The 69,242-nt window shown below is 51.7% G+C and overlaps 2 protein-coding genes across 2 annotated transcripts in view; one reads left to right on the forward strand and one right to left on the reverse strand.

Moving 5' to 3' along the window:
- ATP6V1B2 (ATPase H+ transporting V1 subunit B2) overlaps positions 1-8,406 on the forward strand; it is a 9,574-nt gene extending 1,168 nt beyond the window's left edge. The window contains exons 2-14 of the mRNA XM_074852343.1: positions 1,558-1,613; positions 2,322-2,420; positions 3,057-3,150; positions 3,251-3,328; positions 3,850-3,989; positions 4,118-4,219; positions 4,616-4,713; positions 4,950-5,073; positions 5,466-5,616; positions 6,000-6,082; positions 6,174-6,278; positions 6,488-6,617; positions 6,735-8,406. Of these exons, the coding sequence (XP_074708444.1) occupies positions 1,558-1,613; positions 2,322-2,420; positions 3,057-3,150; positions 3,251-3,328; positions 3,850-3,989; positions 4,118-4,219; positions 4,616-4,713; positions 4,950-5,073; positions 5,466-5,616; positions 6,000-6,082; positions 6,174-6,278; positions 6,488-6,617; positions 6,735-6,877 (1,403 nt within the window). The 3' untranslated portion in view covers positions 6,878-8,406. The remainder of the gene's footprint in view (positions 1-1,557; positions 1,614-2,321; positions 2,421-3,056; positions 3,151-3,250; positions 3,329-3,849; positions 3,990-4,117; positions 4,220-4,615; positions 4,714-4,949; positions 5,074-5,465; positions 5,617-5,999; positions 6,083-6,173; positions 6,279-6,487; positions 6,618-6,734) is intronic.
- Positions 8,407-13,533: 5,127 nt separating this feature from the next.
- On the reverse strand, positions 13,534-32,693 carry LZTS1 (leucine zipper tumor suppressor 1). The gene is made up of 4 exons (XM_074852339.1): positions 32,635-32,693; positions 18,504-18,991; positions 17,292-18,113; positions 13,534-16,409 (listed from the first exon to the last, which is right to left on the reverse strand). Exons 2-4 carry the CDS (start codon positions 18,852-18,854, stop codon positions 15,744-15,746), a joined length of 1,839 nt encoding a protein of 612 aa, XP_074708440.1. The 5' UTR covers positions 18,855-18,991; positions 32,635-32,693; the 3' UTR covers positions 13,534-15,743.
- Between the last annotated feature and the right edge of the window lie 36,549 nt (positions 32,694-69,242).

Consider the following 69,242-nt stretch of genomic DNA (forward strand, 5'->3'; position numbering starts at 1 on the left):
GTTTTCCATTTCTTGTCGACAGTGGGTTGCAAACACTTGCAGTCTAAGCAGAGTCCTCTTCGTAGCATGATGTCTGTGCAGTTCTCCTTGCTCGGGTGAATGGAGCAGGACTTTGACAAGAGTTAAAACCCAGAAATAGGAGTTCCAGCCTTAGACCATTTTACACACCCAGTGACCCTCAAACCTTATCTAATGCAGTTGTGATTGTTGCTGTTTAAGAGATTACATTGCAACAGTTCAAACTGTTTGCTTCGGTGTAAATACCACGTTGTTGACAGTCTAGACAACGCGCGGTGATTGTGCCAGACCCGGGCAGGCTGAAGTGGCTCAGCCAGGTGATTCCCTGCGGCCTGGCGCTGGTGGAATTTGTGATCTTTCCAGTACCACGAGTGCCCGTTTCCTCTGCCTTGCAGCGTGACCAGGAAGGGGTGTTGGTGTCTCTCCTGTTCTGTAAAGCCTCCACTTGCTCATTTTTTCCCCTCCCAGGGATAAGTGATTAACAGTCACTCTCTTGGTCACTGCTCCTTGTGACCCTGATAAAGCTTTGACTCAAGGTTACTTTTAACTGTGGATCAAGTGATGCTGGGCTCTAGCTGGGACACCAGCGTGTCCTTGGAGCAAGGCAGGAGGCCTCTTTACTACCTTTTCACAGGTTTTCTCGGGGCTGGTAGCAGAGTGAAGAATTCTGGGCACACGGTACCTCAGAAGTTGTATGTAGTGCTAATGCTTGAGCTGCTGATGTTTAAGACAGGAGCCTTCTGATGAGCCAGCTGGCTGTGGCCTTCGATCAGGTGTCAACCCTTAGGTTAAACCAGGATAACCCAAGAGTAGGAGGAGTGTGGCTAAGGTGAAATTCAACCTTTTGCAGTGTAGTGCATTGACCTTTTCTCAGGAGACAGGAAAGGTGTTATAAGGTTTCCTTTTAGCACTGTGCCAAAACCCACAACGTACTGTAGAAGCTCTGCTGATCAGCTTTTGAGCATGAGATCTTCTTGCTTTGCCAAGTCCAGGCTTTCACATGGGCTGTTCCAGTGTTATGGAGCAGGACGATTCTGTGGTTAAAAAACCAAACCTTGAAGTTGAGTGTTGATACTAAGGTCTTCTCACCGTTGGACATAACTATCAGTGACACCCGTGATTGCTCCTTTATCACAAATTTCAGATGTTGTTATCCCTGGTTTTTAAAGATCTTGCAATTGTGTATCTTCCTTAACTTCAAATGTCAACCTTACATAGTGTTGGTGTTTCTGGTGGCATTCAAATTACCCCTGGATGTAAGCTTGCATCAGTGAATTTCTGTGACAGACAAGAAAAAGGCAGTATTATATATCTTAACATTACCTCAGGTGCATTGCAAGTAAAGGCAAAAAGTGCTGGCCACACACTTCAGTACCTAATCCTTCCTGTAGAGTTCATAACAACCATAGAAGTGGTACAGAGCTGGGCCCAAAATCTGCAAACTTGGGCCTGGTGATAGGGATGAAACTTTGAAAACTTTATGTAGGATATTTCAGATGGTCTGAGGAGGTACCTGACTTGTGGCTTGCTTTCTTTCAGCTTATAAAACCGTGTCGGGTGTGAATGGTCCCCTGGTTATCTTGGATCAAGTTAAGGTAAAGTTTCAGGTTCTTGATGAATGAAACTTTTTGAGGGAAGGTTTACAAGAAAAGCTGTCGCAGGTTAAATCCAGACTGTTGTGAAATTCATGGGTCCACTGAGCAATTTTAATACAAGATATGTTTCTGACTGCTGAGAGAAATGACAATATGCAAATTGCTGTAAGGAGAGTTGTTGGGACTGTTGGGGGAAAGAAAGGAAACAGTGTTTCAGTTTTACCAAAATCCTCAAAATGTTGTCTAAACTTGAATGCAGAAACATACCTATTCGCTCTGTTCTTGACCTTTTTGTTACCAAAGCACGAGTGTTCTGTAAAAGGGACCTGTAAACCATTTTGGCTTGTTTTCACATTACTGGCCAGTTACTGTTGAAGGTGAGCAGCTGGTGCTGTCCAAGCAACAACCAGCTTTCTCCTCCTGTTGTCAGATGCCACATCGTGGCTTTCCGTTAGTATTTCAGGACTACTGGGGTGTTTGGAACGGGTTCTGTTAGGTCTTTCTGCGGCCTCTAACTCTGAGGAAATGTTGTATAGTCCCTGTAAAAATGACGTTAGCCTGATAAATTTTAATTGCCTTGGAATGAGTTTTGTTCTGATAAAATTGTTTTTAAAAATAGAGTAGCTGTTAAGCTTAAGCTTGCTTGAAATTGATAACTTGTTTCACGACTCTTTAATGCTTTCCACCATCTTTCTTGCTCATCTTCAGTTTCCTAGGTACGCAGAGATTGTCCACTTGACTCTTCCTGATGGCACAAGAAGAAGTGGGCAGGTTCTGGAAGTCAGTGGCTCCAAAGCTGTGGTTCAGGTACGACTAGGGACAGGAGTGTCTCTTATTGCACAGAAAACAATTTTATTAATCAGCATGTGTCTGAGCCACATCAGATCTATCTTGTGATGTGTTCTTCTGGTACTGTAAATTAAAAAAAAAAATTACCTACTTATTCCAAGTGCAAGTGGCATGAATAATTTTAGAAGATTGAAAACTGGAGTACGGTGACATTTTTTTATTTGCATCCCTCCCTAGATTTCTTTGCTGCTAGATTAAAGGAGTTGTACTGTAATTGTGCACTATTAGATTCAAGATCAACTCCTGTGCTATGTGGGTGCAGGTATTTCTTCTAAGCAGCCGTCTCTTGTTAATATTAATTATTCTTATCTGAAGAACTTTACCCTGTTGGCGAAGGGAGATACTTGAGATCAAAGGGATGGCACCAGGTTTGTTGGTTGCTGCTGATACACTTCATCAATTTTGTTTAAAGTAGGTTTTTATGTGATGCTTTGTAGCAGCTCTTGAAATTCTTTGCTTGCAGAGGACTGCCTTTTTTTCTGCCCTGTGGCTGATCAAGTTCTCAAGTGAAGCAGCATTCTAGTGTGTTATTTTGTAAAGCACAATATTTAGTCCTTTCTCCTGTTTTTTTTTCTTCTTCTGGTATATTTACAGGTATTTGAAGGAACTTCAGGTATTGATGCTAAGAAAACGTCTTGTGAGTTTACAGGGGATATTCTTCGAACCCCTGTCTCTGAGGATATGCTTGGTAAGTACTTGCATAATGCTTTGAAGAATGAACAGACTTATCACATGCTAACTTATTTTCACAGTAACTTACATTTTGATTTTACTGCTGTTTCTTGTAGGCAGAGTATTTAATGGATCAGGAAAACCTATAGACAGAGGCCCCATTGTTTTGGCTGAAGATTTTCTTGACATAATGGGTATGTTCTTAATCCATTCCTGGTGTGGAATTAAATACAAATCTGGTGTTTCTGATTTCTGAGTGTTACAATAGATTTGATTTTGAATGTGGGATCTAATTGTTAGGCAGAGTTTAATCTTGTTTTTAAGTATGTGTGTGGCATCAAACTCAAATCAAATTTACACAAGTGGTACAAAATTTATACAGGAGGTAGCAGAAAATAACTGTTTTCTGTGACGTTTGGAAGCTGTTCTTTCAAGTATTTGTAGACTATCATAATTATACAGCCTCCAAAGATAAAAAGCCAATAAGCTGACAGGCTTTTCTTGAAAGCACTCTTACCATTTACATGACCACAGAACGCCAGAGTCCTGGGATCTACAAAAGGCTCAGGACCAGGAGCACATAAAGATTTGTTGGCCTAATGGTGGGGTTTGCACCTTTTGAGATGAGCCTCAGATCAGTGCTCCAGGTCAGTGGTCTGATTGAGCCTCAAACATGTACATGGAATAACATGTGTTCTCTTAAAAACTACGACAGGTCAGCCAATCAATCCCCAGTGTCGTATCTACCCAGAAGAAATGATCCAGACTGGCATTTCTGCTATAGATGGTATGAACAGTATTGCCAGGGGCCAGAAAATCCCCATATTCTCAGCTGCTGGCTTGCCCCACAATGAGGTGAGTACCCAAAGCTACTCTCTAAACAGTTAGTGGCTTGCATTTCGCTGAGGTTAAAAAGTAAACCAAGTTAAATTCTGTGTAATAGCATCAAATATACAGACAGACTGAAACACTTTTTCCCCTAGATTGCAGCTCAGATCTGTCGCCAAGCTGGCTTGGTGAAGAAATCCAAAGATGTGATGGACTACAGTGAAGAGAACTTTGCCATTGTGTTTGCTGCTATGGGTGTAAGTCATTACTAATGGAGAAAAATGATGCTTGACTAATAAATAAGCCAATGCTAGGAGTAGCTGAGCATCACTTTTTTGAAAGTATTTTAAGTAGGTCTTACGTATATAACTAAAAGTGCTGAATTGGTTGGCTGAATGGCTGAAAATCCCAAATGGCCAGAAGTACTGTAACTGTGTGTCTGATCAGGATAAAATACCCTAATCTCTAGCCTGGAATTATAGAAATAACTCATTCTTCTAGAAATAACTCATTATGTTGGGAATGTAGGGGAGTCTTCATGATAGAGAGCTTTGCTTATGGATTATTAATGTGGTGGTTAGACCTTAATACAATGCAAAAATGTAGTAACTTAAAATCTGGTCTGGAACTGATGCCATAATGTTGTGATTTAGGTGAACATGGAAACTGCTCGGTTCTTCAAATCAGACTTTGAGGAAAATGGGTCCATGGACAACGTGTGTCTGTTCCTGAATTTGGCCAATGATCCAACGTAAGTAGTTGTTGGGGAAAAGGCTGAGGAGAACAAGTAAACGGGAAGCTGAAGCCTCACTGGTGTCCTGCCAGCTGTCACTTACGTTGACATTTTGCAGCGAAGTTGAGGATGACGTGCTCGTACTCCAGTTAGTAGCAGGTTTCCAGAGGGTTTTAAAGTCTTTGTAACTTCAGACTGTTACCTTGCAGCCTTAAAGCGCTTGTCATAAATACTGCCACGCTGTTCTGTTTCAGCATTGAACGCATTATCACACCTCGTCTAGCTCTCACGACAGCGGAGTTCTTGGCATATCAGTGTGAGAAGCACGTGTTGGTCATTCTGACAGATATGAGCTCCTACGCGGAGGCTCTGCGAGAGGTACGCATTTATTAACTCGCGTGCTGGGTGTTGGCAGAAAGGGTTTGTAGTATGAAGTGAGAATGTAAACTTTTGCTTAAGCTGTTACAGTAGTAGTCATTACAGTGTTCTTAAATAGCCAGTGAGGCTTTTAGTTATTCATTGCCTCTGTGATAGCTGAACTTACCTGACTGGTGGCACTCAGCCGTTGGATATTATAGTACCAGATTTGGAACATCTCATCATACGTGGTTGTGGTGACGTACTTCTGTTAACAGGGGGTTGTCTCACTGTGTTTTAGTATCACCTGCAGGAAGAGGTACTTTAAGTCACTTGTGTAGTTTAATTAGGGGAGGCAGCAGGTCTGTGTGAGTGATCTGACTTCTTAGAAACGTTTTTCTGGATTGCCTCAGGTTTCAGCAGCTAGAGAGGAAGTGCCTGGCCGCCGTGGTTTCCCGGGTTACATGTACACCGACTTGGCTACTATATATGAGCGTGCTGGGCGTGTGGAAGGCAGAAATGGCTCCATTACTCAGATTCCTATTCTTACCATGCCCAATGATGGTGAGTTATTTTCAAGTGTTTTTGATAAATAGCCCTTTAAAGGACTCCTTTAGAGCAACCTGCATTATTTGGGACACGCAGCGAGATAGGAGGTCCTGTGGCCTTTAGGTTTCCATTTGAATATTGCAGTTCTCGGCTGCCTTCTCTGTCTGTATTGCCACCAGAAATGCTTTGCCCGTTTCAGACTTCAGGACTGTTTTCCAGCCCCCTGTCAGTGCTCACAGCTCTAATCCTCACATAAGAGCATGTAGCGATATGTGGGGGCACTGACTGATGGCATTTTACTTCTGAAGTCACTTAATGGCGAAAACCTGCCGCATCAGAGCTAGAATGGATATAAAAGGTCTGAAAACTGTCAAAACTTTTTTTTTTTTCCCCCACAGATATTACTCATCCTATCCCTGACTTGACTGGATATATCACTGAGGGACAGATCTACGTGGATAGGCAGCTGCATAACAGACAGGTGTGTACCACACCAGTTAGAACATATTTAAGATTACTCAGTACTTTGTAAAGGATTAATGTTGAAATTCTTGGATGTGTGTTTCCTCCAGATTTACCCGCCTATTAACGTCTTGCCCTCCTTGTCTCGACTGATGAAGTCAGCTATTGGAGAGGGCATGACCAGGAAGGATCATGCAGATGTGTCCAACCAGCTGGTATGTAGAAACCTCTTCGGAGAAGCAGAATCGTGTTTCAAATAGACATTTTACTAAACAGCCTGTAAAGGGAATGCCAAACAGCAATTGAGAACACTCCTGAGGCTGCTTTAAAGCACTGAGTGTTTAGTGAGCCCCTTTGTTTGAGTTCGAACAGAACTTGTTACGTGGATGATCAAGGTAACAGCACTTCTGTTTCTCCCTTCTAGTACGCCTGCTACGCTATCGGAAAGGATGTGCAGGCTATGAAGGCTGTAGTTGGTGAGGAAGCTCTTACCTCAGATGATCTTCTTTATCTGGAGTTTCTGCAGAAGTTTGAGAAGAACTTCATTGCTCAGGGTGAGTGTTTCTGAACATCCCAGTACACCGTAACACCTAGAAGGTCTTGTCCTCAGATCTGCCTGGCGAGGAGACACTTTCCTGCCCCATATTTCAGGCTGTGGTTGCTTTCTGCAGGTCCCTATGAAAACCGCACTGTTTACGAGACCTTGGACATTGGATGGCAGCTTTTGCGAATCTTCCCCAAGGAGATGTTGAAGAGAATTCCTCAGACCACACTGGCTGAATTCTATCCTCGAGATTCGACTGCGAAACACTAGCCACAGTTTCACCTCTAACTCCTTGCTCTGTGAAATGCTGTTTGTTTTCTTTTTCTATGTGTTGGTGTTTACTTGTCGCCCTTATGATTAAAACCAAGAATAGGTGACACTTGTGCCAGTGTTCCAATGAACACTGATACCAGTTTTTAAAATATCCCTTCTTCCAAGGTCTGGATCTTCAGGAAGATATTTAGGCCAGCTCTTACAAATGTGCAATAGCTCTCCTGAGGCTTATTTTTTGAACTGGACCTTTTGTAGACATTTTGAGGGAATGTCTGAGGATTACCAGAAACTTGCAAATCTTTACTTTCAAACCAGGAGCACGTGGTTTAGAAAACCTGAAAGAGCGAATGTGAGTTCCTTTGTCCAAAGCATCTGCTCCATCTGATCGTACGTGGTTGCCATGCTGCTGGTAGAACAGATGGCACTCTGCTGCCCTGCTGTCACGCCTGAAGACCAGGCTAAGATGTGGAGAGCGTGGTGCAGGGCAACATACCTTTCTGAAAAATGCAAGTCACTGTTTTTTAACTATGGTTTAAGATTCTTAAAGGTATGCGTGGACTGAGGACACGAGTAGGCATGCTAGGTGCTTTTCCACTAGCAAAGGATCTTTTCAGAGGTCACAGGCCGCTGCGTTGCTACCTGAAGGTAGCATGATAAGGCTTTATTACCAAATTAAAGGTTTTAAATTGAAGTTTGCAGAGTAAGCTTCCTACTTACCCATTTTTTTTCTTTGAATTCTGGAAATGCCAGAGACAGAAAACAGCAGCTAAAGCATTCTGAGATCAGTAGTGTCCCAACGGGCAAAACTATATGTAATTCAAGGCTTTGTGCTGCTACTGAAGGGGATTATGAGATGTGAAAAAAAACCTCTTCTACCCGACGCAGTTGTACTGGTGGGAGGTCAGCTTTTAAAGTATGTCTTGTACTAAATGATGCAACAGGAGAAAGCAGCTTGGTGTGTGAATGGATATTTTGAATTCTGTTATAAAGCATGCTCTAGGTGGCACTGGGTCCCGAGTCGTGTTTGAAACTGTTGTGGTTTGCACTCCAGGCACGGATTTGGCTAGCCAGGAGAGCTCAGCATTCCCAAACACTGCAAACTTGGCTAGTCAGTTCAGTGTTGTTTTTTTCAAATTGGTTCAGACGAGGCTCCAAGCCCAGTGCTGGCAGGCTTTCTTGCTTTTTTCCAGGCTTAATGTAGTCTAAGCTCTGGTCTAGCTACCCAAAGCATGTTGCACCTCTCTAAACGCCTTCAGTGCTTGTCTAGGAAGGTGCTAACATGACTTGAACGATAGTGCACTACTTCCAGCTTTCCCTGACGTCTCCGATGTGCAGTTCTTTCTATAGTTTGTTCCGTGTTCTCTGTAACTTGGACGCAATAGCAACTTTATTCCAGTGCATTCCACCCTAAAGCTGTGTCAAGTCTATTTTTCTTGAGGTAGGGATGGGAGGTCGGAAGTGTTGGCATGAGAATACTTTAATGTAGAGAATATCTAAATAAATTAAATATGGAAGGTGTTGAACAATGTGGGAGCTTTTGTGATTCTGTGGTTTGGAAACAGCTTCAGGTCTTTCAGCAGTGGCTGAGATGTCCTTTGCCTGGTTACATGAATGAAACGACTTCCTAACGTGCTGAAAACACTTTTCATTTCCATTTTGAGGTGTGCGGTGAGGGCCGCTGGAGCCACCCCCACATTATGACAAGAGGGTTTGTCCTTCGGTGTCAGGATGAAGGCTTTGTGCTGCGGGAGCGGGGGGGTGGTGCAGTCACGGGGAAAGGCTTTGCAGGAATGTTGGAGGTAACGCGATACCGCTGTGTCCGCATGCGCCAGGCTAGGAAACCTTAACAGGCTTCTTGAAAATGAGCTTTGGGCATATGTTGACTTTAAATTTCTGGATGAACAGTGCTAGTAAGGGTGAGGGGGGCCTGGGTAGATTTATTCAGGTGTTCTGTGCAGCCAGCCTGGGGCATGACTCTGCTTAAATTCCTGGTGTCGGTCCCTCTCCGTGAATTACTTGTACCAGTTTCCCTGCTTCAGGGGTGCAGCGCGGCTGGTGAGGGTGAGGCTGAGAACACTGTGAAACGGGGAGACCCAGGATCCTTCCCGATGTCCTCCAGAGAGTGGCGGCAAACCCGAACACACCTTCCTTTGAACAACTTGCACATCAAAACCAGTCACTTAATGAGGGAAGAAAGCACCTTTCTGCTGATTTTGCTGTTCATTTCTGAAGAGCCGTACCTTGATGTGCTGAGCTGCACCGACACCGTCTCCGTAAACAGAGTTTGTTCTGACTGATAAAAGCCTGAGGCTGTCTCGGATCTTCTCCTGTTAAGTGTTGTGCTGTGCTATAATTGAGCTGTTTCTTGTACAGAAGTACAAGTCCTTGAGGTAGTAAAGACAGGAGCTCATTTTTTAAAGAACTCATTTAAATGTCCAAGCTGGTTCCTGCTGTATGTTTTTCACCAGTGGAGAGACTTAAGTTACAAATCCCATATCCTCAGTATTAATAATTGCTTTGATTGTCCCACAGAGATTGAAAGACTGTTCACTTAATGTGGTGGAAGAAGAGGAAGGAGGATCTAGTATGCTAAAAACATGTCTGATGGCTTAAAAAAAGTTGGGACAGGTGCTTTTGACTTTTTCTACCCATTTACCCCCTCAGTTACAGTTTGTTTTGAGGGAGAGAGCCTATGGTTAGGGCATGGGAATAACTTCATGAACAGGTTTTTGAAAAAACAGGCGCTCAGTAATTTTGAAAACATGAGTAAGAGGAGAAATTCCGAAGTCCAGTGAATTCCTGAAATCCTTCAGCAGGTGACAGGTTTTGGGGACAAAGGTTGAACAAGCATTCCTGAGCGTGGGTGAGTGCCTCTGATACCTGCATATGGATAACATGGCTCCTGAAATGTGCATGTTACAGAGCAAAGCAAAAGGAATTCTGTGATTAGGAGAATATTTATGGCAATTAAGCTCTAATTTGCAGCTGATGGGAGCAAAAGGGAAAGAATGAGATGTATTTTGTGGCTTGGGGCAGGCTGCACAAGCAAGCCATGACAGCGTGGCTCAACCCAGGCCAGAGAGAGGTTTGGGATGAATAAAAATAGTGAGGGTGGCTTTGTGCCGGGGATAAAATAACTGTTGTCTGCAGCACCCGGGAGTTGCGTGCTCAGCCTGGCGAGCGCGGCACTGGATGGAGCGTGGCAGCCACGCAGCGGCACTGCGCGCCCGGCCGGCAGCGAGCGGCCAGGGGATCCCTTCCCCTGTCAGCTGTGTTGCTGCAGTCCAGGAGGACAGGGCTGTTTCAGGTCCTGTATCACCTGGAAATAAGGTTATTTTTTCAATTAAATGTTTAGGCAGCAGCACAAGAACTGCTACAGAAGTTATCAGACCCGCTGGAAGCAGCAGTGATGCTTTTCAGCTTGCTTGGATGGTGCTTGTGGGGACTGGGGGTAGGGCTGGCTCTGCTTCTCTTGGCTTTGTAAGGTTTTGTGCACAAAACCACCCTGCTGAGGCTCTTCAGCTCTTATCTGGGGGACTTAATTCAGGCTTACTTGCTGTTTAAACCTCTAGGACTGCTGGTTTAATGAGGCACGTATGTCTGGCAGAGGTATGGTGGCAACATCCAGCTCTGACCTGTCCCCTCGGCTCCCTCGACTCATGCACGTGAGTGGCTGCGCTGCCCGTGCCCTGCTGCTCCTCGCTGGCATCGCCTGAGCCTGCTCTCCTCCGGCTCTGCAGCCTCGAAACAGGGCAGAAATCTGTCATCTGCCTGGCTCGTGCTCCCCGGCTGCTGGAGAAAATGCATCTGCCAACACAGGCAGAACATCGCTGTCACCCTGTGCTCACAGGCACGCTCCTGCGTGAACGACAGACCCTGTCCTGCAGCCTGGAAGCTCCCAGGTAGCAACAAGGGCCCTGGAAGAGAGGAATGACAAAAACAGCTTTAGCTCCTGTCAGCTGGAGGCCCCGGGAGCAGGCTGGGGCTTGCAGCACGGCTGTCTTAGCACTGATCTGAGAACAGCCCTGTGCTGGAAAAATGGGGTGGGAAAGCAAAGAGACGTGCGGGGCTGGGAGGAGGGGGTGCCCCTCTGCGTGGCGTCGGGCCGGGCTGTGTGTCCCTTCCCGGCCAGGAGCGAGCAGCTCCTGACATGGCACTTAGCCGGACGCTAAACAAACAGCCTGATATTTCATGGCGTGGAGACAGCAGGTACCATGCTAAATGGGACGTGCTGATCTCCCAGCTGCTGCCTTAGTGCATTTACATGCTGTTTTCTTTTTTCTTTCTTTTTTTTTTTTGGTAATGACTAATGAGGACTGCCTGGGGGTCTTATCCCTCTTCACCAACTGATGTCAGCCAGTCGGGTCCCTCGGAAAAGCACACGCCAGCTGTCGGCTCATTCAGGAGGGGAGGAGAGCAAACATTGGACACGTTTCCCCCACCCTGCCCCTTGGGTTTTCAGTTGGGACTGGCAGATGTAAGGCAGGGGAGCAGGCTGGTGGGGAGAGCTGCTGCAGGTTATTTGCACATCAAAAGCAGCTTTGCCTCTGACCCTCTATCACCCTGCGAGCACGAGGTGGCTCGATTTAATTGCTCTTTCAAAGGCAGCCCTGGTCTTGTCTCTGCTGAGATTTTAGGACTAACTCTGCCCCCCATAGCCAGAAACTGGTGCAGTGGCACCAGGGTGTTAAAAGAAGATGCAAATCAGCTTTTCTCTGTCTTGAAGCTTATTTGCATCCTCTGATTAGTTCAACAGCTAATTCAAACTCCTTCTGTTTGAGGACGGTTGGTGCTTGGGCAGCTGGAGCAGAGTGAACCCAAAGCACAGGCGAAGTGGGGAAACCCAGTGACTGTGGGGAGATGCACGAGCTGCTGCTGCTTCTCCTGGTTTGCCCCTCCAACGCCTCAGCCAACTGTGCCCCTTGTACTCGGACGCTTCCTCTGCCCGGGAGCCCCAGCGTGGGCTGATGCCATCCTGTTCATGTTCCACCATCCACAGAGGAAGTGCTGGGTGCCATGAGGCTTTACCCTGGTGTTATCAGGGCTTCTGCTCCTTCCTGAACCCTTGGGCATGGAGCAGCGGGGTTGCAGCAGGGACCTGGCTGCCTGGGCCATGGCTGTCCTCCACTGCTCAGCTTTCCTTGTGATCTCACAGCATCCTGACACCAGAGCCGTGCTTCTGATTGTGCAACAGCCCTACAAGGGCCAGGCACTGCCCACTACCCCATTCCTGCTGCTGCCTGAGGCAGAGGATGCTCTGAGCCCTGCCTGGGGGGAGGACACAGCTTTTTCTCATCAGTATTAGGCTTTTGCTGGAAAGGGGATGGGACCAACCCTCACCTGGTTTAATGGAAGAAGCACCCCAGGGTTCCCAGGGCTGTGGGTTTGGCTTCCCAGTGTCCTGGGCATTGCCAAGAAGCTGTCCTTATGGTGTGTGTGCCCTCTGGGATGCTGCTCTTGCTCCCAGACCTGCCCTGACTCTTCCTGCTGCTGCTCAGCTCCACTTCACTGTGCTGTGGCGTTTGCAATTTGGTTGTGGCCTCTGCTGGACACAGATGTCCCCTGGGATAACAGCTGGCTCAGGGGTCTCCTCCCTGCTCCCCTGACCCCAATACACAGACAGGCCTGAGAAGGACTCGGCCGAGCTGGCAGCACCCTGGAGCCGGGGCAGGTGACGGTCGGAGGGGACGTGTAACAGAAGGTGCCGCTCAGGAGAAAGAGCCCTTGCACGTGGTTTTTTATCTCCTTCCTCAGCAGTTTTCAAAGGCTCTAAAAATAAACTTCCCTCACGCCTCAGGCAGTGTGAGCAAAGCCAAGGTTTCCCTGGAAAGCATCAGCGGGAGCTGGGTGCCAGTGCTGGGTGCCCTTTTGGGGGGCACGGAGCAGCTTGTGTGTGGCTTGGGCCCCCCTGCACAGTGGTGGGGTGAGTGTCCCGCGGAAACAGCCAGAGGAGTCAGGATGAATAGTGTTTTCCGTGATTTGAGTGTTCCCCCCTATTTTCTACCCCCCTGTCTTCCCCTTTTCCCCACCCTGTGCTGTTTAGATCTGAAACCACCATCTCCATGCAGGGCCAATACACTCTAAATCAATTGGTTTGTGGGGAAAACAGCTTAAATAGTCAAAAACACATCCTCAGTTTCATCAAGGCCTTTCCACTGTATCTCTCCTTCTGTAATTGTTTTCTCCTTCTCTCCCCAGGAGATGGACCTGCCCACCCCAGGGACGGTGGGTTGGGGACCACTGGGGCTGGGGGGTTTGGGCTGAAAATCCCCAATCGGTCTCACATGCAGAGCAGGAGGGTGAAGCCCGTGGGATGTGGGCTGGGAGCGGGGCCAGGTGGATTATCTCCTCTCCGATACCCTGTGTTTGCCGGAGGCAAGTTGCCGCTTTTCCATGCATGGGTTATCCCAGCTGCACAGCGGAGATAACGCTGCTCGCCCGTGCGGGAAAGCGCTGGCGGGGCTGGAAACAAACGGGGCCAGGTGGAAGGATGTCCCCAAAGGGGACCGTGGTGTGCTGTGATAAATGGTTTGTGGCTTGGAGGGGGGTGATGTGCCCCAGTGGGGGGCACGGCAAAGTGCCGTCCTGCATTGCTGCTTGCTGGTGGTGGAAACCCTCCGAACGCCGCCAAGCCAGCACTCTGAGAGGCTAAGTAAGTTTTAAAAAATTTATTTATAAATAAAAACATAAAATTACCAGTAGTTTACATTGGTCACCAGAAATAACATCCAAAAAAACCTCCAGAAAAATAATTATATGTACAGGCTGAGCGCGGCCGGCCGCAGAGCGGACAGGGGGGCCGCGGCTCACACCGGGAGCGACACAGCTGCGATGCGGACGGTCACACACAGCGTTGTGCAAAGGCAGCACGTCGATGCCTCTGGGCGATCACATCACACAGCGCTGGCTGGGGAGGACATGGGGCTGACTGGGGCGACGGGGACCTGGGACGGTGGCACCGAGGCCAGCGGGAGCAGGGCTGGGCGTTGCGGGGATGGGGCAGCCCTGGGGGGGCTCTGCTCCCCTCGGCACCCCCTGTGTCTGGCACTGGAAAGCTCCTGGTCACTGTGCTCTGGCTCCGACGTGGGTGCAGAGGGGGGTGCAGAGCCCTTGGTGCAGGGCTATGGCTTGGATGATGCAGAAAATCCCTTCTGGCCTCGCGAGCCGGAGCGGAGCCACGTGCCATCCTTTGTCCCTGACCTTTCTGCTCTCCAAAACATCCTTCAGCAGGTCTGGGCAAAGGCTGGCTGACCCGACATGGCCCCGGCCTACAGCCGCAGGGCTGGAACGGGGATTTGAGGTTGGCTTTTCTCAGTGGACCATGGCTAAGGATCGGCTTGTGCTGTGTGCCAGCGCCGGGACCGGCCGGACTGCCCCGGCGGGGGTTCAGGGGCAGGGGCAGAAGGCACAGACTGGTTTCTGTGTGTCGCCATTACAGGCTGGCTGGAGCGGGGTGAGGGATGCTGAATTTTGCTGCTTGTGCACAGCTTTGAGCCCTTGGCCAAATTTGCGGCACGGGATTGTGCAAGAGCCCCCCAACCCTGGGACGGGGCTTCCCGGGCTGGTGCCCCCTTCGCTAGTGGGTAAACAGACATATTGCAGTAAAAATACCTTTGCACTAGCACAAAGTGGTCCCAGCTGGAGGCCTCCACCCTGGCAAGCTGGATGCTGGCTCATTCCCTCCTGGCCTTGCTGAGCCGTGGCGGGGACAGGAGAGTCACTGCTGGTGACGTGCAGTGGAGCCTTGTTATGTGCTTGCTGGTGGCAGGAGGAATTTTGAAGAGCTGGGGTAGAAAACAAAATGAACGTGGTTGGTTTGGGTTTGTTTAACCAGCTCCTGCGGGTGGGATCCCGTGGACGTAAGGACATGGGAGGAGATAAGGCAGCGGGGTTCCTCGGTGGCGGCGAGCACGGGGGAGTGTGTGGGGTCATGGGCAAACAACCGATTTCCCCCTCGATTCCTTGGGTCAGACTGTGGCTTGGAAACTTCTGTTAATTCTTAAATCCAGTTGCCCATCTGGCAGCTGGAGAAAAGGGACACTGAGTCCTTGTCCGTCAGAGCGGGGAACCCTGGGCTCACCATGGCTGTGCGGGTCCAGGGAGGAGGGCTGTGGCCAAGGGACGGGATGGGTGCGGGGTGGGCTGTGCTTAGTGAAAGGTGATTTCAGTGGGGGTGTTGGCTGTATCGAGGTCGGGGGTGTGTGGGTAGCTCCTTCCTGAGGCACTACAGCAGCCGAAGGATGGGAGAAGTGGATGTGCAGCCTGCTCTGGTGGCAGGAGGTGGCTCCTTGGTCCCACAGCGATCGGCACCGATGGGAGGAAGGTTAAGGAGGGGCGAGAGCAGCTTCCTCTGGGCTGTGGGCAGGAAGCGGCTGGAAATGTGCCGTGGCTGATTCCTCTTGAAGACAGTGGGAAGGGCTGTGGTGTCCCCATCCCCAGAGCTGTGCCATCACGGGATCCCTCTGAGCCTGGAGCAGAGCATCCCCTGGGAGTTTTGCATCATCTCGTTACCCGACGGGAGATTATTTGCTGAAGTCCTGTTCCCTGACCGCCCCCGTCGCCGGCTTCTCAGTCCTACAAGGGGGCAGAAAGACGCTGCCGAGTCGGCAGCGGGGACAAGGGGGAGCTGCTGGCACGTCACCATTGGCACAAGTTGCTTGTTCACCTCTTGTAACACGACAGGCGGGGAGGGCACCGCCGCGACGCGGGGAGGGGAGAGGGGCTGGCGAGCTGGCCAGGCCACCAGCTCCGCTAATAAATACATGGCTCATCCGAACTGTACAAGGCGCGGGCCAAGCTGTGGGGCAGCACTTCTTGCCTGGAAGAGACGCCCGAGCTGCAAGGAGGAGAAGGCAGACCTGGCTCAGATCTCGGTGGCAATGATGTCCTCGTAGGGGACGTCGGCGCCGGGTATGTCTAGCTCGATGGGCTCCTTGCCATCTTCCCCTGCGGCGAGCTGCTGGAGCATCTTCTCCAGGTTCTGGTTCCTCTTGTACATGTGCAGGTAGCTCTGCTGCAGCTGCTTCTGGTAGTGAATCACCTTCTCCTTCTCTTCCTTCCACGTCTGCCGCTCATGCTGGAAGCCAGAGGTCATCTGCTCGTTGTTGTCCCGCTCTGCCTTCAGCTCTGCCCTCAGCCTCTCCACCTCTCCCTGCAGGGCTTGAGCATCGTCCACCATGACACAGGGCCTGGCCACCTCCCGGGCTTCGTTCAGCTGCTCCTTGAGGACGGCAAGCTCCGTCCGCAGGTCCACGATCTCCTGCTCCAGCAGGTTCACCTTCTCCCTCAGCAGCTCAGACTCGTTCTTCTTGCGGTGGAGCTCGTTCTCACACACCTCCAGCTCCATGGCTTTGGTGCGCAGGGAACCCTCCAGGTCCTGGGTCTTCATCTCCAGCCCTTCCATCTTCACCCTCACTTCCTTCAGCTGAGCCTTCAGGCTGAGGATCTCGGTGGTCTTGGTGTTGAGCTCTGTCTGGGACTCCTTCAGCTGCTGCTTCAGGAGGGAGATCTCCCCCGACTTCTGGCACACCTGTGGGGAGGGATGCAGCACCCAAGTTAGGGCTGTGCCTCGGAGAAAGCCTGCAACACCCATGGTACCCCATGCAAGCCATGATGGGCACAGCTGGGGTTCAGCATGTGGAGACCTCGGCCACAAAATCCCATCCAGGGAGATGCCCCAGCACAGGGAGCAACACCCCGAGCTCTTGGGGGGCTGGAGGGGACCCCACACTCTCCATGCATCAACACCCCAGCTGGCACGGAGGGCTGTTAGTGACCAGCCAGGAGGATTTAAGGGGCTGACACCCCTCAGCAGCCACAGTGAAATATCGGTCTGTGTTACTCAGGCGGGTGAGCAGGCGCACTTCTGAATTTTCAGCAGTTTAACGGCCTTTGTTCAGCGATACCCAATCAGTGACAAAATTAAGCTTAAACAGAGAGTGGAAGGTTTTACTGCTCTCTAATAAATGACCGTGGCAAGTCCAGGTAGTTCCTATTTACATGTGGGAAGGCAGCTTTACTGCTCCTTTGGGGCAGGCAGCCTGAAAAACCCTGCGCTGGAGTTTGGAAGCACAAAGTTATTTTAATGACTGGGTTTTTTATGCAGTAGTTGTTTCCTTATATGATGTGAAGTGCTGAGGGGTTAAGAGGGGCAGTGAGTCACTTCGATTATAACTTACAGAGCCTCCACGTGACAGACTAGGGCTCTCCTTGGCTTTAATGTCTCTCTGCTACAGCCTGGACTTAGCGCGTGCACCATCTGCTCTGCTTAGACCCTCCCTGGGTGCAGGTGTAGAAATGGAGAGGAGCTGAGTGGTTTATTGCTGGTGCCAGAACTACCTCCTTCCATGTTCACCCTTTGCTTTCAGCATTGGCAGCCCGAGATACCTCCTGGTGCTCCAGTGCCACTTACCTCCCACTGGGTCTCCTCCAGTGCCGGGGCGAAGCTGGTTTTCTCCTTCTCGTAGGACCTCAGCTTGGTCTCCAGCAGGTTTTGCTCTTTCATGAGGTTCTCCAGCTCCTCCCGGAGCTGCTTCTTCTCCTGCTGCAGCTGAAACACCTGGAGGTGCAGGACCTGCTGTGTCCGCTGGGTTTTCTGAGAGGTTTGCTTGAGCTTGCTGTTGCACTTCTGCTTGAGGCCCTCCAGCTCTTCCTTGCAGCGCCGCTGCTTCTCTTCATAAACCTGGCAGGAGCTGACTTCCTTCTCCTCAAAGCTCGACTGAAGCTCCTGCAACTCTCCCTCCCTCTCAAGCAGCTTCTGCTCCAGCTCCTGGATGGTGGACTCGTCCGTGGAGATGGGCGAACGGATGCAAGTGGTCTTCTCAGTGGCGTGGTGGTGGGGGGCTTTGCCGGGGTTGAGGATCTTGTTGCCCCCATCAGAGAAGGACATGGCCTTGAGGCTCATCATGTTGCTGTCCTGGATGATGGCGCACTGCAAGATGTTGTGGGCTGAGCCCCCAAAGCGGCTGATGGGTCCCATGGGCGTGACGAGGGGGTCGAGCTGGTAGCTGCTGCTGGTGCTGTGGGTGGGGAGGCTGGACATGGAGTTCCTGCCGGAGTCGGACAGACCCCCTGAGCACAGCACCGGCTTCAGCTCCTGCTCCTTGGCTTTGTCCGGGGGGTGCAGCTGCTGGGAGAGGTGACCCCCATTCTCCGGGGAGGAGTGGAGGATGGCGCCGGCCCGGGGCAGCACCGGTTTGAAGGCGGTCGGTCGTGCAGCCGGCTTCTCCGCGCCCTGGGGAGAAGAGCAGAGCCTGTCAGCACAGACCGACACCACGTCATCTGTCCTCCCCCATCCCTTCTGCCCCCAGGGATGAGACCCCCACGGTGGGGATGGCTCAGGTCTCTATCAAGGGCCAAAAGCTCGGGAGGATGCTGATGGCTAAAACTGCCTCTGAGGGGGTGTGTGGAAATGAAAGGGTGTGGATTGTATTGTTAATCCCAGTTCCCGAAAGCTGAGGGTGGCAGAGTGCCCCCAGCCCCTCCCTGCTGCCCCTCTCCTCCCGCTTCCTCTGCACTAACTATTTTCTCTGAGCCTTCTCCTGGACTAGGACCAGGACAACCCTGTGGTGGGACCTGCACCCACTTCGGGGGCACTTGTGGGGCTGCCATCTCCCCTACTAACCACTTCCAGCGGACTAGGAAAGGGCATCAGCTTCTGCGGTGTGGGTGTCCCGAAGTCCATGCCGCTCGTCCCGGCCTGGCTGCCCAGCTCCCCGCTGGCAAGCGAGGTATAGTCCGCTCGGTGGGAGCCATGAGATTTCTGGCTGACCTTGATGTAAAAGAAGTCCTCATTCTTGCTGCTTTTGGAGCTGGACTTGTGGCCGGAGTCCTGGGAGAAGCCGAAGCGGAGCAGCCCGTCCGAGTACCTGTTGAGCTTCTTCAGGTGGGATGACTTGCGGAGCTTGTACTGGGAGGCTCGGCAGTGCTTGCTGTGGAAGCTGTGGCCGGAGATGAGGCTACTGACGCTGCCCATGCTGCTCCCGGGTGGGGGGCATGCGGCGGGGGGAGCGGAGCCCGGCTGGACCGTGCGGTGAGGGGTCCAGGCAGCGGGTAGAGCTGGCTGCTGCTGCAATCATAGCAAAGACCTCGCTGCGCCTTGGAGCTGCGAGCCTGGGGGGGGGGCAAAGAGAGCAGAGTGAGGGAAAGGGGCTTGGGGTGGGGTGGGTGCGGTGCTGCTGCCGTGGTCTGGGCATTGGCAGGATGCGGTTTCTGACAATGTGAGTGTGTAAATGCACGCCTTGCACACATCGCCCTCTACAGCTCCCTGAAAGGAGGGTGCAGAGAGGGGGGATGAGTCTCTTGGGCCAAGGAACCAGCGCCAGGCCAAGAGGGAATGGCCTCAAGCTGCGCCAGGGCAGGGTCAGACTGGCTCTTAGGAAGGATTTCTTTGCAGAAGGGGCTGTTGGGCGTTGGAATGGGCTGCCCAGGGCAGGGGGGGAGTCCCCATCCCTGGAGGGGTTGAAGAGTCGGGTTGACCCAGCGCTGAGGGATCTGGTGGAGTTGGGAACTGTTAATGTTGGGTTGATGGTTGGACTGGATGATCTTCAAGGTCTTTTCAAACTGAGGTGATTCTGGAATTCTGTTTGGGTACAAGCTGGCATCGGCACGCGAAAGGGCTTGTGCAAAGGGCACGTGGGCACCTTGGTGTGCGCATTTCCCTGTATGTGTGTCCGGGGATGGGCCAGCGTGTGTCATGCTGGGGGTGTGTGGTCAGTCCTCAGGTGTGTGCAAAGGGAGAGGGATTCTTCCTGAGGCTGGTACCCTGCTGCCAGCCGAGGGCTGCTCTTCCCCATCCCTCCACACAGGCCCTGTGTGTGAAGGAGGGCGGCTGATGAGGAAGGCAGGGAAGAGCTGGGCTGCCCCCTGTGCCAAAAGACGGCTCCAGGAGCCTCCCACAAGCCACCTGCGTCCCCCAGGCTGGCTGGCACCCACCATGACACAGGTCCCGGCCGGCTGGGCACATCCTGCCCCGTGCCTGGGGGCTCATTGGGAGCCGCTGGGTAAAAATAAGGAGAGGAGGAAAAGGGATTTGCAGTGATCTTTGTGTGCTTAATAGGCACAAATTTCAACAAGCGCCCGTGCCTCCTGCTTGTTCCGTGCCGGATGGATCCCGTCTCCCGACAGCTGCGCTCAGTGCCGCGCGCTGCAGTCACAACCTCTCCTGCATCAACCTGTCGCTCCCTGATTTCTCTCCAATTTTCAGTGCTCCTCTTAACCTACCTGAAAAGGGATGTTGTGAGGCTTAATTATGCTTAATGTCTGTGCAGCACTTAAGAAGACGAGAGGCATTACATGTGTGCTGAGTATTGTGATTGCTGTTCAGAGGTATGTGGGGCTGTGCATTAATTGTCTTTGCTATGGTGGGGGGGAAGAAAAAATCTCGGCTCTTGGTGGCCTTTGTGACGCTTGGCTCCTATGTCAGGGCTATAATGGAGATGCACCTTCCATTTGGATAATTAAAGGGTGAGGTGGGGAGAAGGGGGAAGAGCAGCTCGTAGGCAGAAGTTAGCGCATAATCAAAATGAGATAAATCCCGGTTGCACAGGATGATGAGATTGGAAACGTTTCTGCTCTCTGCTGTGTGCAGAACAGCTCAAAGCTTCCACCCTCAGCAGCACCGGTGCTGCGTGGCCCAGCTCTCCTCTGGAGCTGCCCTGCGCTGGGCTCTCATAGCCCGAGCAGGTGTCCTGGGGGTAAAATATCACCCAACAGCGGGGAGTGCTCAGGGTCTGCCGGGAGAGGGTTGGGGGACGGAGGGTGCAGGCACGGTGTGCCAGGGCATCCTCGCTGCCTCAACCTCAAGGCCTAGAGAGTTGCTCCTATGTTTTTCCCTTTTTTCATTATGTCCTGCCTTACTCCTGCTCCGGTGCAGGCTCCTCTGCATCCTGAACAGGCTAACACGAACCTGCGCTCATCCCTCAGCTTTATGTTTTCTTTTTCTCTGTGCCCTGAGGACCCAGATTGATTAAGTGTCAAAGAAAAGTCCCAGAAAGACAGAATATCCGCTTTAATCCCTAAATCCATTTTTGGTAGATTAAGAGAAGTAAGTAAGAACCAAGATCTGAGCTGCTGCCTGGATGCCGATATGCCAAAAGTGATCGATGACTTTGGCTTCATTCATTTTTACAGTGTAAGAGGCGTAATGGGCACAGAGGGGGAGGAATCGCTGCGGGGAACAGGATAATTGGCACAGGAGGCTGCTCTGCCAGCGTGTGTTCCCGACACCAGGCTTGTGTGTATGCGCCTGCAGAAGGGGAAAGGCAGTGTCACAGCAGCAAAGCTGCCAACTACGGCGACAGCATCTCGGAAGCAGCGTTCAACATGTGCGAGCAAGCTGGGGGAAAGCAGCCGCTGTATTTACACACACCTATGGCAGAGGCATCAGGGAGGTTTGGCACCTTAAACCGCGGAGCAGCACAGGGTGCAGGGACCCACTGCCCCGGGGATGCCGGGCTTGCTGTCGCTGTGGCCAGAGCACCCTTGGATAGACGCACCCTTGGATTTTTGGGGTGCCTGCAGGAGACAGGAGAAATGTGGGGAGGGAGAGGTGGGACTGTGCAGCCTCTTGGCAGGAGGCGTTTCAATCAATCCCAGCCCTCCTACACATGCCTGAGAGGGTTGGGCATGTCTTTTTCTCCTTCTTCCCTCTTTTGATTTAAAAATGAACACTTTGAAAGCCGTGGAGGAGTTGGCATTCACGCACAGCATTAGTGGAAAGAGAAAGGCTCTGGAGACAGCACAGCTGGGAGCACACCAAGCGAGCAGAGGGCACAGGCTTCTGCTCCAGCTTCAAGGCAAAAAAGAGAGGACCAGACTTGTCCCCCTTCCTTGCTCATCCTCTGTGGCACACGCTTGCATCTTCCCCTAGGTTAAATCTGACTCTACAGGGAGCCAGGTCTGTTTGCTGAGCCAAACAAAGACTAGTCATTATGTACATGTGTATATATTTAGAGGCATGTGTATATATGTATATTTTAAGGGTTTTTGCGTGCTTGGCAACAGCCACAGTTCAGTGAGGTTAGCCATGTTGCGAAGTGAGGAAGGGGCTTGGGGTCCGTGTGTGCTGCCAGCGTGCGATGGCGATGCCACCGTATCGGCCTGTCTCTGTCCCTGAAGCCAAAAGCTGCAGCCCCCCCTCCCCAGCTCAGCTCCTGGCCTTGCCTGGCTCTCCGTGCTCAATGTGATTGCTCTGAAACATGATTTGCCCTGATACTCACCAATTAATGAGGACAGAAAGCCAGAAAAGACACAAGCCTTTCCCTCTCGCTCTGCCGCCTCCGGCAAATGAGCCCTTCAGAGCTCTTTTGTCTGCGCTGTGGTGGGGAGGGGGCCGGGGCGACGGCACGAGCCCCGCGTCGGTCAGACCCCCGGGGTGACGCCGTGCCGAGGGGCAGTGCCTGCGCTCCATGACCCTTCGCGGGGCTGTTCACAAAAACCCACTGTGGTGGAGTGGTAAGGCGGGAGGCGCGGGGGTCCGGCGCTGATCGCCCATGGGATAGACCCTCAATAAATAAACTGTCCTGCAGCGTGGGCCAAACCCACAGGATCAGGGGCTGAACGCGTGGATGCACCCACTCTTATTTTTGCAGATACAGAGGGGAAAAAAATGAATGGCATCCCACATTCATTGCAGTCATGCCTACCCTGCAATCGCACGTGGGAGAGCGGCTCTCCCCATCGCCTCCTTTCTGAATGGGCTGCAGGAATTTAATCTTATCTCTTTGTAGCACAGTTTCTTTGAAGCTTTTCCCTCTTCCTTGTTGAGTTTTCACAGGCAGTAGCTTTCTCTCTGCCTTCCCCAGACAGGTCACCTTCCTAAGAGCCTTCTTTTCCTTCCAGGCTTCGCAGTGTTACTCCCTCCCTGCTGATCCAGTTCTTCTCCCCTCAGTATGCGAAAGCTTCCTTCTCCCCTGCACTCTCTCGCCTACTCTTTTTCCCTCTTGAATTATTATTCATCATTTCTGTGCAGATGCACCCACACATTTGGGTGTTTGTTGGGAGATGCAGAGATAATACAGAAGCAGCACCAGCTGCCAAGAGCCTGGATGCAGGAGCAGCCTCCCTCTTTCCCTCGATCGCTGCCGGGTGATGTACCCCTGTTTTACTCAGTGATCTGGGTCTTTGAGACACCGAGAATGTGGCCCCAGGGGAAAATGTGGGCATTTCCATGGTGAAAAGCCATGCATGTGCTACCTGGAGCATCTGACTTATGTTTTAATTAAGAGAATGTCTTCATCCAAAACTTGGAGTGCAGCAATCCCCCTGAGCTGCCTTTGGGATCGGCAATCAAAGCCGGGTTCTGATTTCTCGACCCGCCAACCCTCCCAGCTAACAAACACCAGGCTGATGAGCCAGACCCACCCTGGGCTGTGTGAGCATCTGCCTGTCTCTGCTCAGACTGGCGAGCTCAGCCCGCTCTCCCCCTGCCCAGCTGGGGCCAGGCTCTCCGAAACGTGCTCATTTTGGTCTCCAAAGAAATGGCAGCAATAGGGCTTGGAGAGCCCCATCAGCGGAGCCGACCTTGCCCCCACCCTGTAATCTTCACCCTAATCGTGCTAATGAGGATGAATTCAAACACCGCCCAGGCAGACGCCGTCCTTGTGGTGCTCAATTGTGGCTCGGTGCCGGCGAAGGGCCCCATTACAAGGCTTTCATTCACTCTAATTCATTGTCCCCCACTCATTCATTGACATTCATTGGGATCATTTTGATCGGAGGCAGGGAGTGAATTGAGCCCGGGATTCACAAAGCGCACACCATGTGTTCTGCCCTGATTTGCCATTAGTGAAGGGGGACACTCCAGATGAAGAATAACCAGCCTCAATTACATGTTACATCCACTCTAATAGCCCAGGAGTCCATCACACTTAATGTTATTTCAATGAACACTGAGAGAATTCACACCCACTGCCTGGTGCTTGTTAGAGGAGCCAGCAGTGGCGTTGGCAGGGATCTGGGTGGGCTCCATGCCAGTGCAGCAGTCGTAGCCTGTGCCGTGTCTCTGCCAGTGTCCTCTGGCAGCTGGGCTCTTACGCCACGACTGGTGATCCTGCTGCAGGCCCTGGACGTGAAGGTGCAATTGCTCAATAGGGAAAAAAACAACAAAAGGCGATCTGTGGCCGTTTTTAAACCCCTTGGCAGCACCGAGCGCTGCCTCTTCGCACCAGGTTAGCGGCTCAGGTCAAGGTCACTTACACCGCCCTCCTTCCCACTAGCCTTGATGGAAAAGCCAGAGATCAATGCTGAATGCAGCATCAGCTTTGGAAAGAGCTTGAAGGAGCTGTGTACAACTCTCTTCTATTCATCAAGCAATCGAGGCACCAATCCTGACCGGGGATGAGTCAACAAGTGGCTTTAATGGGAGAGCAGGGCGAAATCATCTGTGTGGTGATGTAGGCGACACTGAGGCGACTGGCTTGGGCTGTGTTTGGGGAAGCCAGTACTAGAATAAGAGGAATTTCTCAAATTAACAATGAATCATATTGGCAGAACGAGCTTTCGAGGGTATCGGCTCAACACCCGCTGTGCTGTGCCTACTCCCATGCTGTCTGGTCCCTCCGTGGGGAGACGACAGCATTTCCCTGGGCGGGAGCCCTGGCTGAGCAGGGAGAGGCTCCTGCCCCTGCCTGGGGATGATTGCTCAACCCACAGAAAATTGGTGTAAGTCAGCAAAGTCCCATGACTTTCAACGTCTGCGTTTCTGCAGAGCCTCGTGCTTTCTCTCCAGCAAATGCTTACTGGACAGTTAGCCTGAGCACAAACTAATGGCACCAGCAAATACGTGGGCTAGAAAACATGATGCATTATTCTTTCTGTCTCCCTAGCCTGAGAGGGACTTAAAATGAGACAAACCTTGTTGTTGGTGGCTGAAAGGCTGCAACCTCAGCCAGCAGCCATTTATTCCCAGGAAAAGCTGGCGTTTGCTCTGGCAGCCTGCGGGAAGGTTGGGAGATGAGCAGAGTGAGCTGCTGGGAGAGGGCTGGGCTGGGGCAGCATAACCCATCCCTGGGCTCGGCAGGTCACCGAATGATGCATTGACAGAGGAAAAACCATCACCTGCTTAACCTGCTCCCCGCTGCCAGCCCGGCCAGCGGTCAGCGATGGGGTGGTGTTGGTTCGGGAAGTCTGTGCCGGGATGCTGATGCTCCCTGGCTGGCCCGTGCTGACAGGGCGAGCCAGGGCTGTTTACACAGCCAGCCCGTGTTTTCTGTACACAGAGCACCGAGGGTTTTCTGGTCCTCACGTGCCCCGGCTCTCCCCCACGCAGCTGCACTCCATATTAAACAGCCTCATACGCAAGCGAAGCCAAACAGCGTTATCAGGAGCTGGGCTCCAGACGGTCCCGGCCTCCCTCCTGTCCCTGTGCCCGCCTGGCCTCGGGGAGGGATTGTTCCCAAGATGCGCTGCCCTCACTGGATGCAAGCACAGCAGCAGCAGGGCATTGTGGGAATATCTCTGCCCCATGTTATTACCACCTTGGCTTGATCTGTAGCTCCTCTTTATGCTCCTGATGCCATAAATTTCCACAAGTAACATAATTTTCCTCAGTCCTACCCATGACGTTCCCAGCTCTCTGCTCAGACCAGAGCCCAGAATCACTTTGTTTCAGGTTAAATACAACTCCAGGACCCGCCGGCTCTGCACCTTCACTCGACCACACGCAAAGACACCCCACCTGTGCCACCCAGCAATGCCCAGACCTCCTCACAGCTGCCTCCCCGCTCCTGCCAGCAGCTTCGCGTCAGACGGATTTTGGAGCTCGTCAGTGATTCAACAGCCGAGCACAGCACCCACACGAGTCATATCAGTCATGCTCCCGGTACAAAGGAAATGCTTGTATGAGACATAGTTAAATATTCCTGGGGTGGAGAGAAAGATCTTTTCAGCTTTACCTAATTCCTAACAGCATCTGGCTTTTCCCACTAATGAGCAACTAATACTGCAATTAAAGCTGTGCTAATTGGGAACTCAGAAATTCTCTGGTCTTTGCTTATGTCTCTGGCAGGTTTGCGGACTCGCCGGGTCTATGGTGGGCACGTCGGAACGGCCACGCCGGCACCGGGGGACGACCACCACCTCCAGACTGGCAAATTCACCCCCCTCCCGCGACCGGCACCATCACTCCATGGGAAAGAGCCGAGACCCCACTGTGCCCCGACACCCGGGTCACCAGCACCCGCTCGGTCTCCGCCGGCTGCTCACAGGATCCCTCTGTTAACGGGGCAAGTTTTGGGGAGGGGTTTTGACAGCCTGGGGATGCTGTCAGGGAGAGGAGGGGGTCTTGTACCCAGGGAGGACCTTGCAGAAGGTACCATCCATGGTGGCTCGTCCCCGCGAGGCTGGCGGGCACAAAACGACCACCGCTTCCCTCGGAGGAGGGCGAGGGGGCCCTCGCATCCCCTCCACCACGGGTTAGTTATTTTGGGAACCGTCTGGGGCTGGCAGCTGGTGCCGAGGTGGGTGACAGCTGAGCATGGCTTTCACTTGGGATCTGCGAGGCCCCTTCTCGCGCATCTATTTCCGACCCTGTAAAACACAATCTGCCAGGGTGTGAGCATGGGGGGGGGCATCCAAAAACGCTGGTTGCGAGGGACTGGCTTGTGCTAGGCAGCTCAGTGCTACCAAACATCTTGCAGGTGCCTCTGAGTGTGGTTGGGAAGTCGCAGAGGTGTCGTCCTTTAATTCCTCCAATGGGGCAAGGTCTGTGCCTGGTGCAAATCGGCATCGCCGCAGCCCCTGTCAGCGCCAGACCGGTGAGGTTTGGTGTCCTACACGTCTCCCACGCCTGTCTCTGGGGTCTAACTGATGGAAAGGGCTTGCCTGTCCAGCTAAAAATAGCAAGAACTTCATGTAACTTGAGATGAGCCCTAAATACTTTTCCTCCCAACTTTCCGCTTCCACAGGCTTTGCACGCGTCTTCCTCTGTCCCCCTACTTAGGGATAAAACAGTAATGAGGGACAGTGAGCCCGTTTCCCCCGGGTTATGACAACGTGGTAGCACCAAGGATCTCTTCCACAAGCCAGTCCCTTGGCAGCCACCAGGAAATACCTGGACTAAGGCTCTTTCTGCTGCAAAACTCCCCCAAGAGCACACAGGGGAGAAGCATCCTCTTCATGTACGGGGAAAATTTAGAAGTGGAGCTGCAGGCTGCCATGGAGACAGGGCTCTGTTTGCAATCTTCTTGCCTTTTATTGTCTCTCCTTCTCTCCCAAGCCGTTGAAAAGCAGCAGGAGCATGGCCCATGTTGCCTCCTGGCCCACCTTCCCATGTAAGTGCTCAGGAGGCGCAGCTGGGTCTCCTCTCCAGTCCTTCACCTGCCTTTTGGCACCTCCTTGGTGTGTCTTGGTATAAAACAAATCTGCGCTGCTTCTCTCTCAGCCTTGTTGGGTTCATGTGCAACATGAGCACTGTCAGGGCGCAGGGACCCACCGTCTGCTCTCCCTGGCTCTTTTCTCACTGGTGATGGCCAGATAGCTCAGGACAGGAGCAGCCAGGGGCTGAGATAGGGCTGGTCGTCTTTGGACATACTCCTGAAGTCATGGGCTGGAAACTGCCTGCTGCAGTGGGAAGCTTCAGCTGCTTCCCTGAGAAACAGGAGGGGGAATAACTGACCCTGGCAGCAGCTGAAAACCCTCAATCTCTGTCCTTAGCAGTAAGGAAGGCTGTGAGCATCAGAGGAAGAATTCCTCTTGAGGTAGGACCTAAAGATCTTCCAGCAAACTGAACTTCTCCGTGTCAAGTCTGTGCTTGACTTCACAACACCTGAGCTCCAAAACTAAGCTGTGCATTATTTCTGTGCTGTCCTTCCTTGTTTGTGATACCAGTTATGCTGTGGTTTGTCTAAATGCTGGGTATTTTTGTACCCTGCATGATGCTCAGCCAAGCGGGAGCTGAGAAAGGCAACTTCTGCCTGTTGATGAAGAGCCAACCTCAGTCCTTGCTGTGAAAAGCATCTGCTATGCCGCCGCTGTCTTCTCATCCTTCAACTCCCTCTCTTGCTTTCCAGAGTGATACATGTCCCTATCCCTGCTCTGCTCAACCAGGTTTCAGTGCAGCAGCCGCAGAAGAAAAAAAGGCAAATTCAGTTCTCACTTCCGATTTTCCTCTCCTTTTTTTTTTTTTTTCCAAACTTGGCCCGTTGTGAAAACCACCCCTTTAATGCCTGGCTGCCAACTAGAGCAATTCTCTCAAAAGAGAAATGTACATCAAAGTTGCGAGGAATATTCAATTAACCTTTAAAGGAGATCATCCATAACTGGCTTACAGAGATGTCATTTAATTGTTTAAAAAAATAAACACAGGCACTTGCATTTCAGAGGAGTATGTCTGTTGAGACTGTTCTGGCTGATGTCTTGCTAAAAGGCAATTAAATATCTAAGTGTTCCTTCCAACTTGCATTCTCAGCTAGAACCTCCAACATAGTTATCTTTGCTGAGGCAATATGGCAAGTGGCCAAATTCATCCATTCTGCATCTAGGAAACCTCGATAAGCTTCTCTGAGAAAATGTCATTGATAGCAAATAGCCCCGTGTCGTTGCACGACAGCAAGTCAAAACGGACCTTTTGGAGGTTTTTCCTCTTCCAGCAAGAGGGAGGCAAGCGCCCAGGTCTGAGCCTGAGCACTGCCAATGCCCTATTTCTCCAAAAGTCAGGGGCTCAGGGGATGAGGCTCTTTAATAAATGATTAAAAATCCTCTTATTCTAAAGAGGAGAGCGTGCACATGCATTGCTACCCTCTGCTGGAAGGAGCTCGCGTTCACAGAGGCCTGACGCGGCTAAGGAGATAACTGGAGATCTTTCAGCTCAGGAGGAAAACTTCTGTGTGTGAGGAAGAGGAAGGTCTGAACCGGAACGCTGCTGTTGAGGGGACTGGTTGCAAAACAATGCAGGGTCAGCATTTGCTCCTGCAGCTCTGGACTAATCCCAGCACGGCTTATGCAATGGGGTGTCCCCTTCCCCCAGATTTTGCCCTCCCAAACCAGGTAATGGCCACGCGTGCGCACCTTCAGGGCTTCCCAGCAACAATCTGTCAGGCCTTCCTGCCCAAGGGGGGCCTTTTCTTAAATAAGGGAGCAAGTACAAGACCCCAATAGTAGCAAACAATCTGTATAGGAAAGACTTTGGGACCCACGTGCCAAATCTTTGTACATTCCCTGCTATTTTTAACTAATCCCTCATGGCAACCGTCCACATAGGTCCTGCCCGCTCCCGGCCGCACGCCTTCACCGCTGCTCTCCCCGGCCCGGGCGCTCCGTGCCTCTTCCCTGCATCCTGCTGCCTTCCACAGAGGAGATTCTCTGCTGCCTTATACCTACAGGTCTGGAAAAAACCACGACAGCAAACCCAAGGGCAGCCGGTAAACATGCATCATCAAATAAATCATCTAGGAGGGGATTTTTGAGACCTTCCATGAGAATATTTCTAAGCACACACGCAAGTCAGTGGTTAGAGGGACTAGAACAAAAAAGCCTTCATGTTTCCTGTCAGGGCTGAGCTTTCTCTAAGTGCTGGAGGATTAAGGTCCCATGCCTCAGGGTGCAGGGCATGGGCAGCCCCCGTGGCTCCGTGATGGAGCAGTACAGGGCCACAGTCCTGTCTCTGGCAGTCTGTGCTGCTTTGAGGAGCAATTTTAGCACCAGTTTCCTGTAACGGCGGCAGTGCTACTATCTTTTCACACTTGTCCACGCAGCACCTTGCACCACGGGCTCTGAGCTCTGCCGGGATGTCTGTGGGTGACTGAGTGTCCCAGGGATCCAGCCTGGAGCTCAGCTCTCGCTGTTGGAGGTGGGGACGGGTTTGTGAATGGTCTCAAGGAAAGCAGATATGGGATCCAGCCCTCGGCTGGGTTTTGCTCCCTGCTGCACCGAGAGCGGCTGCTCTGCGGCTGCCCACCTCTCTGCGTGCCGCAGATGCCTCACCTGAGCGTGTGCTGAGCATGACTGTACCTGCCCGCAGCAAAACAGAGGCTTTCAAAAAGGGGGAAAATAGCGATTTAGAGCCAAGGATATCATCAGAGCAAGGTCAGCGGGAGGCGCAGGCCGGGAGAGCAGCAGCTCGCTGGGACAGCATCCCTGTCTGTGCCTGGCCCCGCTCTGCAGCGGAGCATCCACAAGGGCTCAGCTTCCCCCTTGCTCCAGTGCCGTGGCCCCTCTGCCCCAGCCGAGGGTGGGGGTCTGTCCCCACACCCTCGGCACGGGAAGCCTCCCCTGGAAGTCCCTACGCCCGCTTCGGTGGCTCACGGGGGAGCTGGCTTTGCTTGAAATCTCGTTTTCCTGCCTGAGTTTCACATTCATTTGCCTCCCACCGCTCCGCAGCGCTGCCTGCCAGGGAAGAGTGACTAAGGGGTGGGTGGAAAGAAAAAAACCCGACTCAAGACCAATTTAGCAGCCTGCGGTGCCAAGAGGAGGGGGGTCACCCGGGGAGCAGGAGGGGCACCGGCACAGCTGGGGGCTCTGAGGGTGAGGGAGCTGCCACGGTGGCCAGTGCAGCCGCTCGAGCGTGTGCTGGAGGCCTGGCAGGGAGCTGAGAGCATCCCCCGTAGCCTGCGATTGTGTTCCTGAGTGCACTTTTGCAGCTGCCATTAATTGCCCCCAGCGCCGATTGCACCGGCGGTTTTGCACTTCCAATTCTTTGTCCGCCTGATTAATGGCCCTGGTGATTAATTGCAGGGGTGATGCTGCAGGATGGCTAAAGGGGGACTCTGCAGACCCTCGGAAAAGCCTGGCTGCGGGTGTAGGTGTGAGCTGGGCCGCTCGGCGTGGGGTGACATGGAGGGGCCAGGGGGATGGTGTGCGACGGTGCGTGGCCGTGACCGCAGGCTGGTGTGGGAGGCTGGGGCCAGGCAAAGAGCAGCCGGGCTGGCTCTGCCCCGGCAATGATTTCAAAGGGAGGTTAATCAGTGGCTGGAGCGATGGTATCAGGAGGACAGATAGTGGAGACACGCGAGGACTTTTTTTCCTGCTGGTTGTTCCACTTGCTGCAGCCGTCAGTGAGGAAAACAAGCTCTTGGGAGGAATTCGGACAGCCATGGTAACTACTGCGGAAACACAAGCCTGCTCAGGAAAATGGGTCAGGTGCTGGTCCCTCTGTGGTGAGCACACAGAGTCACACATGTAAGGAGCTCACAGGCCTCAGCTCGCTTGTGAACACAGAGAGAAACCTCTTCAGCACTGCTCTGCTGGGGCAGCCTTGGCTGAGGAGGTGCCCAGGGCTTGGCACGGCTGGAAGGGGCTGACACCAGGGCCGGGGGGTGTTGGCAGAAAGGGACAGTGGGAAACCAAATGCAAACTCCCCGGGAAGAGGGGCTCGTGTCGGGGCTGCAATGGTACCACCACGGCAACTGGGGTCGAGGTATGTGGGCAGAGCCATGCGGGGGAATCAGGGCTGGGGGGGCTAGATGGGAACTGTCAGGGCTCCCTCACAATCCCAGGCCGATTTTTGTGTGTGAGACCCTCCTGCCACACCCCTGGGAACCCGTACCCGCGACCAGCTACTCCCGAGGCATGAGAAACAGCGAGGTGCTCTCTGGGAGCCCAAGCAGGCAGCCAGCCCCTTCGGAGATGGCGAGACGCGAACCCCTCAGCTGTCAGAGCGAGGGAGGGAGCAGCGAGCCCCGATCTGGGCACCCGGCTCTGTGCTTGTCCCCCGCCGGAGCCGGCAGCTGCCGGGCTGTGCCGATCTGGCACCGAACACAGAGCGTCAGCGGGGTGAGAAGTGACAGCCCAGGGCTGACTTCTGCCACAGCCCCCGCAACCCTCCAGCGCTGCTTTGAGAGGCAGAAATTAATCCCTGGTTTGCCAGGACCTGGGCGGGCACCCCCGAGAGCTGCACATCCTCCGGTCAGCACTGACCTCCCCCCCTGCGCGTTTACCTGTGCGCAAAAATAGGCCCAGACCCTGCACCCGCCCAGTGCGCACACACCGGGGAAAGCACCGGCTGCTCTGCCCGGCCGTGCCTGTGGGCACCCAGGGAAAGGCAAAACCACTTCCAGAGATACCTGGCTGCGCGCTCACGCGATGACACCCGCAGCCCGACACGATATTTGCACTCAGAGGTACCTGATGCCCGCGCAAGCCGCAGCCTCTGCGCCTGCTAATCCTCATCCCCCCCCACGCTGCCCACCCGCTTGCTGCCCATCCTACCACCCACCCACAGGCAAATAATTTCCACCACGGGCGGGCAGCCCCTTCCCCGAGGGCGGCTGAGGGCTGAGGACACCAAACCAAAGGCATCTTCTTCCTTCCTTTCTCTTCCCGGAGAGTTTGGGGTCTGGGTAACCAGAAGCAGCTTGAACCAAGGTGCTGAACATGCAGAATTTTCTCGCTGCCTTGAAAAGAAGTTTTCCAGACTTCAGAGGGAAGTGAAAAGACGGGAGCTGAGCCCTGGGGGAGCTGCTGGCGGCTCCGACCTGGCAGAGGGATGCGCAGCCGGGGGGTGGCGGAGGGGGGGGGCACACACACACTCCATTTAAGCCACTCTCCCGGGCAGCTCCGACCCCGGGGGCTTGGCCAGCGGCTCCGAGCCTTTGGGCCCGAGCCCCGCAGGGTCGGAGCCGGGACAGCCGCCGCGCTGCGCATCCCCGGGGGCACCGGGGCCGCTTAACCCCGGAGCGGTCCCCGTCCCCTCCCCGCGCCCGGTGGGGGGAGGCCCGGCCGCGCCGCTCGGCCCCGTCCCCTGCCCGGGGCTCCCCGGGGCAGTTTCCCCCCACCGCTCCCCCTCTCCCCCCCGTCCCCAGCCGCGGGGCTTGGCCCACCTCGGGTGGTCGCTGGCTCCTCTGCGCGGCCGCGCAGCGCTCCGCGGGGCTCCCGGTGCGCGCCCGGCAGCAGCATCCCCGGCGCGGCGGCGGCGGGGGGAGGAGGAGGAGGAGGAGGAGGAGCCTGGAGCCCCGCACCCGCGCATCGGCCCGCCCCGGCGCAGCCCCCGGCCTTTGTGTCCCGGCCGGCGGGGTGTCCGTGTCCCGGCCCCCGGCCCCGCCCGCCGCCCCCCCGCCCCGGTCCCTTGGGGTGTCGGGGGGATGGGGAATGGCGGGGGGTCCCTTTGCTCGCCCTGGGGCTGGGGCAGATGCTAAAGGAGAGGAAGAAGTGAGGGATGCTTTGGGTGGACGCGGCCGGATTTGGCCCATCGGTGCGGCCGTTCCTGCCCGGTGCTGGGATCAGTCTGGCGCCTTGGAAGGGCTTTGGGAAAAGAGCCGAGAGCCCGGGGAGAGCAGCCAGCAGCGGGGGAGCTCGCCCGGCCGGGAAAGGTCTGGGCTGAAGTTCCTGTTTTGCCTGATTTGGATCAGGGACTCGAAGCGGAGCCTCCAATATCCCCCGTTTGGGATGAGCACCGGGCTGGGCCGGGGTGTGTCTGGCTCATGCCACAACTAGTCCTTCACGGCAGAAATAAGGCCACTTTCCCCAGGCCTCTGGCCACGGGGAATCGAACCGGTGCGGCCACGGCCAGAGCCACCCTCGCGGCAGATGAGGAAACTGAGGCACGGGGCCCCAGCTACGAGGGGCGCAGAGCCAGCTCCAGAGGAGCCTCGCCTTGCTCAGGCTGATGCTCAGCGAAGTGGCTTTGGCTTTGCAAACAAGCCACCCCCTTGGCTGCTCTCCTGCGAGGGCCTGTGTGTGTGTATTTATGTGGAAGAAAGGCAAATAAATGCAGGACAAGGGGGAGCTGAGCCACAGCAGTGGGGGCATGGGTGGCTGCTCCCATCTGGGCTCCAGCACTGCCAAGCCTGGCAGGAGTGCACAGCCCAGAGCAAAAGGCACCCAAAACCGTCCCAAAAGCAGAGGGCTGAGGTCAGTGTGGGCTGTGGGCCACCTCTGGGGCTGGGAATGGCTGTGCCAAGGAGCAGACATGAGAGGGACCAGCCTCCTGACCCCTCCTGGCCTCGCCTTTAGCGCTGACCAGTGGGGAGGGATGCTCTAAAGAAAAAACCCTGAGCGTCTCTGCTAAACCACCTCCCTGAAGTGACACAGGTTGGGGCCCTGGTACCGATTTCGTAGCCCAAGCAGGCTGTGCTTGTCCACAGGGATGGCCCATCCTGTCTCTGCGGATGTGATTTCTCCTATATCAGGAGGAAACCGAGCAGAGACCCACACACACTGTGACTTTCCAAGCACCGAGCAGCGTTCGGTGCGTCCCGACGCTCCGGGGTAGGCTGGAGCTGGGTTGGAGGTGAAGTTACGTTCCCACATCCCTTCCTTCCCTGTACGTCTGCCCCTGGGGAAATCTGTTTGCCTCCTTCCTCACCTGGCCGTTAATCTCTTCCTACACGGTTGCAAGCTTCCTTCCCTGCCTGCGCGCGCCGAGCAGGCCTGTCTGCCGTCGACAGCTGACGCAGCGCTCAGGAATTCGCTGGGTAGCTGGCAGCACATCTGGACTTGCCCCGTGCACCGTGCTGCATGGCTGCGTCCCGGTCAGGTATGCAGCGAGGGAGGCTCCCCCTGCTCCGGCACACACCTGCACCGTGCTGGGGAGCAGCCAGTGGCTCCCCTGAGCCCTGTGTCGGCTCCTGCCCTGAGATGGAGCAGGGTTGGGGAAGATGGGAGCTCCAGTGTGAGCTGGCACATCATGGGAAACCATCCTGGGTACAGCATTATTGTGCACATCCCTGCGCACACACTGAGCCCCGGCAAAGCACAGGGAGGGGCAGGTGGGCCCAGCAGGACCCAGAGGAATGAGAGAACTGCAGATCCTCATGGACAGGGACTAAACCAGGCTCAAACTGGTCTGTGCACCCATCAGGTGGGTCCCCGTGGGATGGGGCTCGTGCCCCATGGACGGTCACGCCACGGTTGTCAGGCTTTGGCACAACTTGAGGAGAGCGGCTGGGGCTCGGCGCTGGGGTTTGCTTTGCTCCCACTGCGAGAGCCTGGCCGGCGCCCCTGAGCGGGCTGGCTGTGTAAACCAGAGCAGCCAGGTCTGCTGCTGCCTCCCGCCAGCGCGCGCCCAAATCCCAGCCCTCGACTCCCACTGTCAGGGCATTTGACACCGAGCGAAAATAGTTACGCCGGGGTGGAGCACAGGAGAAGAGAGGTTTTAGCTCTGCGCAAACCGCAGGGCTTTGATTTATGGAGCTGGCGCTCGGCAGACGAGATCCACCCCCCTGCTTTTTTTTTAATATTGTTTCCTGGCAGCTTAGTTGGTTTCTCTGCTGATTTGAGCAACGCTCCCACAATCCTGCGGGTGCCTTGTTGCCTTGAAAGCAGTCAGCTGGAATTTGCTATTTTAGGACTTAAAAATTAAGAGAGGAAGAAGAAGGAGAAGAAGGAGAAAGAGAAGAAGGAGGAGGTGAAGAAGAAGAAGACAAAGAAGAAGGAGAAGGAGAAGAAGAAGAAGAGGAAGAAAGTGTATTCATGTGAGCGCAGAGGAATGGTTTAGCAGGATTTCACTCAAGGGGAAAAGGCACAAAAAAAATTATGATTCATTTTCAGTCAAGCGGAGCTTCGTGTTTCTATAGTAAGTCATAACAAAACAAGGCGGCAAAGCCAAGAAGTTATTTGTACCAGATGGGCCAGCGGTTGTATCTGCAGCTTTTCAGGAATCATCCTGACTTGGGCAGATTTTGCAGCCAGGAGCTCAGGAGTTCAACCATCACAGGGGGTTACAGGGTGCCAGGGGGCCCTTCCGTGTCCCTTGGCTGTCCCTGGCTGGCTGGGGGGGGCGGGGTCGCTGTCCCCCAGCATTGCCACCCCATCGGCCAGGGGCTGGAGCAGCTCCTCCTGGGCTGAAACTCGTCCTCCCCAGCTCATCCATCCTGTTCATGTCAGCACTCGCCCCGTCTGCCGTGTCCTCGCCCCCGCAAACGAGTCTGACTACGTGGTGTTGCCTCACCTCCTCGAGTCACCTGGAAGCTTTCCCAGGGCAAGGGAGCCCCGGCGAGCCAAGGGCCCGCGCAAAGGTTGGGGGTGCTGAGGAGCGTGTGGAGAGCGCCCAGCCCCTGCCCATCTGTGGGGTGCCTGTGTCCCGGGGGGGGGGCTGTCCTGCCAGCACAGCGTGGAGCTCGGATTTGCCCGACGCTTGGAGCTGAGCCCTGGAGAAACACCTCCCTGCAAACATGCCCCTGTCTCCCGCCTTCATTAACGGAGAGATTAAATATTCCTCCAACAAAATCCAACCACAAAAAAAAATTAATATAATCCACTTTTTGCACCTTCACTGCAAACAGATGATGAAATCCCAGTGACTTGTTTCCTTGGAGGAAATTCGGGCAGAGGGTGGATGAAATGTTCACCCTCCTCGCTCGAGTCTGGCACCTCTGGCTGCCACTGGCAGTGCCAGGATGGGTGCAGGTAGTGGGTGAGTGAGTCAGTCGCCGATCCCTTCCACTTGATACTAGTGTTTCTTAATCATTTAGTGTAGTCATCCTGGATGCAGCCCTAAGTGGATTTGCATGGATTGATTGAATAAGAGTCCCTTCTCCCTTATATTTTTAGGATAAAGGGTAAGCAGAAATGACAAAGACAGGATTTTTTTCCTCTTGTCTTTGCTACAAATTATTTACAAATCAATTGAAATTGGCTATAACTTTGTTTATATTAATTTACTGCTCTGTAAGGGAATTACAAGATAATAAGATCAGTGTTAAAAGCAAGAAGTAGGTGTATTTAATGACTTTTCCCCCTACAGAGTTATGAAGCAATATTGGAAGAGTGAGGCAAGGCTGGGAAAAGGAAATGAACCCACAAAATGCTCCGGAGGGTTGGAGGGCTCAGATGGTACCTGGAGGAACAGGATGAGAACGCCGGTATAATAAATAGTACCTTTATTTTCGCACATGAATTTTAAATAGCGATCCAGGAACTGGATGTGAAATCAAGCTGGGAAGTGCTGGTGGAGCGGGGAAGGGGCATCCCTGGTGCCAGACAGCGTGGGCCAGGCTGTGCCTCACACAGGGGGGTGTCACGTGCCCTGATTTGCTTCCCAAAACTGGGAATTTCCCTTCCAAGTGGGGAGAAAGCGGCAGCAGGTAAAGCCGGCTGCGGTTCAGGTTGCACATGAGAGTGGTGCTGGGGGGCTGCCCAAAGTCTGAGCCTTTCTATAGGTGACAGAGTGGGGACCCAGGGATTTAAGGCTGGGGTATGCCCTTGGGATTGCTGAGCGTTTGGGAGCATCAGCCCTCATCCCTCCCGAAAACCAGCTCCTTATCACGAGCTGAAAAATCGGCCCTGCAGTGGGTTCAACCTCCCTGGAAGCTCCGCGGCGGGGAAGTGCTGTGCTCGGCCCTTCGCAGGGACTCGGAGATGAAATGCAGCAGGGAAGAATGAATGTTTAGTGTTTGATCATTTCGGCTGGACAGGTGGATTACAAATGACAATTAGCCTGCGAAACTGCTCAGCATAATTGTGGCGGAGCTGCGGGGATGTGTGCGTGCTCACGCGGGCTGTCTTGCAGAATGGACAAGAAGCTGGCTCAGGCGTCCTGTCGGTGGGTAAATCCTACGGTAGCAATCTGCAAGATAGCAAGAGAGGAGCTTATGTGAGCAGCCAAGGAGGATCTCGGCTGGTGCTGGTGGTGGCTACTTATGTGTCACACGGGCTTTGCTTTAAGCTGTGCAAGGCTGTTGGGCAGGGGGGGATGCATATTAATCAGCTCATCCCCGCTGTGGCCAAGCCACCAGCTGATATCCCTGACGTGCCCGTGATATTGTCCTCATTGTGCTGCACAAAGCGATTTCCAGCCAGGGCTGGGGATCCTTCTTGTTTTAGTTGAAGTGGAGGGGAGAATCCACCCAGCTAATCCCCTCCGACCCTACCCCTCCTGACGGGGTTTAAGGACAAAGCGGAGCAACGTGGCACTGACACGACACGTGTCAGCACTCCGCTGTGCTCTTTCCTTGCATGCTCTGTAATTTTAGGTAAAATAAAACCAGTCAAAGCTGTAATGAAAAGTAAACTCCACGTGGCTTTCCCAGCCTAGCAGGCAGACTTTCACTCGGTGAGGTCAAGCCTACCTAGACCCGACTTTTCTCTCAGCTCCCTTTCCTGGGGCCCTGAGAAGCGGCCGGCAGCCCTGGTTTCAATCCCAGCCACTTTAGCAGCAAAAAACCCAGAAGGTCATGAGAAAAGTGTGTTGCATCCGAGCTTATAAAGGCAGATTGAAATTTCCTCTTCCGCTTCTGGGATTCATCCGCTCCTTTCCCATTAAAATTAATGGTAAGAGCACATCTCAGCTCCTTGGTAGCTCTTCAGCCTCTTCCTTTGCCTGATGCTAAAATAGAGACAAGCCCAGACTACATCCCCAGAGCCTCAGAGCAAAGTTGGCTTTTGCAGTTAAACAAAGCAGCTTCCGCTGCCCGGCGGAGTTGCAAAACAGCGAATAGTTGCTGTGTGGTTCTCGGTATTGATCTGTGATGCTAATCTGGGTATCTGTTAGCTGGACATCCCAGTCACACCACAAAATCTTGTTTGTCTAGTCCAGATCTCATGCAACCGGAATTCTTCTGAAGCATCGTCCTGGTGTAATTTTATTACACAAGCTCTGATAGTAAACACAGTTTCTAGTCCTCAGGGCCAGAAAGAGAAGCTGGAAAATTTGGCTCCTCAGGGCATTTAAGACAAAAAGCAAACGTACACAGACCCTCAGATATATTATCTTTTAGAGCATTGTGCACTCCAAACCCTGCGTATGGTTTGCGGAGGGAGCTGGTGAATGGTATCTCAGTGGGTGAAGGCAGGGAGAGCGAGCGGGTAATCCCAACCTGCAGGCAGGAGCCAGAGCCCGACATTGCATCTGGGGTCAGAAACAGAAATCAGCCGCAACGCTGAAATATCCCAAGCCTCTGTGCTGTTCCGACCCCGGAGCTCAGGTGAGGTTTCTCACCGGGTAGAGAGGAGCAGAGGTTTTCCCTCTTGCAGCCTTTTCCTCCTGCTCCTCCCCTCCTCCTCCTCGGCATTACTCACTGGGTTATGCAATGCTTATCTCCCAGCGCTGCACACACGCCAATAACCAGTTGGGCAGCAAAAATATTCTGCTGGAAAAAGCAGTTTGTCTGACTCTGCCTTCCTCTCTCCCAGGACTCACCCCGAATATTGTACAAGCCGCTTTTCTACTGCTTACCAGGGGAAAAAGAAGAGGAAAAAGGGCCTGGTTTTCTCTTGGGACTATTCAATGTGCTGCTCAGCTCAGTTTGCTTCTGCTTCATTGGCCTACAAATCCAAATCCTCTTAAATAATTCAGCAGAGCTGCCGCACTACAGGTCTAAATAATTCATCCTGGATCTTTGAGGAGGGAAATGTGGTTACATCACCCTTCAGAGCAAAGCTTTTGGGGCTCTTCCACTCCTTTCCAGAGCAAAGTTTCCCTCTGATCAGACCAATATGCTCCTGTTGTCAGGGCTGTCGGGAAAAGCTGCCGTGCTAAGGGCTTTGAAGGGAGCTGGATCCCACGCAGCCCCCAAGGCCTGGGGTCCCTCACATCTCCCTTTGCTGTGGGTCCCCGAAGGTGGAGGTTTTCAGGGCTAAGCTTGACCTCAGCCAGGACTTCCCAGCAGAGGGGAGCAAAGGGGCATCGCACGGGCCGCACCGGCCGTGCTCGGCGCTGGGACAGCGGAGGATTCTGCTTCTCCTCTTCTCCCTTCGAATGTTTGGGATGCTGCTGTGCAGGGAGGGAGGTGGCCGAGGCAGCCTGGTCCTCGGGCTCTGCTGGGGAGGACATTGGGGAGGGGAAGGAAAGGGGTGGCCGTGGCGGGGTCGGAGCTGTTGAAACACCCGCGTGGTGTTTGCAAATCCCTTTCGCCGGAGATGGCTCTCCCACGGGGGAGTGTTGAGCAACTCATGTCAGCAGCTGACGGGTTTCTTCATGAATTCACATATGCCTGCTTCTCCAAGGGGCTGTTTAAATTAAAAATTCCCCGTCGTTGGCCAGTGCAAAGCAGTGGTCATTAATCCATCCGGGCACAGACCGGTCGCAGAGGGCATCTGTGGATGTGTTACCCACACAGTTATCTCTATATATTCCAGTTTCAGTGCTTGGTGTAAATAACATACACTGTCCACGTATCATGCTGAAAGCAATTTACTTAAATATTTATGAAATTCTTCCAGGCCTGAAGCACAGCCAGTTCCAGAGGTGTGCAGAGCTCCACAACCAGTGCAAGATGGGGCCTGGTGGGGCCAGCTTGGGGACCTTTTGGGGGTGATGCTGTGCCATGTCAAGCAACACAGAGCTGGATGTTTTTGTGACTTAAAAACAGTAGAAAGAAGCAGAATGCTGACAGATGCTTTTCCCTACCCAGCCAATGCAGCCCCAGCCTGTGTCCTGGACCCCAAACACATCCTGGTCTGCACCCCAGACCCCAGATGTGCCCTGAGAAATGCAGCCTGAGGTTCAGACCAGGCTGAGGGTGACAAGATTTCTTTTGGGGGAAATGGGGGTGAAAGAGCTTGAACAAAGGCAAGGGAAAATCTGATTATGCCCTTATGAGGTCAGACCCTCTTTGTTTTCCCAACCAGTAACACCCCACTCTGCAGGCTGCAAAAAAATCACTTAAATCCCCAACTGGTCTCCTTATAATTCCCAATTCCTTTCTCCTCTGCATCCCTCTGATAAAAAGCTACTGTACCGCTCCTTTCCCCCCTTACCCTTCCTCCCCCTCTGTGTGAGGCTGGGCCTTGGCCTTATCTCTGCACAGTGTAATTTGATTTTCCTGGTGGTGGAAGCGCTGGCAATTACCACAATAAAAGATGAGATTTGCAGCCAAGTGGGTGAGTGTGGCAGCTGGGCTGACACCACCATCACCCTCCTCTGTAGCTCAGGGGTTCCCTGGCCTCCTGGGCATATGTGAACCATGCACCAGGGAATATCCCCCACCACCACCAAAAAAAAGAGACAGGGAAGCATCTCCCCTTCTCCTCCTCCTGCTCATGGGACAGCAGTGGGACATGTTGCTCTCACAGTGCCCCGGCAATGGGGTTGCAGGAGGGGGATGCTGCTGCCCAGGGGCCCCTTCACCCCACGCTGTGGCATGATCTCTGCAGCAGCAGAGGCAAAGGGGCTTGGACTAGATCCCTATTTTTGGGATCACCCGATGTTTTCTCAGCACCCTGACAGGGATGTGATGCCCCTCGTGCTGCTGCCTGGCCCGGCTGCTCTTTCCCAGGCGCTGCCGCTCGTGTTTATGGTGCCCGTAAAAACCAAATGCGCTTTGCAGTTGAGCTTCATATATTATAAACTATAACCCAAACCCCATAAAGGAGCGAGTCCTTTGCATAATGATCACATACGTTTCTTTATGTGCTTTTATAGCGTGCCAGGGCTGTGGTTAGAGCCGCTCTGCACCTCGCAGATATGCAATTAGAGCAGCAGGAGAGGCTGGTCGGGGCTCAGTGGACCCGTCGCCTGTGGAGACATCGGTCCCTCGGTGGGAGGATGAGCAGAGCCGGGGGCACCCAGCAGCCTGGGGGGGTCTGCGCTGGGTGGACGCAGCTGGGCTGGGAGGTGGGAGCCACACTGTCGTGGGGAGAGGGGATGTACTGGACAAGGCTGCTGCGGGGAACCCTTCCCAAACTGATGCTCTGATGCGGCCCGGGCTGAGTTTTGGGTTGGGACTGGAGGATGTGGGGTTACTTGGCCACATGCTGGAGGGAATCACAGTGTGTTTGTGCAGGGCAAAAGGCCACGAAAGCATGCCAGGAAGTATTTTTAGGCAAGTGGTTTTTTTTGTTAAAATCGTGACTCAGGCCTTGTCTCTGCTCCAGTACAGTCACAGTTCAGGAGCCCTCAGACCTGAGCAGAGATGAGGCAATAGCTGTCATCGTTCAAAGGGAACTGGTGATCTGTTAGTTTGGTGCATGCAACAACCCCCTCGCATTTACCCTCGCCTGCACCCGTGGTTGGACCCTGCATCCTGCCTTTGCCAAGGCTCCTGAGGGGCTCATGGCACTTTTTGGGCATCGGTTAACCCCAGCTCTCTGGGCAGGATGAAATATTTGTGGTGTTATCTACTGCAGCTAGATAGAAAACAACCCCATGGAACAGTGAGCATCCACCGCTGAGCTGAAAGGAGAGCTTTCGTAATGAGGTTTTATCCCAACTCAAATACAGGATGTTTAAACTGGGTTAAAAGGCCCCACAGGGACAGTTTGGGGGATGCAGCGCAGTTTGGTGCAAGAGCCTCCCCTTCCTCATTTGGGGAGGAGCAGGAGCCACTGCCTGTGGAATCAGTTTTAAGAGCTCTTCTCCACGATTTGTTTATTTATTTTGCCCTGGTGTGAAGTACCGATTTGGCTACACTGTTGCAAATTCGAATCCTTTAAATCAACTTAAATCATTTATAAACGCAACAGTAATCCGGGGATTTATTGACACAGGGTCTGCATAAACACAGATAGAAACTGGTTTCACTAAATCAGGGCAAAACCTGAAGCAGCTATTCCTCTCTGCTTTTTCTCCAGAGTAGTTTAAACCAGTTTCAAGTTGATTTAAACTAAGCTTGGCTGGGGGGGGGGGCAGGACACTTGACGCTTTCCCAATCCTCACTCTGGCAGCTGGGAGAGCTGCCTCTGCTGCAAACAGACAAGCGACCCCTCAGCAGCTCTGCAGGCTCCTGTCCCAACACACACCTCCTGGATTTGCGCATCTGTCAAAGATAACCCTGCCCAGATACCAGTCTTGAGGCCCAAGAGCTTGTAAGAAAATGCTGGTTTTTTTCCCCAAGAGCCCACCCCAACAATCACAGCAGTGATGGGCCTCTCAACCCAGGGCAGGAGGCTCAGGGGTGTAAGAGCTGCTTTTTGGGAGATGGGGATGCCCACAAAAGCAGAGCCATGAGTGTGCAGGCACCCCACAGCAGAACTGGAAGGGTTAATTGGGAGCAGAGGGCAATTAGGGAATTCCTGGCATCTGGGGAGCCCCCAAGGGTGGTGCAAACAGGTGGGATGAGGCCCATGAAAGGGCTCCCAGGGAGCAGGGAGGGTTTGGCTGCAGCAGGAAAAGCGAGGAGCTGAGGAGCGGTGGCAGAGACACATGTGTCTGGGCTCTGGGTGTTGTTACCTGGCTGGTTGAAGCGGGTGTGGGTAGGACTGTGCTTTGTGGTTGTTCCTCCTGCGGCAGGACAGAGTGGTCCCCAGGCACTGAGCCACCTGAGCATGTGGGTGTTGTTCTCTGGTTAGCAATTAACAGCCCAGAGGGAAAAATAAAGCAGATACAGAGATGCAAACCCTTTTCCTGGCTGCTCTCCAGAGCAAAAGGAAGGGAGATGTGGAACAGCCGCGTTGCAGTCTGCAGTCTGGCCTGTAGCCTGGTATTCTCCACCTTTTGGAGGTGTGGGAGAATTTACAAAATGCCCTGGGAAAAAGGGTCAGCTGCTTTCCCTGCTTGGGGGACTGTTTGTTTCTGAGAAGCACGAGGGGCTGTGATGTTTCTGCAGAGGTGGCTTCCCTCTTTGCTTGCACTTGGCAGCTCTGTGCAGCCAGCTGGTTAGTGGAGAGAAGACCCTGGGAGGGGGAAGAGCTGAGATTTTTTGCTAAAAACCCAGCAAAAGGCTGGTACCTTGTGTGAGAAGGAGCCGATGGGTGGTTGTGGGACGCTGGTGCTGGCTACAGCATGCCCCGGGAGATGAGCTTTGGGATGGATGTCCCCTCGGCTCTAGTTATCTTGGGCCTTTCTGTAAAAACTCTAATTATTACTCACCCTGCGGTAAAGATTTGTATCCTCCCAGGAGGGTCTGTCTTACCTAAAAAGCTGCATTAGGAAGCTGAAAAGACGATTATGTGGGGTTGTAGAGGTGGGGACAGACAGGATTTTGCTGGGGAGGGAGTGGGATTTAGCAACTTGGTGCTTGCTGTGAGCTGAGAGGATTATGCTGCTGACTTTGGCACAGTTCTTGGGTTCAAATGGTCTTGGGCAAAATATTTTCCCCCTTCTTGTCTAGGTGGTCCCTAATGTACTTGTGGGCTATCTCCTGTATCTATACTGTGTTTGTTAAGTAGGGATGGGTAAAGACAATGTTCTGAGTAAATCCCAGGTTAGCCTGAAGCAAGCTGAGTGGCATCTGGTTTGAGTGGTCCTTGTTGTACTGTGAGATAAAATCACGGCTGTGCCGTGCCTGAGTGGGAGACACTGGAGGAGAAAACAGGATTGCTGACAAGATAAGGTCTGGCTTATCTATGCAGAGTGTGACTTGAAGTCAGCACTCAGCCTAGACAGTGCAATAGGTAGAGAAGGCTGATTTAATCGCTTAGTCACAAGGTAATTTTGTCAGGTGAAGCCCTTCTAATGTAATGTATTTTACATGTAATTCCTGGTTAATTCTGTTAGATCTGCACACTGAGCAGAGGCATAATGTAGTCGGGGGTGGTGAGTTTGGTCTTAAAGGATTTATTGAGGCAAGATTCCAGAGGTGAGCATGGACTGCTAGCATCCTGCCTATGGATAAGCGTTTTGTTTTACTTTTATATCTTGAAGGAGAGAGAGCTGAGGGTTTGATCGTGCTGCATCTCCTTACCCAAGTGTTTCGCTGTTGGAGTGAGGGATGAGACAACTTACACCAGCAGCCCATGGCCCGAGGTTTGGGCGCTCGCAGCTGTAGGACTTGCCTTGCCCACAAGAGGCTGCTGGTGCTGTTTGCAAGTGTCCCTAATGACAGCTTTCCCTTTGTTTAATTCTCAGTCTCAAAAAATAACAACAACAATAAAACAAGACCAGAACAACAAGGAAGAAGTTGTTTCCTCTCCAAATGTGCGAGGGACTGAACGCTTTCCAAATGTGCAGGGGGTCACCCCAGGGAAGGGTGCTGGGACAGGGCAGGACAGCCCCTCAGGGATGTCCCAGGGGACAGCCAAGAGAGAAAATGCCTCCAACCCTGGGGAATATGGCAAAAGTGGTCCTGTGCAAAGAGTGAAGGAATGGGCAGTGTGGTGGGTGAGCGGGAACGGGGCTGGTGCTGACATCCTGTAGGACTCTGCCAGCTGCACCTTTCCGTTTTGCTTCATGGTTTTTGAGGATCTGGGACCTGTGTTTCCATGGGAATGTCCTGCTGTAGGGGAGGGAAGAACGGGTCCGTTTTGAACCACTCAGCAGCTGAATGCTTCTGCTTAAGCCGGGGGAAAGGGAGGGCCTTGATGTCCACAGCCTCTCAAGGGGAGAGCAGGTACCTGGAAAGAGGTGAAGATGAGCTGTTGAGTATCTCCTGGCTGGGGTGATGAGGGGAGGCCTGGCCAGCCTCCTCTTCCTGTCCTGGCCTAGTTCTTGAGTGGTTTTGGTCCCTACCCCTCATGCATACTAAAATGTGTTTACAGTGTGTGTTATTTCACATCAACAACCGTTGTTCCATGCCAAGGGGCCTGCTGAGAGCCACCTGAGAACGGCACCGCTAATAGATGGAGCTCATGCATTTTGCATGTGAATAGTTTGGACTGGATGATTATAAAGCAGCAACACCCTGTGCTGGGCTTTGCTGTCTGGTTTTCTCCTGCCTATCGGTGGCAAGCAGCTCCTTGGATCTCGTCCTCCACATTAGCTGAGAAGTGACGGTGCAGAAAGGGGGAGCATCAATCCTTAAACCAGAGTGTAATTAAAAATACTTCATCTCTTTACTCCTGCAATCTGCTCTGGACACTGGTCTTTGCATTCTCCCAGTGCTGGGCCAGGAACTGCTGGTCCGAAAACCTGTGTCCTGTAATCAGCAGTCGGGCTGCCCTTCAGTGCCTTTTCTGCCTTGCTCTATCTCACTTCATCCATGAAACTTGGCGTGGTTGGTCTGCGAAATCCCCGTGGATGTTTATCTTTTAAATTGTTGTGGATGTGCCTGTGCGTTCAAGCAAAGAGGGAATGGAGGCAAACGGAATGAGCATTCAAGGTTCAGCCTACCTTTTATGTGGTTATAAATGAAACACAAAGGCAATGCTGCAGACGGTAATCCTTGGATGATTTTAGAAAAGGCTAGCTGCTATTGAGAGGCTTTCTTGAAAAAGCTTAGATGGCCCTTCAATTAAAAAGGGCTGAGTTGCTGCACCAGAGCAGGTCGATCCCTGGCACTTGCTGTGAAGCACAGGAGGCCCCCAACCCCCTCACGCTGTCACTGCCTGGCCAACAGTGCCCTTGGCATCTCTTGTATGCTGGGTCCCCAGAGCTGTGACTCCCCGAAACCCCCCAAAAGAGGAAAAACTCTCACGGTTTCCCAGGAGATTCCAGCACGCAACAAGTAATTTAATTACTTTAATAAGAATAATCTAGGAAATTGATTCGTAACTAGACTTAAATTTCGCAAACATCAAATGTCATTTTCTTTTTTTAATACTGATGCATATTAGGTTATTAGCAAAAGAAGACAAGCTTGACTAGGATGAAACATTTCTGACAGTGGGGCAGGTTTTGCTTTCTGACCTCGGCTGAGCCTACGGGCTGGCAGTCACCGCGGGCAGTGTTTGCCTGTTTCACTGGACAGCCTGTGCTGCGTTCTGCTGCTTGTTCCTTCTGTGACCTTGGCAATGTTGTCTGACTGCCTGTTCCTCCACTTTCCAGCCTCAGTCTTTGTTTGCCATGTCCACACTGTTGGCTCGTGGGCTAGAGACCATGACTGGCTCCCCATTAGGAGATGGGGGATGCACTGCTGCTCTGCCACCCCTCATCCTCTTCTAGGCAACCTCACCAGGGCCTGGGGCTGGGGGGTGGTTGTGGTGTTCAGAGCAGAAAGTTGGTTTCTTCTGGCTGCACCACTTTGGTCATCGAGGAGAAGCCAGGAGCAGAGTTCAAACCATCTGCCCAAGTTCAGAGCTTCCAACCTGTGGGCACAGCATGGAGGGGAGGTCAAAGCCAGCCAGGTGCCCCAACTCCTCCCCAGCAGTGGTGACTAAAAGCCCCTCTAATTTCCTTGCATCTCATTGTGTATTGATGGTCAGGGATGTTGGGTAACCATGGCAACTCATTGATTAGCATCCAGCCCCTGTGAAATGAAGAACATGCAGCCATAAGAATTACAAATGATGCTGTATTGTCTGCTGCCAATAGGCTGATTACTGCCATTTTCTGCCAGGTAGACCAGCTTTTACAGGCAACCTGGTGGTGTGTAATTACCATGCTGTGATTGATGCATTGCTATAGTTACTATCTGCTGTGTTCCCTGACTAATAGTTTTTAAATTCCGCTTCAGATGGAAATGCATTGCCTGTAAATGAGAGGCAGAGGTCTACAGAGCTGGGAGATTCATCCTGAGAGGAGCCAGTTTGGGCGTGGAAAAGTGCCTCATAATATAAAATGTGGTGGTCAAGTGTGTGAGTCACTTGGATCAAACTGTTGATGAGGTTGGGTGAATAGGGGGGGATAAACCAGGCTGTGACTTGAGGGGGAAGCTGTGATGGCACAGGCCGTTGAAATGTTTCTCCAGGCCTAAAACATTTGTCACCTGTTGATACCATATGGTTGCCTTAAAAACAACTTAAACCCAACAACACAACAAAAACACACACAAAAAAAAACCCCAACCAAAAAACCCCCTTGGATCTAAGCAGGATCTGGCATCCTGCAACATGAAAGCCTCCCACAGCAGGGAGCAGGGACACTTCTCACCACCAAAGAGATGCAGCCCATGGAGTGGGCCTTGAAAACTGAGTCTCCAGACATTGGTGCTTCTTATATCCACCATCCCGCAGTGGCTGGGAGGGATGTGGGGTGGGTGGATGCTCTGCAGAAGGTGGAGTGCTGTCCTCGCAGATGTAGATGTGAAGCTGTCCCAGCTGCACGGAGCTGGCGCTGCTGGCAGCACTGGCTGCTGATGACTCAGTGACTGATGTTCAGCCCTCGGTGCTCCAAGTCTGTCCTGGAAAGGGATCAGGCAGATCTTGGCTCAGATCTGGAGGACTCAGCTGGACTTAGCCTCTCCTGGGGTGAGGATGCCAAGCAGTGCTGCAGACCTGTTCCCTCCTCTCCTCTCCCCCATGCATTTCCTCTGGTGTTTAGACATGCACATAACCTACACAAAGTTAAAAGGGGTTTGTTTCTTTTCAGACTGAGTGCAGCCAGGGTAATTTAGTAGAAAAATGTCATGCTAATGCAATTCAAAGTTCAAATGATCTTTCATTTTGAGGGAAAGGAGAATGTGTGTGCAGTCAGAATGTTAAAACCAACTACTTGCCCTGCAATTCAAATAGAAATATGAGCTTCGGGGGATACATAAGTCACATGAAGTACTGTGAGTGAAACACAAAATGAATAAAAATGATCCGGAAGCCATTATTAGCATTGCTGGGGGGCAGATCCAGCTCAGAACAAGTGTAGTGGCAGTCAGGAGCAGTGTTGTAAAGAAGTTTGCATGAAATTACAATAACATGGAAATAATGAGAAAAAAGTTATCAGTAAGACGCTTTTCACATTAATATCTAAATGTTGCAGTCCAGGTGCTCCTACCCCTCTCCCTTCCAATCCCCATCAACATTCAGGCGAGTACTTAGTTGAAGAGTGGCACGTTGTAATGAAGCTCTTGTTCTTCTGCCGGGGAGGTGTGTGGGAGCCGAGTCTGGTGGTAGTTGCTCTACTCCAGCTGTGCAAGGAGGAGCTCTGCTCAGTGGCTGGAGGACGCTTGGGGTTTGATGTCTCCAGATGGCTTTCTGCACAGTGGTGGCCATCCCCTTGCGTTTGTTAAACACACTGCAATCGCGAGGTGAAGGTTGTCGTTGCCGTTTGAGTCTTATTCTCCCAAAGAGCGTGGAAGGAAATGAGCATCAGTGCCTGGCGGGGCTTGGGAAGGGTAATTGGAACTCAGGCAGAAGAGCTTCTGTAGGAAAGAGGAAGGGCTCCAGCAGGCAGTGGGCATTACCCCTGGGCAGCCATCCTCTGAAGGGAAGAAATCATCCAGGCTTGGTGAAAATCAGCATCCTGCCCTCTCCCCTCTCTTTTGAAGCAGGGGAAGGGGGAAGTTATGTGACATTGAGGGAGACTGTTTCTAAACAGAATTGTTCAAGCATCTCCAGGAGGCAACAGCAGTGCTTTTAATCCTGGAGACACCAGCAGAGCCTCCACTGCCGCCTGTGAAGTCGACAGAGGAAACTCCCAGAGGCAGTAGTCCTTCTGGCTCCTGAAAATGGCAGGTGAGTTCCCTGCCAGCTACAGAACACCAACTCTCAAAGTTTCCATTGTCTTTATCTTCCCTTCAGAGCACTGTCCTTTGGGTCTCCCCAGCTCTCCCTCCCTTCTCCTTCTCTCTGTAGTCACCCTCCCAATGGCAAATATTTCCAGCTCTGTGGTTTTATTAGCACCGACAGAGGTTTAACACTCACATAAAGCTTTCAAGACTCATGATTAAAAGTCAATAGTGGAAGCGTTCACTGGCTTGCTTAGGAAGGGAGATAAAAAAAGGGGAAGACAGCAAGGAAAGCATCTCCTGAAAGAGGTGGCCAGGGGAAACACGGGGCTGAGAGGGGGCTGTAGGTCAGGACATTTCCTGCAGTGATGGCACACGAGGCTCAGGTGTGAGCAAAGTTGTGTCACTGAAGCACAGGGGGATGGATGGGAGTGAACTGAAGTGTGTTTTACAACAGCAAGGGATTCAGCCCACTGTTTCCATGGGTTTGATGTTAGTTAAAATAATGATCAGTAAAACCCTCCTACCCGGCAACGCAGGGAAATTCCATCTGGTTGGAAAACATTTAAGAGTTGTACTTAAAACGCATGTCACTACCAAAATCCCTAAGCAGAACTGTGTCTTTACCTAATGTAATTGTAACTGTGTATAATTTTAAGGCTTCTGAAACAGTTAAATGTGTCCATCCAGAGAAAAGGTATTACTGAGGTAATTAGACTATGAAATAGTACACAGACACTCAGGGTTTCTGTCTGGTGATACCCTGGTAATCTGGAGAGCAAAATTTGATTTTTTGATAATCCTGGAATGTGTGTGTTGCTGAATTGAAGATTTTCTCAGTCGTGTTGTACATATCTGAAAGGTAATGTAATATTTTAACAAGAAATTTTTTTATGACAAACCCACATTTAGTATAACTCTTCCCCGAGTCCTCTGGATGATTGTTTGCAAGTATCTGATTGTTAGAAAGAAAAGGTAATTGCAGAAAGAAAATGAGACTCAAGAAAACTGTTTTGGAAGTTGAGCAGAATTGTGGCGTGAGCAGCAATATAGCTGATTGCCTATAGTTGGTGAAAATCATTTGCATAGTCTAATTTCTCTCACTGCATTTGACATTTATCTGCCTCTTTCACCAGCATGTGAAACCATCCCGGATGGTTTTTATGGCCTGAAACATGAAAAATCAATACCCTAGGGATTTTTAATCCCCTAAGCTTTTTGTCTGTGTATATGTATGTATAACTGTGACATCTCTGAGTTGGGCTCTTGGTGTAAAACGCTGCACCATTAAACTAGATCCCTGTTTCCAGCAGCTGACAAACTCTCCCTTAATTTAATATAGTTGCTTCAGTGCAGCTGCCACAGCTGGTTTCCTCCCTGTGCTCTCCGAAATGTGCTCAGCTCTTCCTGCATCAGGGAGGGGTGGGATCCATCTCGGATGGTACTTGGTACCGCAGAGTCTTGCACCGCTTTGAATTTGCCTTTAAAATAACCCAGTGTGGCAAGCCTGTACATAACACAAGAAGACACAGTTCGAACCTAAAGAGCTTTGGATCAGCTTTAATAAATGTATTAAACAGCTGGTCCCTCCTGGAAGCAATGGAGGAAGACTCCTTGCTTTGCACCATCCGGTTCTTACAGGCGGGACAGACAAAGACTTTATAGTTAGGGGAGCAGATGAACAAAAAATAACAGTAATACTAAACAGCAGCAATGTAAATGGCTGTTGCAACCCACTGCTTGAGCCTGTATTTCTTGTGCTCTGAAACAGGGCTGTAACCATGTGTGTTGTGGGGGAGCTGGATGTAGTGGGGGGGCTCTGGAAACCTCTTCTCACAAAGCCTGCATTAGATTTTGTTGCTTTTTGGGCTTGGCAAACTGCTTAAACACCTCTGGGACTTGCGTTCTCTCTTTCTGCAGAAGGAAGATAATATTTACTGATCTATCCTATCATTCATCTTATTGTGGCTGGTATGATAGTGCTGTCATAAACATAAGTAATATAAACTGAGCTAAGACAGGATGTCTTTCACCTGGTATTTCATATAACTGTTTTCTCTTTTCATCATCGCAGAACTTGTTGTTATTATATCCCAGGTTTTAAGTATAACATGGTGTTTTGTTTTTGATCTGTCTCAAAAAGAGACAGGAGGAGGGAGTTTTCTGCAGCCTTGGGAGGGGTGGCTCCCAGGGAGATCACAGCACACAGCGGGGCTGGTGATCCTGCTGTGACCTGCGCCTCGCAGGGACAGCTTTTGTCCTGCGGGGACGATGCTTCTCAGGTGAAGCCAAAGGAAAGCATCTGGCTGAGGTTTGTAAAGGGTCTGCTAAGCCTTAGCTCAACTCTGCTGGAAATCTGTGCAAGCACCCAGCTGTGCCTGCAGACGTCTACAGGAGGGCGGTGTGTGAGGAATGCGGGTTGGAGCTCAGCTCAAACCACTGCTGGTGCACTGACTGGTCGGGAAAATATCCCGGCACCAAAGTAGAGGAACATTTGCAGCCTCAGGGAGTCTGAATCCAGGGGTGCTTAAATAAAATGGTGCTTGTTTCTGGCTATGTATGAATTTGGGGAAAATATATGTTGCTATGCAGAACCAAATGGCTTCAGCCACTGGGGACATCTGTGCTGGCGGTGGAGCCGTGATTTTACGTGTAGTCATAAGTATGTTTGGGACAAGCAGCCTGCAACTGAGACTGACCCAGGGGGGTGGATCCTGTCCAAAGGAGTTTGCAGCAAAATGAACCTCTCCCTGGATGGAGAGCTGAAGAAAAATGCCAAGTTTGATTAAGGAAGGAGGGCTGCTTTGGGGAGCACTCCCGTGGGCCTGTCCACATCTGCGCGGGGAGGCAGGGGCAGATTTACAGTCTCTTTAGCAGCACTCATCACCAGGGATGTTTATTGGGTGTGAAACATGTTTGTTCCTTAGATAACACAAGCTGTTTAGTAGCAACTGACTTCTTCCAGCAGCACTGCCTATGCCATTAGTGCCCTCGGAGGATTAATTACAGCGATATATACCCCTCTCTTCAGATGTCTCGAGCGGGGTGTTGGTAAATCAAGTGTGTGTTTATTGTGGGCAAACTTCTCCAAAGGCTCTTTGCCAAAGGAAAGGGAAGAGAAGATGCATCATCAAAACGTAGGGGCTAATCTCTGCTCCGGGGGTGACCGCAGGGCCGGGGGGGGGGTGACTTGTGTGGGAGAGTGGGTCTGTGTCACCAGAGAGGTTCAGGCCTGGAAATATGGATAGAAGTGGATGGAAAAAATTACTAATTTACTCCTTTTGCTAAAACTCATTGAAAAGTAGAACTTAATAGCTTAACTCTGGTGGTAACAGATCCTAAAACACTTTGTAATGAGCACTGTGGGTTTTGCTCTCATGCCGCTATAAATCCTGACTAACTCCCCTGGATTGATGACTGGATCACCAGCTGCAGTGACAAGGCTTGAAATGCTTTAACCAGAGTGGAAAAGTAGTTTGGCTGAAATCAAAGGCTTTGTGCAGATAACTCGGTATTGATGACTTTCCAGTAAGAGTGATTGCTTATTGAAACGATGACTTTGTAACAAAATTAACTTCCCCAAAGATTTTGTTTCACTTTGACATTGTTGACCGAAAGTCTTAAACATTTAGAATGAGATGATCATTTCCAACAGCAAAATGATCTCTGGTACAAGACTTCAGAGATAAGACTTCAAATAAACCGTACTATGAGCAATAGCTGGTGACACCTGAAGCCGTTGGGCACTGCCGTGCCAGGTCATCCCTTCTCTCCGCTCCTCGCAGCCCCGGTGGGAACAACACAAACCTGCATTCTCAAAGTGCCCTCCTGCTGCATGGGAAATATTTCCTGCCATGGCTGGAAATATCTCCTGCTTTTGATATACGTTAACTTCTTTGTGGAGGGAGGAGTGATTTGTGTTAATGACAATTTCCCCCCCCACCCACTTTCTCCTTTGTCCCTCTCTGTCCAGGTAGGCTGCGCGTTGGTATCTCGCTTTTACTTAATGACTCCCATCTACGGAGGAAGTTCCTAGGCAGAATTCACAATCAGTGGTATTATGAATTCCTCCTGCCTGGTGATAACTTTTTTATGAGGTTTTTATTCGTTAGATAATATATTAAAACCATATTTTTTGCCAAGTTTGCTTCTGCTCATTCCTTGCCCTTGAATCCCCCTCCCTTTCCCTCCCCCTTCTCACCTGAGTGGCATTTTCACTAGAGATGTTTAATACAGCTCTAATCCCCTGATTCCCTGAGGTACACGAAAGCAGCTTTACGAACCCATAAATCCAGAAAGATAAAGTGCATTTTTATTAGTCGTGTTGCCATGAAAGTACAAAAAAAGTAGTCTAATATGAAACAGTCAATAACAAATTTGCCTAATAGTTCCGCTTATCGTAGCAAAAGCACTTGGAGAAAGGCTCTGTCAGGGTGTTGGTGGGGAGCGATGCTGGGATGGACGTGAGCAGCCCCGAGGGCTGGGAGGTCACAGTTAGTGGGGTGCAGGGGGCGTGAGACCCCCCCAGTCCTGCAAGCGTGGCTTTCCAGCACAAACCTCTCAGCACAGGTGATGCATCTGCTTGTGAATGACTGATGGATTCGCCCGGTTATGCAGAAAGGGATCGTGTGGGGTTGGGGGTGAATGGGGGAGGCGAGCAGAGCTGCATGGCTCAGACGTGAGCTGGGCAAGGGCTGCGGCTGCTCCTGCCCACAACACGTGTGCGACCCGACCTGCGATGCCAGAGCCGTGCCCGTGCCAGCGTGAGCTTGTGCAGGCACAAAGCAGCGGCGCTGGATGGGAGCGGGGAGCAGCTGGGGGGGGCTTTTCCCACCCCACATTTGTAACCCCTCTGGCTGCAGCCCCACGTGAGGGCTCTCAATTCCACGGGCAGCCTGCCCGGGGCTGCTGTTGCCCAGCTTTCCTCGGCACATGTGCAGCCTCTGCATCGAACACGCTCGCCGGGAGGTCGGCCAGGCTGATTTTGTGGGTCGGTGCAGCCTCTGCCTTGGAGCTGTGCTGGGCACTGAGGAGCAGCCACCAGAGAAGAGCCCTTGTTCTCCATCCCCCCCCTTACAGCACTGCCAAGACCCTCTTCCTCTGACTTTTGCTCTCCCGTCTGACCTTCTTTGGCCTCTTCTTAGATTTTTTGCCCCAAAGCCCTGACCTGTGTCATGACCCCTTGGAAAGAGCCGTTTCCCTTGGTCCCTGGTGAGTTTTCGCACTTGGCCTCGGGCCCGCCGCAGGCTGCACAGCCGGGGTTTGCGGGGAGCCGGGGCTGCCGAGTAGCACTAGATGGCAGGAGTCAGTCACGCAACAGGATCAGGGCTGTCTCCCTCTGAAAATACACTTGAAGCTGCCGAGGTGGAAACCTGCCAACTCACTCGGAGCTGCGTGGACCAGGATGGGCTTAAGCGTCGAAAAATCCCTTCTCCAGCCAGACTTTAGGACTCTGCCTCCCGTCTTTCCCACAATCCAGGAGCGCCCTGCTTGAGGACGGTGGGATTTGGCAAGGCTTTATGAGCTAGGATTGTACTTGCCCAGTGAATCTTGGCTCCGATTTTGGACGTGCTCAGAGTGCCGGTTCGGATGTGGGATTGCGTGGTTTAGATGTCTGTGATTTCTTTGGGGGATGTCAGGGCTGGGTACTGCTGCTCCTGCCTCACTGAGGAGCATCACCCGTGCAGTCCTGAGAGCTGAGCTGCAATAGCAGCAGATTTTTACACTCCCCCTCCCCATTCTCCATTTAAATGTCATCTTTAGCTGCCCAACAAACTTACCCTTGCTTAGACTTTTGCAATTCTGCCCATTCAGCCCCTGCTTTCCAAAGCAGGGAGAAAAACAAAGAGCCAGAGGAGCCGGGTGTCTCCTTGAGGCACTTTGCTGCATTTCCAGCCCATGCCTGTCCCTCCCGGTACGGCGCAGCCAGGCAGCGCGGCTCTGCGGTTCAGCCAAACAGCCATTTAAGTGAGGCACACGGAAATACTATATCGCTCTAAGTCTTGTTATAACTTTTATCTTGCTGCGACTTTGCTTTTAGAGATGCTCTCAGTGGCTGGCAGCAGCGGGAAGGCAGCAGCTGTCACATCCCACTCCCTAATGGTGTTTCCTATCGAGCATGCACCGGTGTTGCTGTAACCTTTCTGTAGTCTGTGCTGTGATATTATCGGGCCGGAAACTTGAGTGAGAGACAGATGATGCAAAATCAATCTCTGGAGCACCTGGAAGATAAAAGATTGGTACCAAATGTTGTAGCAACAACAAAAGAAACAGTTTCTTCCTCAAATTCTTTGCCTTGGAAATTCCTCCTGGGAAGGAGATGAAGAGTTGCTTTACTCTTCTCTCCCTGCTTCCTTCAGCCTAGGAACAGCACCAGCCTGTGCCTCTGCATGCCAAAATCTGGGGACAGAGTAGTTGCTGCAGAGTAAACACAACAAAGCTGGTCTGTGCTCCAGGGAGGCAAAGATCTGAGCAGAGAGCAGCCTGTCCCCTGCGGCTGGTGCAGAGGAGGCAGCAGGCACAGATTACGCCTTTCATCATGGCACAATTAGAGAGGATCGCTAATGATCTAATTGTTCCTCTCATCCCAGCCCTAAGAACTGAGTGGAGATAACCCATTGGTACTAATCCAGGCTTCAAAGACTTGCTCTGCCAAGTTATTTCCTCTAAATACTGTCAAATCTTTGTCAACTAGTAATGGTAAAACAAGATGTTCCCAGTGCCTGTGTTGGGAGCGCAGCCCAGAGCTGCCAGCAGAGGTGGTGTGAACTTCACAGTGCTCCAAACTCTTCCAGAGTCCCAGGGTTTATACCAGGGCACGAGCCATCACCTGTTACCTGACCCAGCCCATCGCTTCGAGCTTGCAGCCTTCCCCAAAACTTCTTGGTGCTGATGTACCCACTGAAAAGCAAAGGCAGGGCTGCATGGCAGAGTTTGCAGACACCGTCTCTGATGACGAGGAGGCACACGTGGAGGGTACGTGGTAAGCCTGAGGGATAAGATTAAAGCTGATAGGAATCACATTGCAGAATACAGACTTATATCTGCTGCTGATGGGGATGTTTATTTTCAGCAAGGCACATGTTTCCTCTGGGAAGGAATTAGCCCCAGCACAAGCTCTAAACCTGATATATCCCCATGAGTTCGGAAGCTCTGGGTACTGCTCTGGTTACAGGAGTGATGGTTATACACAGGGGGTACAGCCATGGCCATTAAATTTTTTAAATAACCTTTCATCTTGTGAAAACTCACAGTTACAAAGGTCGTCCCTGATTAGAGGTTCTCAGGTTTGAGGCTGAGTCCTGTGTAAGGCGAGTAAGGAGATTCCCCGCAGGGATGGGGGATGCAGGGCTGATGTGGGGGTCCACCAGGCAGCAAGGCACAGTTGGATCCTGGTTTTTGGGCCGGCCCTTTGTCAAAGGGAACTGTCAAACATCTGGGCAGAGGTAGCATGTGCAGACGGCTGCTTTCTGCCTGAACATCTGTCCCTAGAAAACATCCCCTCAGATGCAGGCACAAACACTGCTTGTAGACAAGCATATTCTGAGGAATTTCCCTGCTCTGACTCCAGCTGGTGCCTGGGGATGCATTGAAAGACCCTTAAATTGGGAAAGATTATTGGCAGGTCATTAGCCAGCTGCATTTTTATCCATGCCCGGTGAGAACAAGGTGGCAAACCAGCTTCTTTTATGAAAGACAGATGCAGTCTCATTCCTCCAACCCCATCTCCTGTCAGCAGCTGGGTTCAGCAGTCTCCTGGCAGCCTTGCACGGTTTTGGCGGGGCTGGAGCTGACCTTTCCATACAGAGGAGGAGAAAACAAGAGGGGAAGCCTCTCAGTCTCGCACTCTCTGTTCCCTGAAGCAGGGGAAAAGCAGACGCCTCCACAGACCGTCTCAGACTGAATGGGAGAGCCTGGGGTTAATCATCTAGGCTGGGCATTGACAGAGCATCTCTATGCATGTAAGAGCTCTTCAGGAGAAGCGTAATTTCTCTGCATGTGCACCACTCACAAGAACAAAACAGCTCCCTGGAGCTGGTTGCAGTAACAGAATTGTCTTCTGAAGAGAAATCAGAAAGCCAGAGGGCTTCGGAAAGGGCAGTGCAGAGGCTTTTAATGTTTTTCTTCCTTCTAAAATAAAGATGATGTTTACTACTTCCCTCCTTTTCCCTTGCCCATGCAAAACAGATGTTGCTGTGCAAAAGTCAACCACACTGAGCTAGTGATGCTTCTGTATGTGGTGAGACCGGCGCTGGGAGCGGGGGCAGTGGGCAAGGGCAGCCTTTCCGAGCAGAGGGGCACTGCCAGGCAGCTACTTCTGCAAAAAAAGCCTGGGTGGGTGCTGCTGGGCACAGCCTGCTGCTTTTGCAGAGACCGAGACACTTAACAGCACATGTGTGGGATGGGGAAGGGTGGGAGCGCATCTGCGGGGTTTGAGCATGGTGCTGTCGGGGCGAGGATGAGTATGATGTTCATCACTCTGGATAATGTGCTGAGCTACTGCCAGGGTGAGCACCGGGGCACCTGAATAATGTGGAAAGAGCAATGCTGTGGGCAGCACCCCTGGCTCTGCCCACCTGTATCTGTGGCCTCTGGCTCACCAAAGGGGCTGGGGAGACAGTGGGGGGGCTGCTACCCGAAGGAGATGAGGAAAGTGGAAATTAAGGATGAGAAAAAAGAAAGGGGAAGAGAAGAAGCCAGCGGCAGGGATGAAGGCGAGTGGTGCTAATGTTTGGCAAGGTCTCCAGGGTTATCCTGGGATTGGGGATGATTAATGTGCCGGAGGACTCCTCTCTCTGTGGTCTGCTGGCCAGGCGATCCGTCACTGCCTTGTGATGGACTGCCTGGTTCCCACGCGTCACCGTTTTAAGGTGGGTTATTGATGGCCCGCCTTTACAAACCATTCCTCCTAATTACTTTTTGGCCCAGGAAACAGCAGTCAGAGCTGGCTGGAGAGAGGGTGAAGGGATATGTCTGCAACAGAGACTGTCAGGAGATGGCTAAAACCCATGACCCAGCGAGCCTGTCCCCCCATCCCAGGGACGCCAGCTCCAGCCCTGCTGGGTCACTTAAAAAGGTGTTTAATCACCAAGTGGTAGCGCTGGGCACCGGCTGTGTAGTTGGGTGCTTCTAATCAGATCAGGTGCAAAGGTGTCTGAATTTCTCCATCGTTATAAATCTGGTCTCAATTTACCATATAATCAGCTGGCGATCAGTGTGGGATGCCTTGCTGTCTCGCCCTGCCTCCCTTTTCCACTGATTGATTTGTTACCCGTGTCAGACCTTTCATCTGTGATGGGCAGAGATGCTGGAGGATCGTGTTCTGCCCTTTCGCCCTCTATTTGCTTGCTTTGCACAGAGTTCAGATTAGCTGAGTAAAAGCTGCTGCTCGTTTGATTGACTCCCAGATCAATTAAAGCAGCATGTGGACAGATGGAGGGCTCAGATCCTGAATTTTACCCCAATCTCCTTCTTCCTCCTTTCTCTGGGGGCCTTTCAGGTTAATTGCCCTGATCTCTTGCTGCCTTTTCCTGCTGGCCCTGAAGGACTGTCTGGCTAATGTTGCCCTATGTGGCCAATGCTGTGATGAATCCAGGCTGGGGAGGTGCTGGGAAAAGGAGGGAGGGAGAGAATTGATTTGCTCCATCAGGCAACAGCAGCAGTTGCTGCCACTGTTTAATTCTCAGTTCAAGCCCCGTGGAGAATGCAAACGGCTCCGCTCCTCGACCAATTTACAGCTGCTGACAAGCTGCTAAACAACATCTTTGTTACGAGCACGTGTGAGTCCGTGGGCTCCTCTCCGGGTGACAGCATGATGCACAGGTAAGGAGTACGGATGCTGCTGCTATTTCTAATGAGTGCTGCTTGCTGCAGGCCACCCCGATCGCCGGCTGCCTTCTCCCAGTGCCCGGTGCAGCCCTTTCTGCATTCTGAGTTTGTCTTGTCGGCTTCAGCGGGCTTTTGGAAGAGACTGATGGATGAAAGTTCACCTCGGATGGAGCTGGAGCCCTCAGCACGGGCTGCCTTTGGCTGGTTGTGATAAATGAGGGCATCGATGGCCGGACGCTGCCCTCCTGAGCACGTGGGTGCTGGCGCCAACCACCTGCACGATCCTGTGCACGGCGTGAGCCTGCAAAACCCGTGTCAAGCAAATCTGAGCGAAACCTGAAGGGTTTGGGTTGCTCTCACTTGGGATTTAGCGTGTTGGAAGGAGCATCCTGAAACAACGCAGATGCTCAGTTGCGAGGAAGATGCCTTCCGGCAGTGACCCAGGGGATGAAGAGGGAGGAGGTGGTGAACCAGCCCCGCTGTGTTCTGGACTCCAGGCTTATTTTTAAGCCAACTTCTCATACCAGTGTTTATTACACAACGCCCTTTTGGTCTGAGGCTTGCACCTTTCTCCAGCGCACAGTCCCTCTTGGCCTGAGCGCATTCAGGGACCGAGAGCTCCAAGTCCTCGCTAATCTTATCAGGTTGCACTAATCCGAGGCTGGAATTTAGCTGGTCCTATATTCAGCAGGGACCTGCTTTTGCATTTAAGTAAATTATCTCCCTAATAATGACAAATCAATTATTGGTGCTGCTTCCAAGGAGAATGTTTTGGTCTATCTTTTTTTTTCAAAAAGCAGTAAGTAAACCTGTATGTTCTCGCTGCCAAAAATCAGCTGCAGCAATGCAGCCAAAATAATAAGGAATAATCCAACCATGCAGACAGTGAGTTAATGAATTATCCTCTTTAAGTTGGAGGTGCTCAAAAGCAGCACAGAACTGAAACATACCCAGAAACCTTGTTGGGCTTTATTAAGATATTCTACTTCTCTTTACATCCTTTTTTTTTTTTTTGTCATCATGAGCCTCACCGGGCAGTGAGGTTTGTGGCTGGGATCAGGCCAGCTTCCACCGCACGGAGCGCAGCTACGAGCTGCGACATGGCTAATTGCAGCTGGGGACACCTCTTTTGGGTGCCCCGCACCCCGGGTCCCCGCTGAGCTGGGGAGGGGCTGGGAGAGTCCCTGCTGACGTCTGTCTTTCTGGCAGGACATCCAGTCACATCACTGATTTAAAACCGGGTCCGCAGGGAAGCTGGGGAGGGTCTGGGGGAAGCGCTGCCAAGCACTCGATCGGCACCAGACGCTGCGGTGACAGGCGCAGTTTGGCACGGGCTGCGGTTTGGCACCGGCCCGTCTCCTTTCTGGTGTGGGGAGCTGGAAGTGGGCAGGGGAGGGGGGGGTGGAGGAGAGGTCACCTCTTGCCCCCCGCTCTCCCGCTGCATCGTTGCATCTGTTTGTGGGCTTTAATTAGCAGTCCTGCCATTTGGGTGGCATGTGGGCATCCATTATTTAGTGGCATTATTTGTGTTGACAGGATTGATGGGACATTTCATCAAGCAATTACAAAAAGTCCAACTTGTTCCAAAATACAAAGGCAGCAGCCGGCATAAATTAATATGTGTTGTTTTTGAGTGTTTACTACAGACTGTTTTCTTCTGTCTTCCCACGGGAGATAATTAAGAAGGAGGCTGTTGCTCTGCTACCATTCGGTATCGGGAGATGTTGCCATATCCCCTTAACTCCAGTGGACCTCCTTGAATCTGACAGATGATCAATTTAGAGTATCGAGAGGAGGAGGGTTATTTCTTTTCCACTGTAAGTTTAGGCATTATTATTTCCCTGGGTGGATTGATTCATATTTGGTTGACTTCATTAGCTGAGTTATGCCATAGCCCAAATTAGCACTGAGCTTTCAGTGATCAAGAAGGATGGAGCAGTTTGTTCTTATCAGTAATTGATCATGGAGCTATTAATGGATGCAAATGTATTTGTTCACTCTGCTTTGATAAATAATGGCTCGCTACTCCCCTGTGATATGATTTGTGCTCACATTTCCGCTCGCTGCTGTACCATCCCCAGGCCATGGGCTGAAGCATCTGGCCAACAGGAGACAGATCTTGTGGCTTAATTTTCTTTTGCTATCAGTTATTGATGGGCAAACTTCCCCAGCTGATTCATCCCAGTGCCTTGCTCCAACTTTCAGCAAGCTGCTGGGGTTTTTGTGGTCAGAAAGCCGTTTCCCATTTTTGCGATGCAGGTTGATTTTCATTTTAGGATTAACCCTTAGTAGCTGCTCCTGCAAGCCGGGGGTACTTTAATGAGATCTGTGCTGCCTGGGGGTCCTTGCTGGTGTAAGCAGCTGCCGAGCTGTAACTGGTCCTGCACCCGGATCCCTCCTGCAACCGCGGTGCACAGGGTGCAGGCACCCACCAGACCTGCAGTCTCTTGTGTGGTTTGATTTCTTGGTGAAATTCTCACTGGGGATTGACCAAAATAGGTGGCTTTCTGTGCCCATATCTATTCACCAGATGGTTTCTGAAACCTCTTGGAGAGACATCAGGGACAGTGATTAGGAGCAGAGGTGATGCTTGGGACTGGGAGTGATCATGGCCACGTTTGTCTCAGCTCAGTAGTCTTGGGAAGGATCTGGAGAGCAGGATGCTGCTGGAACGTGACTCAGTGTGTTCACTCTTCCCTGTATCCGCCTCTTACCAGCTCTTGTAGCAAATTCTCCCTTGCAAGTGCCTGTGCAGCGCTTGGCCCAGCGGGGCTGTGGTCTCTCGTGGGGTCTCCTGGCACTCCTCTGGTGATACACATCAGGGACAAGGAAGAGGTAGGTTGTGAGGACACCTTGCCACCTTTTGTTACAAATAAATCTTGGATAATGTCTTTTTTTTTTTTTTCCCTCTTCATTATGATAATGGCATCATTTTTGTGCATGGCAATTCTCAGACACAAATAGCACTAAATCACCTTCCTCTTCTATGGTAACTACACTAATATTATTAATATCCTGCATTCATAAAACAATTTTCAGCATCTCAAAGCGCTCTGCACACATTAATTTAGCCTTACAACCTTCCACTGGGAGAACTGCCAGTATGAGTCACATTTCATAGCAGGGTAGAGGGGGTAGCATTGAAGAGGAGAACCAAGCTCTCTTCATATTTACACCAGCGCGGGCGCAGGATAAGTGCTCTCAGGATGATGGCAGATGCACTTGTGAGCGTGTACAGGATTTGACTCATACCGGGGGGAAGGACTCTCCTCGAGGTCGCTCAGTGAATCATTTGCAGAGCCATAAATAGAGCCCGAAGAATCCGCAGCCTCCCTGAATCTGCACATGAGGTGCGTTCCCCGGTGAAGAAAAGGGCTGTGTTTATACTCTGGGTGAAAAATGAGAGTAAGAATGATTTTAGAAAGCAAGAAGTTGCAGCGCCTGAAGGCTGGGGGGTGTGTGGTGTAAGGAAGCAGAGGAAAACACCCAATCTTCAGTCTTCTGATCCAAAATCCTCTTGATATGAATTTACAAGGATTTGGGTTTCCTTGCAGGGCAGGGTCCCTTTTTCCTCTGGTGCCCAGCTCAAGCCCAATCCTTCCCCTGCAGGGAAATCATAAGAATCACAGAGTGGTTTGGGTTGACAGGGACGCTAAAGACCATCTAGTTCCCACCCCCCTGCCACGGGCAGGGACACCTTCCACTAGCCCCAGGTTGCCCAAAGCCCCGTCCAGCCTGGCCTTGAACCCTTCCAGGGAGGGGGCAGCCACAGCTTCTCTGGGCAACCTGTGCCAGGGCCTCCCCACCCTCACAGGGAAGAATTTCTTCCTTAGATCTGATCTAAATCTCCCCTCTTTCAGTTTAAACCCGTTACCCCTCATCCTATCCCTACCCCCCTGACCAAGAGTCCCTCCCCCCTTTCCTGTAGCCCCTTTCAGTCCTGGGAGGCCGCTCTAAGGTCTCCCCGGAGCCTTCTCTTCTCCAGCTGAACCCCCCCAACTCTCTCAGCCTGTCCTCACAGGGGGGTGCTCCAGCCCCCCGAGCATCTTCATGGCCTCCTCTGGCCCCGCTCGAGCAGGTCCGTGTCCTTCTGATGGTGGGAAATCTCACACACAGTGTGCACCTCACTTTCCCCTTCAGTTATGAGTATTTGCAGGCACTGCCTATTGCTGGGGAGATATCCTTCAAAGGGCAAAATCATGAGGCATGATGGCTGAGGTATCAGATGAATGCAAAAAGCCAAGTGGTTCTCAGGATTTTTTTTTAATTACCATCTTCCACCACATTTTAATTTGAAGCATCAAAGCCAAAAGACAGAAACGCAGATCTGGTCTATACCTGCCGTGGAAGGCCTTCTGTCTGTCATCTCATTTCCTTTGCTGGGGACAAACAAACTCTCTCTGCTTTGTTCTGTGGCAGTGTTTTGTTCTGTGCATTAATTTCTTTTCTAAAATTAAAAAAAAAATCCTAGAGATTTGGCACATTGCAGAAGGGAAAAATGCTGTTTAGGGGATTAAAAAGAAAATAACTCCTTTCTTTCAAATAAATTACAAAGCACTCTTGCTGCTTTGTACCTGAGAACCTGTAGGAAAGTTTATTTTTAGTGCCAGATTGGATGGAGAGATGAAATGACTGAGTCGTCTTCAAAAGCCACCAACGATGAACCAGTGCCAAGGAAGTGAGGCTGCAAAGTGTTATTACTGTTTATGGTTTTTTTTTTTGTCCGGAGTGGTTTGACATTCAGCTTGTTTTATTCTTAGTCCTGATCAGAGACTGAGAGTATTGCACGTATCGGGGAGAGGAGGGAGCTTCAACAAAGGGTAAGATCAGCACGTTCATACACAAAAAAGGTGCTGAGCAGCATCTCTCTGCCCCCCGCTCCCCTCTGCCAACACCTGTGTCTGAGGTTGCAGTTTCCTTTCCTTTGCCGAGCCCCAAATCTGGGGAAAACCCCAGCAAAACCTGCCTTGCTCTCCTCTGCCCGGGCTGCCCCACCAGCCAGCCCCACACATCCTCCCGTCCCCAGCAGCTGCCGGCAACTGGGATCTGGTGTCTCCTCTGGGATGAGCTCGGTGGTGACGGTCTGTTAAATAACCCAAGTAGCTCCTCGCCCAGATTTGCCTCTTCTCTGAGATGCTGATGCTTCCCAGCAGATTGATACCATCATGTGGTTTTAATGGAGTCAGAATTAAGGCCTTTAGGTACATATTTCCTACCCCGCTTCCCAGAGTGGGGTAAAGCCCACGGTGTGACGTGTGCCGGGGGCGCAGAGGCTTTCCCACGGTGCTTTCCCCATCTCCCCCGTCTGGAAGAGGGAGAGTGGTGGTGGAGGAAGAAGACGTGCAGGTGGAGCTCTCCGAGCATTGGCATGTATCATCTTCTTTATTGCTGTCATGGTGCTCGTAACTACCTCCATCCATCACTCCCGCCGTACCGCGGTGAAATTAGCCCAGTGCTTATTGGAGCAGCGTGCCGAGGTGCCAATCTCCCCCGAAAGTACTAAGCCATCCTCTCCTAAAAGTCTGTTAATTTTCCTTTCTTTTATTTTCTCCCTCCCCTTTTCTTTTTACTGCCATATTAATGAGCTTTCATTTTCATAGTGGAACAATGAAGGCCGTGGCCAATTATGCTAAATTACAGGTGTGAGAGGCTCGGTGTCAGATGTCCTCCTGCGAGCCGCAGCTCGGCTGCGCAGCCCATCGCAAGCGCTCGTTCAAGTCCTGCACCATTAAGTGACCAAAAGCGGCTTTCATCAAAGCGCCGAGGACAATTTTAGCAATAAACAGGATTGCATCTGAAGTGGATGGGTCCATAAAGCTCGCTCCTGCAGCTGCTACACACCGTTGCCTGCGACGAGAGGCCCTTTGGGCTTCTGAATTGTGGGGAGGGAAGGAAGGGCTTGAGCATCACACGTGGGCTGTGTTTAAAATGTATGTGGGGATGTTCATGCTGGCAGAGGGTGCGATTTCTTTCTTTTAAGCTGCTTTTCTATCCCAGCAGAGCTCCTCTTGTGAAGCGCTTCTGGGGGTGTATCTTAGTTTGTTAAAGGAAACAATTAAAGCAGCAGTGTGGTAATGGTTTGTCTTCTTGGTAGAAACATGTTAAAAGTCTCTTCCTGGGATTTAAACTGCTGGTGAAAGGCTTGACTGCCAGAAAAAAAAAAACTTATAGGGACTATCTGGACTTTTTTCAGCATTAAATTCGTATCCAGAAAGGTCAATTCCTTACCTTTAACTTCAACGCTTTGGCTTTCTTCCTATAAAGTAAATCTTCTGGAGGCAATTGCTGCTCAGCAGAGCCTGCTCCCAGCACTGCATGTTGGGCATGTATCACTGCATGATATTCACACAGAATTTTTTGCTCACACACCAACTCTGAAAACTTGGAATTGTGTCACCTGTGGGTGCACAATGCCCAGGGCTGCAAGTCCTCTGGTCCTCTCGCACGGCAGCGGCAGGGTCAGTGCCGGGAGCTGAGCTGAGACCCTCCACATGCGGGGCTGGACCAGCAGCACTGGGGGCTTCGGCTGTTGCTTAATGCTCCTGTTGAGGCTCTGAGTCAGCATCTCATCTTCGGTTTTCTTGGTTTCTGCCTCTTTCCCAGGAAATCTTGGTGTCGCGCTGTCATTTAAATAGATGCAAATTCACGTTTCAACTTCTCCCCGCGTATCCGTGCTCTTGGTGAGGTTCACCCTTACTCTCCTGCCTTTACCTGCCAGGCTGCCTGGTCTCAACACCGGCAGACGCATCTCTTTCTTGTCTGACAAGCATTTGGTGTTTTGGGGGGGAGCTGGTGTGTGCAAAGCAGCTTCATGTCGCAGTGTCTGTGAATTATTACAGATGCTAAATGCAGAGAATCTCCTGACAGCTCAGCACCTCAGATCTCTTGGCCATCAAAATCACAATGTTACTTCTGACTGAACTTAATCATCTCATAAGAAATGATGGAGTAGAAGGGGAAAAAAAATAAAATATGAAAATCACTCCTGTACCACCACACCTCTGCTTCAACCTTTCTTCTTTCATGTCTTGGCTGATTTGTTTTGATCACTCCCAGCCTTCCGCGCTGAAGTTTGTTTGAATCCCATTCACAGGGAATTCATTGAAATAAGGATCCACTAATGAGTTGTAGAACAGCTGGTGGAGAGGAGCGAGGGGTTTGCGGGGCACCGGGGAGGGGATGTGGCTCCTGGGGCTCGGCCAGGCAATTGGGCAGGGATGGGGGATGCTACGGTGAGCCCAAAAGTGCCTGCAAAGCCCAAAATAGGTCCAATGGGACCTTCCTCCAGCTCTGGTCCATACAGGCAGTAACAAGGCTCAGCAGATGGTGAAACAAGAGCTGTGAAAAATCCCTCATATTGTGAGCAATGTACTGAAACATCACTTTTTCTGGGAAAAAAAAAAAAAAAAGAAGTTATTTAATGCATTGATGTAGAATTGAGTGGATTTTTTTAACATCATGACTCTGATGAAAAACTGGTGGAAATACAATTTCTATAACTACTGAGCTGGTCCAGAGTGAGGGCTTCAAGAGGGGCCAAGCAATTATTTTTATTCCTTTTGTTATAATAAAGCTTAGGCTAATTCCCAGGAAGGCTTGGTGGTGCTTATGTGCGGTATGCACACGTGAGGAACCCTAAGTCTTCCAGGCAAGAAAAACTCATCTGTTTTACAGAAAGATAAGTCAACACCTAACTTGGAGTGTATTTGATTTTTTTTTTTTTTTTTTTGCCAGGGGCACTGTCCAAAGTCAAATAGGTAGGAGTTAAATTCCTATTTTTGTCTCAATCCAGTATTTTTAATACAGATGCATCTTTATCCCCTTTAGGGTTTTTCCCCCCTTCCTGTTCTAAATAATTACCTGGTTCCATGACCATCAATACACCCAAATGGAAAGAAAAGCTCTGATTTACATACACTTCAGTCAGACTCATCTCAAATGACCCAATTCTGAACCACCTTCTCCCAGGGTTTAGTGGGAGAAGCAAAAAACAACCCAGGGCATCTACCTCTGAAAAGCACATTTCAGACTCGCCCAGACTGACTGATGTCCTTCTGTCCCAAAGTTGCTTTTTTTTTTTTGTTGTTGTTGCAGATGTTTTCAATTTCTCACCAATTTGTTGTAATTGTTATGATAAGCATTTCTGCCAAAATGGTAGTAAAAACTCAATTTTCCCGAGGAAAATTAACAAAATATGTTCACGGCTCATACAACCTGTTTATTAAGCTGTAGCAGGAATTGACTGCAGCTGTGAAATAAGATATAATTAAAGTCTGGGGTCCTCTCCCAGATATCAGGTTTTCAAAATTTGCTATGCTGCGGATACAGGAATTATTGTGGCCAAACAGCCCAATCTGTCAACTGGGAGCACTTCCAGCAGCCGAGCGTGTGTCTGTGCATACCTGGGGAGAGGTATATGTTGGTTGGCGACTGTGTACATCATCAGATGTAATCAGTTCATCTCTAGAAAATGGAAAGAAAATGGTATTTTTTTTCCCTGAGACATCAGCATCAATCTTTTCTCCTTTTTCTTGGGATCTTAGAGCAAAGCTGTTACAGGATTATTTGTGGGTTGTTTTTGTTTTTGTTTTTTTTTTTTCAAATGGGGAATAGAGTCCCCTCTGCATCAGGCTGGGGAGGAGGCAGCATCCCCTGTGACTTTGCAGCTGACCGATGCTGTTTGGGTACATCGGCCTGAGGATGTCACCGGCTCTGACCCTTTCCATTCGCACCCGCGGGTGTTCAGGGCGCGGGAGGAAAGTGCTGAAAGTCAGCGGCAGCCGGGGAGGGGGCTGTGGGGGAGGCAGGCTGACCTTACATCTCATCATCGCTCCTCTTTGAAGTGTCGGCAATTCATTCTCGGCTCTGCGTCGCAGCTTCGGGACCTTTCAGGGTCACGGCTTGTTCTCCGCAATAAGCAAACAGGCTGGCACTGTATCCCTGACACTCGGATTTAATAAAGAGATATTTAACTCTGCCCTGCTGCAACCTTTTCACAAAGACAGGGATCTCCATGGCAGCTGGAAAGTCTCGCACTGGTCAAGAGGCAATTTTCTGATTAAACAGTTTTGCATGGTGTCTGGCAAGGTCTTTTATGTGCTCATTTAATCCTCTGATCCTGCGCTGCGCCGGAGCAGGGAGGAGAGGCTGGGAGGCGATGGCCGTGCTCAGCTGCTGACTCCCCCATTCCTCCTTTCCTTTCACCGCTGGTTCAGCTCCAGAGATGAAGCCAAACTGTCAGCTAAAGGATTATAAAGAATTACTGCTGTCCCCTTCAGTTGGTCCCTGAAGCTCTGTGCGCTTTTCCCCCCTCCTCTTTCACCTGTAAACCAGGGTGTGAATATCTTCTGAAGCTGAACGTGCTTCATGCTGCTTCTGCTGGCGGTGCTGCCCGATCCACAGGGCGTCACACAGCAGCTCTAGACTTGAACTTCAGGGCCAGGTTGTTTCTTGCTCGTGGAAATGTTGTTTTTTCACTGTGAGAGCTGCTGATGTGCTGGGGTTTGGACCTCCAGCTGTGTCTCCAGGGTCCTGATGCACAGGGAGCGTGAAAAGTGCATTATAAGGGCTTGATATAACTGTTGTTCTGGCTGTGTCAGAAAAACATATTGGAAAAACTGTGGGCAAGTTGAAGAATTACTTGGAGAGTGCTTAGTGATGCTTGACTGAAGGAGCAGGCGTAAATCACCCCAACTGTGCCGCTGGTTCTCCTGGTGCTCAGGGACAATGGAGGTTGCTGGGTGCAGGTGTTGCAGCCAGAGCTGTCACTTGCTCAGGTTTTAGGGGTGTCACTTCCACGCAGCTCTGCAGAGCATCCCCCAGCTGGGACGGGCGCTGCATGGCAGGCTGCGAGCCTGCCAGGTTATATCTTGTGCCATTCATATTTTTTTTTTGTTTTTCCCCCCAAATATAAAGCCTTGAAGGGAGGTGCCTGAGTGACAACAGGCATCCACGGATGCGCTAAGTGCCGTAATTTGTTGTAATGACTCAAATTCAGAACGATAACCCAGAGGCGTAGCGTATGGGCCACCAGCGGCTGCCGCGTGCGGCAGGGTCGTTAATGGGAAACGAAGGCCTTGATTCAGCGGCAGCGTGATTGCGCCGTGGCTGGAGACTGGAGTGCCGAGCTTCCCGCCGGGGGTAATTTGGGCCACTTTCCCTCCATTCGCTAAAGAGCTGCTCAGCTGATGGGGCCACTTTATTGCTGCTTTTCTTAAGGGTGGAAGTAAATTTCCCAGGGCCGGGAGCAGGACGGCGGCAGGGCAGCAGTGGTCCCTGGAGTCCCTGCTGCCTCCTGCAACAGGTTGCTTGAATTTCTCCTTCCCTGGTCTGCCCGTCCAGGCTGTATTCCTCTGCAAATAACCCTCCGGGCAGCTCGACCGCTGTATCGCAGCTGTTGGCAACTTGTTTTAAGAAATCCAGAAGGAAAAAGTCTTGATGGTGTTTGCAGTTCCATGGGAGAGATGAAGGGGCACGTATTGCCTTGCAGGTGCCACAGCGGGGACATTTCCCTGTCCCCTCCTTCGCAC

The sequence above is a fragment of the Strix uralensis genome, chromosome 28 (genome assembly GCF_047716275.1).
Source record: "Strix uralensis isolate ZFMK-TIS-50842 chromosome 28, bStrUra1, whole genome shotgun sequence".
Taxonomy (NCBI): Eukaryota; Metazoa; Chordata; class Aves; order Strigiformes; family Strigidae; genus Strix; species Strix uralensis.

Excerpts from the sequence above, each read along its gene's own strand:
- LZTS1 (XM_074852339.1), bottom strand. The coding sequence starts at position 18,854 with ATGGGCAGCGTCAGTAGCCTCATCTCCGGCCACAGCTTCCACAGCAAG. Across the intron at positions 18,114-18,503 it reads TTCCTAGTCCGCTGGAAGTG|GGCGCGGAGAAGCCGGCTGC; the intron begins GTTAGTAGGGGA and ends TCTTCTCCCCAG. Across the intron at positions 16,410-17,291 it reads TGGAGGAGACCCAGTGGGAG|GTGTGCCAGAAGTCGGGGGA; the intron begins GTAAGTGGCACT and ends CCCTCCCCACAG.